General features: G+C 38.6%; 2 protein-coding genes across 3 annotated transcripts in view; one reads left to right on the top strand and one right to left on the bottom strand.

Moving 5' to 3' along the window:
- LOC143560570 (uncharacterized) overlaps window positions 1-2716 on the bottom strand; it is a 4565-nt gene extending 1849 nt beyond the window's left edge. The window contains exons 1-3 of one of the 2 annotated variants that reach the window (XM_077048851.1): window positions 2005-2716; window positions 429-924; window positions 144-239 (exon numbers count right to left, since the gene is read on the bottom strand). In XM_077048851.1, the coding sequence (XP_076904966.1) occupies window positions 144-239; window positions 429-924; window positions 2005-2708 (1296 nt within the window). In that variant the 5' untranslated portion in view covers window positions 2709-2716. Of the gene's footprint in view, window positions 1-83; window positions 240-428; window positions 925-2004 lie in introns of those variants that run through there. The other variant, XM_077048850.1, reaches the window with a different exon arrangement.
- A 37754-nt stretch (window positions 2717-40470) lies between these two features.
- On the top strand, window positions 40471-42065 carry LOC143560568 (CBS domain-containing protein CBSCBSPB3-like). The gene is made up of 5 exons (XM_077048849.1): window positions 40471-40633; window positions 40741-40876; window positions 41487-41657; window positions 41745-41823; window positions 41992-42065. Exons 1-4 carry the CDS (start codon window positions 40559-40561, stop codon window positions 41795-41797), a joined length of 435 nt encoding a protein of 144 aa, XP_076904964.1. The 5' UTR covers window positions 40471-40558; the 3' UTR covers window positions 41798-41823; window positions 41992-42065.
- The last annotated feature ends 30024 nt before the right edge of the window (window positions 42066-72089 follow it).

The raw sequence follows: 72089 nt of genomic DNA, 5'->3' as shown, positions 1-72089 counted from the left end.
TAAGTATATGGGTCAGGTTCGGGTAAAAGAATCCAACCTGCCAACCCGGCACGGTTTACACCCTTAATAACAAACATGACTTAAATTTCAATTTTCAACCCGACAATTAAAAACAAAACAATAAAGACTTAAGGATAACATACAGAAGCAGCACGACCACCAGCATGCAAACCGTGACCGCCAGCATGTAAACCGTATTCCTGTTGCATTGCCATTGCCAATGCATGGTGTGAGTCCATCTGCAAAAAAAATAATAATAAAAATTAACTTTAAAGTATATGGGTCAAAGTGTAAAACTTAGCATACATCATTTTATTCAAAAAAATTATTAGACATAAAAACTATATTTGACACTAATTTCAACCCATACCAACATATAACGCGTTTCACTACTTATAGAATACAACAGGCAGAAAAAAGTAACAAACCTCATCAACTCCAAATCCAGCTGGCACCTCATTGTACAACTGCTCTTGCAATTCCCGAGCCAACCTCTCATCTTCTTCCAACTGTAACGCCCTGACAGCTGAATCCTCATCACCCAGGGACCCACGGTTTCCACCTTCATCTGAACTGCTGGATGCATGACGGTTCTTGTTTCTAGTTGATCTTGAAGTCAAAGAACCGACAATTACACTGGACGACGCCATGTCAGCATTATTAACATATGTAGCATCACAACCCCTAATGTTGCTCGACCCCACACCCTCCTTTTGTCTTTTCGTAAATTGTGCGCTCTCTAAATCCTCATAATGATTACAAAAGTTACTTCGGTTTATATGACTCGTGTGTACCTTCGCGTTCTTCGATTGATCATTAACAGAGCTTGAAGCAGACCTTCCGTTTCTTAGAGTACTGTGGGTGGTTATCCATCCATCTGACTCTGTACTGGCATCAGTTGCATCTTTAAATAATAAAGGCCTCCTGCAAATAAATCATTACAAGTTTAACCGAAATTCAAAATACTAACAAACGATTAAAGAAACTAGAACTAATAGGGCATGTTCTTTTCCAAAAAAAAAAAAGCCCAAACAACAATCGGCGGTTTGGATTTATGTTTCACTAAAATCCAAACTTTCAGTTTGGTTGCGACTTCGCATGTATTAAAAGCCGAAAAACTCAAGTAACTTACACAACTGTCAAAGGCGCACTCGAGGCACAAAGGGGGAGCCTTGGGCCCAAGCGCAAGGCGCTTAAAAAGCAAGGGCCCAAGATAAGATAAGTATGTCACATAGCATAAACATACCATTTTTGGGGTTTCAGACATGTTTTAGGCTTGTTTACGGAAAGTTTAGGATGGTTCCATGCCTTTTTTAGATTTTTAAACCAATTAGCCACGAATTTGCAGAATTTTGCCACAATTTTAAGTAATTAGCTAAAATATCATCAGAATCAGACCAAAATCTGGTCGAAATCTCGCCTGAATGTAGCCGAATCACCCGGATGGCAGCAAGGCGCTTTCACTGTGCCTTGCCTCACCCAAGAGCCTAGGCGCACGCCTAAAGGGCTTTTGACAAAATAAGTAACTTATAAGAATTTAACAAATAAATGTTACCCATATATTTTAGCCTGAATGTATAATAATCAACTAATTATTAGTTAGCAAAAAGATTTAGTTCCAAAACATCATTTTATTACTTTTGGCCAATTTTTCTCACCCAAATATCTCAAGTCCAAATGATAAAACCAAACCAAACCCAAACTGAAAGCTGAAAAAACCACAACTGAACAGTTTTCAAGAACTCAAAACTAATTTTTTGGTTTTGGTTCGGTTTTAGCCAAAACAGACTCAAACCGACCCACGCACACCCCTCACCATTCTTTCTTTGATTTTTTATCCTCCCTCCTAATTTTTTTAAATGTGCATATATGCATTTAGATAAAAGACAAATCAATATTTTTTTTCCATGCAAAAACTTAAAATTATACCTTTGAAATAAACTAAGTCGTAAACAGTACAAACATATTATTGACTTTGAAATAAACTAAGTTGTAAACAAATACCTTTGAGCTAAATGTGCGTTTCTTGAATCATGCTTTTCAATACCAGAAGGATGATAAGATACACCTTTTCCCTTAAACCTATGTGAATCTATAGCTTCAGAAACAATATCCTTAATCTCAACCTTACTTGAAGGACCATCACACGCCACATGTGACACACTGCTGACATCACGCTTCTCGGCAGCCTTAGTTTTGGCTATGTTATGGGGCGATATACATCCATTTCTCACCAACCTTTTATGCCTATTAACCCTCGGTGGCGTGATAGCCAATGAAGATGAGCCGTTTTCACCTTTTTGTTGACCTGCAAACGCGACTTGTTTCCCAGTGTCCGATCTAGGATCCAACTTATTAATATGATTGTGTCTGCTTCCCTCGGTCAAATCAACAAAACTAGTGGCGTTACTTAAACTTTTCCCTTTATCATGATGTGTGTTTTCTAAAACATTCTTGGAAGAAGATGAATTACCTATATTATCAGGTTTTACAAATAATCTCCGACCTCCATTAAAGATGACCGACTTGCCCTTTTCGCGCGACTCGTTTCTCAGCTTTTGATTAAAATAGTCCCTATCAATCACACGGCAACCACTCAATCCGTTACTATTATTGCCAGTGTTGCTACCATCTTTATTTGATTTGTTACATGATGTTATGAATCTTTCCGGGGTGTCAGGGACCTCCTCTATCTGATCTATGTCCATAAAATCCATATCCTATATCATATAACAATATTGTCTAGTAAGCATATTAATAACAATAACAATGAACAAGGTAATAAACAATTCAAATGCAAGTATAGTCTCCAAAATCATAAATCACAATCACAAAACACCTTAATTCATTTCAACTTTGAAAAAACCATTTAAAAAATTGGGAAAAGTTAAAAAACTTGAAAAATTTAAAACATGGAACTATAATATGAGCAACATGATATTGTTATAAACAAAAATAATAATAATTACATGAACAATTCTTTGAAATACTAATCATACATCTACAGTATATAAACTAGATCATTCAGTCGAGGACATGGACTAATAAGCAATTCAAATGCAACTATTATCCTCCCAAAAGCATCAATCTACAAACTTAAACTCCTAATACTTTGCAAAATTTTAGAAAAAAAATAAAAATAAAAAAAATTGAGCAAAAAATCACAGTTTTTAGATACAAACAAATTTTCTAACAATAACAATTATCTGAACTCCCAATCATACATGTGCAAATTATAACTAAATCACCTAATACTTTTCAAGTTTAAAAAAAACATAATAAAAAACTTAGAAACCCTAAAAATTAAAACTACAATATGAAAAATATAAGATTATTATAAAGAAACTAATAATAATAATAAGAACATGAACAATTATCTGAACTCCTAAACACCTAATAATCTTCAAAGCATAAAAATCAAAAGAAAATTTAGAAACTGAAACTACGTCGTTTGCGTTGATATGAATCGAGGAGATGAAGATAATAATAATATAATAAAAAAGCGTGTTTTTTGGATCGATGAAAACATGACGTAATCATACAGCGATTATACCTCCGATTGATTGATTTTGAAACCGATGCCGCTGCAACTGCAAGAATTAGAAATCTAGGGTTTGTTTTACATCCGCGGAGGAAGACGATATCAACAAGCAACGTTTCGCTCGCGTGTAGACCACGACCCAATGACAAAGGATTACGCGCCTGAGGTGTTTGGACTTGGTATTTGGGCTTGTTTATATTTGTGGGCCTAGTCCAGCAGAAAACCCAAATTATATGGTAGATTTGTGTAATTATATCTCGTTTGGATTGGGTTTTTCTCTTTTGCATTAGTGTTTGGAACTACCCTTAATGTTCGACTATTGAGATAGGATGTCAACTATTCATATTGATCCTGACAATCCAGGCTTGAATCACATAAGAACACTATCAAGGAGAAAATCCACCACACCCTTGAGTCAGTTTAAAACTTGAAACTATAAGATCTCAAGTCTTAACCATCGCTCCTATGACATTGGACCAGCAGGCCAATGGCTTTTAATTGTTTTAAAAAGCGCGAGCAGGGGGGGGCGCTAATGAAGGTGTTTTCCTAATGATGGTAACGTAGGATTGTGTACTCCTATCGATACCGAATCAATACATATAGTATGATATTCAATATCCACTTTTCTCAAATTCGATATTCAGTGCTTTAAGTATCAGGACTTGTATTTTTTTGGTATTCTGGTATTTGGTACTGGGAGAAAATGAGTTTTCCTTAACTATCAGGTACTGGTATCCAAGCATTTCCTTTTTATTTAATTTATAAAAATTTCATAGGGGGGCATTTTGTATATTTTAATTTTCTACTGTTTCTTGATTACGAATGAATTTAATACGACTTTTGGTTTGTTGATTACTCTTGGTTACGAAGGATTTGATACGATCAATTGAGATTAAGGGAAAAAAACAAGACGGATATCGTACCTATACCAAACCAATATATTATGCACAACAATTTGTTCGATAACAGTATTTTCGTTATCAGTGCCATTGCCATACTGATGTCATCATTATCAAGACTTGAAATATATATAAAATAGTATAACTTTTTCTTTATGAAAAATTACAAATTTGAAGAAAATATAATAATTTTGTATTTATTTAAGTAGGCCTGAAGCCAGGACGCGGGTTTTACACCATAACACAACTCCTTTAAGTCACTTTATGTGAGTTTTTATCCAAGGATATAGATGGTTAAAATTATAAACCAAATTAACCGTCTATATACCATGTTTAGTTGAAGGCATTCGTATGTTCTCGTGTTTTTGCCTTTTATTCGAGATATATTTACGCTCCTTAATTTCATTAAACTTTATGTAGAGTGTAGGATCTTATATTGCTAGTATCCCTCGACCTCGGTTCGATTATCAAGTCGATCGTTAACACATGAGTTTCGTAGCTCTCTTTTTAAATATTATTATATTTTTAAATGTAGGTCAAAGCATCGGTTAAATGAGTTTTTTAAACATCTTACATACGATTGAGTTACAAATGTTGACACATAAATAAACCGTTATAAGGTTTATCAGTATCAAAACTCTGATTAAATGGTTTATGCATCTTATATATCATTGAGTTACCAATGGTAGTACGTATATAAGTTTTTTTTATACCGAATTTAGAAGTCTCTAAACACAAACAATTAACTCTATATGAACAGTGGGTGATAAGAACAATACGTACTAATGGGTTTAACAAACCACATTAATGGTTGGTCTCATCAAGATTGCAAAAGTCGTAGACGGATCGCACCCTAGGCGGCCGACTGGGAGTCGGGTGTACTCGGAGTATTTGAGGAGTGCTCGGAGGGCACTCGGATATGGTAAATATAAAGAAAATTAATTTTAGATATTGTATATATGTCAAGTATCATAAGTTTACTAATATTTATAACAAAACTAATCTATTAGCCCGTATGTCACGCGTGTTTGTTTAGATTTTTATTTTAATCATTTTACAATTATATTTTGTAATTAATTATTTAATTTAATTTATTATAAGAAAGTTAATCTTCATTCAGATTTACATGCTTGGACCTATTTTAATTCATTTATATTTTATGTACGCTCATTATGTTCGTTCATGTTCATTTTTTAATTGAAACACAAAATGAACCATCTACTTAAATTTTTTTGTTCATTTGTATTCATTTCTATTCGTTTATGTTTGTTTCTGCTCGTTGACATTTGTTCATATATGTTCGTTTATGTTCATGAATTGTTCTTTTAGATTTTCAATTAACGAACATAGCAAACACGAACAAACACAAACATGTTCATGTTTTAAACGAACTTACTATTCTTTCATCTATTTAATAGATAACTAACACTCTTTTCATATCCTTGTCCACAACATAATTTACCAATATGCACCTATATTTTCACATGAATGCATAATAAAGATTAATAAATGAAGATTTAATCATATAAATTTTGTTTTCACACTTACTCTCTATGTGATGCCTTTATAAAAACAATGATCATGTGATCGTTTTCTACATAATCGTTGATGTTTCCTATACATTTTATGCATTCTTTTTCCGGTGTTGGTCATTGGAGCATGTGTTGGAATGTTTATGTCAGATCCCGACCTAAGGCGGAACATGTCGGTGTGCGACATAATTGTATCATAACTCAAAAAACACTAAAGTAAATTACACATGTCAATATCTAAAGTATTCATTCATATATCAAGTGAGCAAAGCACAAACATTGTCTCAAAGAAAATAAGCATTATGATTTAAATAATTAAATAAAAATCCATCTTATTCATCATGCAACCTAAAGTCCAATATATTCTTTAACTTCTTTTTTCATCTCAAATAGCTACCTGTGTCATGCGTGAAAATAGATAGATTTGTCAACATAAAGTTGAGCAGGTAATCACGGGTTTTGCATATTATATATATAATATTAAAATGACAATTACATGCATTAAATATGGACCATTACAACTAGCATAGCAATAATAATAAAAGTTGTCTTTTCACCCGGATCACGTAGATAACGAGCTACTCCGACAACGTATGATCATACTAATGAGGATGAGGATGAAATACCAACAACCATAACTCAAAATAGACACATAATCACATTTGCAAGTATCAACTAACTGAATAATTACAGATTAACGATATAGAGGAATTGTAGTGAAAATGATAATCTAATTTACTTGTGAACGCATAACGCCCCAAAAAAATGTAAAACGGTAAAAATGGGATGTGAATTACTTACCTTATCGAGTAGGTTAATGGGGATGAGAATGATGATAAGAGTTAAGATTCAAATAAGAAGGGGGTATCAGATCACCGAAGGTGGGTAAGAGTGAGATGGAAGGAAAAGTTGAATAGTTTTTGCTAATTGGTCATTAGGTTATGGGGTTGGGTGCATAAAATGATCAAAGTTAGTTTAGGGTTGTTTTTGCACTTTTTCCATGATTATTAACAATAAATAAAATAAAATAAACTAAAATACACACAAATACTCGAATAATACGGATTGCATTCGAAAATTAAACTGAATACAATGTCGGGTCGAGCAAAGAAATACAAATACATGAAATCGAAAAACCGAAATGTTACTGCATTCTCTACTTTTGGAAATTTCGTCCCTTAATTAGAGATTAAGCCGTAACGAAGAAGTGCGGGTACTTAGCCTCCATTTGGTCTTCTCACTCCCAAGTGAACTCGGGACCACGCTTAGATTCCCAACGAACTTTGACAAGCGGAATGCAGCTATGGTTAGTTTCTTTGTCCATACGATCCATGATCTCAACTAGTTTCTCAATAGTACGCATAGATTCATCAACTCGCACTTCATCGAGGGGTATGTGGAGATTCCCCTAGGCTAAGCACTTCTTGAGATTTGAAACGTGGAAAGTCGGATGAACATTGGAGAGCTCTTCGGGGAGATCAAGACGATACGCAACTCTACCAAATATTTCATCGATTTCAAACGGGCCAATGAAACGAGGAGTTAGCTTATTTCTTTTACCAAATAGAACTATTCCCTTCCATGGAGATACTTTAAGGAGTACTTGATATAATGCTTAATATACATGAATCCCGTGTACCTTTTATATTAGTTTATGTTTGGTTTTTGTTAGGATTTGTATACTACTAACACATTTGAATAATCTAGGTCCCGGGACTTGTTCGTGGTTAAAGATGGCGAAAAACGATAAAAAATGAGCTAAACTAGCAAAACGGAGCATCAGGAAACGAACCGGACCGGACCAGGAGTGAACCGAACCAGACCAGACCGGGCCACCCCTCCCCCTTGCCGGAGCACCGCGCGGCCAAGAGGAGGGTGCCCACCACGCGGCGCTTTGGGATGAGAAGCTTCGAGAATTTTCCGTTTTGTGTGATTGGGCCTTGTATTTTCCTATTTAAACACCCCTAAACTCAACCTTAAAGATAACCTAAATACCCCGGTTGTTTTGGATGAATTTGGGAGCTCAAGAGAGGATATTTCCGAAAGTTTGAAGGCTACGAATCAGCCGGCGAAGTGCTTATTATTCAAGGACGAAGACTCCGGGTTTTATCACCTTTAATCTTCTGTTCTTATTTATTTTTGCCATGATTTCGTTTATCATTGTTTTGTTTGATTTTATGATGTTAGGCTAAATATTATAGACTGCCTAGGCTTATGATGAACCTACTTTGACGTTGTGTTTTGATTTGGGATTTATTTATCGTTATGGTTTTATGATTTAGTAAAAGGTTTAATTATATTAAATTGATGCGTATGGATATTTATGATTGTTTGATTAATTGTTATTATTCCATAGTTGCCTTGATTATTGTTTATCATTATGATAGGTTGCTATTAGGTCAATTACTTTGTGTTTTTGATTATTTTATGATTGATTTCGCGATAAGATCATAGGAATAATAATTATTAATTAAATAAACCTAAGTGTACTACTAACCTAAATCTGTAAAGTGCTAGGTTATTGATAGATCTTTATTGTTTGATCTTGCTAGATTTAGTTCTTCGTAAGGAGTCCGTCTAGGTTTGATTATTTAATTATATTGAATCAATTAAATATATTAAACTGTCTTTGATTTCCGCGCTGTAAGGTAGGATTTCGTATAAAGGAACTAAGTTATAAATAATTAGGTGACCGTAAGGAAACTTGATTTTTAATACTGGTGTGCGTTATAACTTATTAGAAACCCATAGGTGTCTCTTGAGAAGGGTCAGGGGTCCTGCTCGGGTTTTCTCTTAAGTATCTATTTTACGATTCTAGTCCATAACTAAATATTTTCTCGGTTAATTAACAACTGAAATTTGAGGGATTCTAGCCTAGGTAGTTATCTTATCATCATCTTATTTACTCAAACTTGTGTTTTCGTTTATTTTACTTGTTTTCCTTAATTAGTTTTAATTTAATATTTTAAACAACCCCCCCTTTTAATAAACAAATAGTGGTGTCAGTGTTAGTTGAGTCTAATTAGCTAGTTTAAGTAATTTAAAGAGTCTCGTGGGTTCGATATCCGGACTTACTTAGCTGTACTAGAGTCGACCGGTTCACTTGCCGATTAGTAGTTTTAGTTTTAGTTAAGTTAAGAGTCTAGAATTATTACTTACTGTCTAGATTAGCGTTTATTTAGTTAAAATTAATAACTACTTTTAGCACATCGAGTTTTTGGCGCCGAGATGAATAGATTATTGTGACTTATGAGCTTCATCAAGGATGAACATGCGAAGACCGTCACGATCGGGAAACCATAAACGATTCAAATAATAGAGTAAACCATTGGAAGTTGGGGTTCCCAAAAGCCATCTACTTTGGTCTGAGTGGCACTGCATCCAATTGGATGCATCTTGTTCGGTTTTAATTGGGTTTTCAACTTGCATCTCGTTGGAAGGATGGTTATTTGGAATATCGAAAGGATGATATTTAGGAGTTGGTGGATCACTTGGTATGATGATTAGCATTTTCTCTGTGCCTGGGAAATATATAGGTTGACTTCCATAAAGTACTATCGGCACAATTGACCGATCTGACTAAAGAAGTCACTATAGTAGCTATCGCTTCCGTCCCCTACACAATTGGAAATAGCTGGTTCCGAATGGTTCCTCGTTCTACGTTCATGGCAGAAAGTATCGATATACTTCATGAACAACATCTATTAGGATTAGAATAGTGAGGGATAGGAAATAGTACCAACCTATCTTATCCCTATAATATAATAAAATATTGGAACTTATCCCTGATCAAAGCTTAGGTATGAATAAATACCTAATTCGCTAAGATCGATGGCCCTAATACCAATCTGCCACACCCTAGTCTAGGTGCCTAGGAGTGTGACCAATACTTGGTATCTGTTTTGTAAATATATCAGAGTTTAAGTTTTCAAAGTGAAAGACTTGATTAAGATAATATTATATTCCAAAAGTCGGGATTTAAACACTAGATAGTTGTTACAAAAGGGTTTGAAATTATCTATATTACATTTTAATATATATTGGCAACCTTTCACCTCCCACACTCTCTCTCCTTAAGACGCATGTGTATTTATGAGGGCTACCCACCAACGAGTTCAATACTTGGTTTTCCGGCGACTAAAATTCACCCCGGCGACTTCATTCATTGCCATTAACAATCCTCAACGGTTACAACCCCTCCTTAATTAAACGAATTGAAACTGATGAATCTGTCTCGCTACTCTTGAACGTGGTCAAATTCAGCCCATAACCCTAGCCTCTTCTAATTATACAGACGAGATCAAGATGGCAGATCTGTAACGGTTGAGGAACATTGAGGTATTGTTACGGACTGAAACCATTGCAATGTATGGGACTTGTCCCACATCGGTTGTATGGGCAACTGATGTGGGGTTTATAAGCCAAATGGGTTCCCTCACCTATCAGACTAGTCTTTTGGGTTGAGTTCTTCTATTTGGTTTGTAACATTGGTATCAAAGCCAACCTCGTAGTGGTAGCCCACGAAGTGGTGGCCTGGAGGAAGCCAGCCGTGACTAACGAGGACTCGGAGTGGTGGCCCATGGAGTGGTGGCCTGGAGTGAGCCAGCCGTGACCAACGAGGATGTTGGCCCTTAAGGAGGGTGTATTGTTACGGACTGAAACCATTGTAAGGTATGGGACTTGTCCCTCACATCGGTTGTATGGGCAACTGATTGGGGTTTATAAGCCAAATGGGTTCCCTCACCTACACCTATCAGACTAGTCTTTTGGGTTGAGTTCTTCTGTTTAGTTTGTAACAGGTACTTCAGTAGTTTCATCTTTTGTGGTGTTTATTGGTTCCTTTTTACCCTAATTGTAAATAGATCATAGGAGATTTCTTAACCACTGTAACAGTGATTAACAAGAATTACCATCACAACCAGGTGACCACGATGGTTTCGCGGGTGCAACTTTTGTTCCAGTTTCTCATAGTTTTGTTACAATTTCATGTTTTGTAGATTGAATAGTGGAAGAAGACCAGGAAGGAGTTAAATTATTCAAAGAATATGGTTCGGGTAGATAATATTGGCAGTCAGATACTGTCAAGTCAAAGCTGCTACGTGACTGGAAATTAAGGGGCGAGCTAAGAGTATTACGTGATACGTGCTTCTTAGGTTTTGGTAATATATTTCTTATCCAGAAGCTGTGTATGCTTATTGCTTTGAAAAATTCTAAAATGTTTGCATTGCTAATGACATCAAGTGATCTACTGCAGCATTTATTGGTAGTAGCATTCAAAAACTGGATAAAGGAGAATTATGGGATGATGATTTGAGCACAACCCGATGTTACAGGTAGATGTTTACTGATCTTGTTTCAGCTATTGTTCTTGTTCAAATTTTGCTCTAAAATTTGTTATTATTTTATCTTGTTTTCTACATTTGAAGTTAATGTTGTATCTGCAAGTGTTCAGTGACTTGTTCACTGTTTGCAAAGTTTGAAGTTCGGTATCATCCTTCAACCTAACAAAAAGCAGTAAGTTCTGGTTTGATTTGGTCCATGTCCCTCGTCACCTCATGTCTTCTTCATCTACGTTTTATTTACATTCACATGCTACATCATTTATAGACATTTTTCGTTAATTTGTGTTTTAATGTCACTTAACGATGTTTTTTCCATCATTATTCCTTAGTTCCTTTTTTTGTCGGTAAAACTTCATTGTCATAAGGTTGCACGCTTGTTTAATACTTATTTTTGTTCAAACTTCATGCTGTTTGTTTTAGGATACCGGTTTCTGGGTACAAGTTATAGGAGATCAGTGAAAGTACCATATTTGTGTGGCGGGTTAACGGGCTTGTGTCAAAACACATCTTTTTTTAAAAAAAAATTCATTACATATCGGAATGGTCTGGGTCAGTAGTCGTGTAAACGTGCCAACCCGCTTGTGAGCTACCTGAGATTGGTTTGCTTTTCGATTTGAGCTTAATGAGACCGGGCTTAAAAATAAGCTCGTTTAATAAATGACCCCAGGATCCACTTATCAAGCTCAAATAGTATATATTTACACATTATTATTATATATAAATTATGATAAAATTACTTAACTTTATGGAAATCCATAGAAGAGTGATAACACTTTAAGAAGTAAAAGCAGCAAGGATTCTGTTGCCACCAACAAAAAGAATAGCACAAAAATGTCTTTTAAAATTAATGACATCTTGATCTTTTTGTGTGAGACTACAGAAGCAAACTATGAGTCTTCAATGGAAAGACGTTTTGCGAGATGTCTGAGTCTCTAGAGATCCAAAACAAGGTTTAATTCCTATTGTGATTAATTTGGGTAATTATGACTTTTTGGTTAAGTTTGACTATTTTGGGCGGTCAAGATGTTATTACGGGAAGAGTTGACTTTTGTGGTCAGCACCGATCACATTGAAAAGGTTTGGTCTGCTACTTGCCAAGTTGACCACTTTACTACCTTTAAATGAATTGGATAAAGGTAAATTTGGTCAAGTTTAAGCTTTTGATGGTCAAAATTGATTTGAGGCAATATGGAAGTATCTTGGCATTATGGACCAAAAAGCAAATATATGATTTAACTGCTAATTGTATTATTAAAAATGAAAAATGGGCCCATATGATTGCAAATTGTAATGACATCGAAAGGATTTGGATCACAAATGTTTTGGATTGGGCAAAGGGTTCAAATAGGAATGATCTGGTGTTGGCCAAGTTATTAACCAATAATTATATGTGGAATGAATCGGTTCCAACCCGAGCCAGTTTGAGTTAAAAAAAAACTGAAAAAATTCATCTGTAGGTGAGCCCTTATCAAATCATTGAGCTTCCTTCATAAAAGAGCGTTGTGGGTAGAGGAGTTAAAAAAACATGTTTCCAAAACGTAGGTTCGTACCTAAATGATAAATGAACCGATTGCGATCTTTTGTAAGTCAAAGGAACTTGGGCTCATCTTGGCTCGTTTACACCTTTATGGGTCAGGTTGAGCTACAAACACTTTGTCAATATTTTGAGAACGAATACATTATTATTATTATTATTATTATTATTATTATTATTACTACTACTACTACTATTATTATTATTATTGTAGTTACTCTATTTATGAATATAACACTTTAGGAAGTAGGATGCACTAATTTCCCGTATCATCTGATGATTTTTTTTTGTTTAATTGCAAATCATTAGTGAAGAAACACTAAGTCGCACTGGATAGTCCGACCGGGTATTTCCCCAGGTGTGAGTATACTGAAGTGATGAGAACATATCCAAGCTGATGCCTGCAAAACAGAACAATGTTGAGTCTCGTTATGGGAAGTACAGAGTGGGGGGTCTTCCCGTAACCACCATCCGGCGTGAGAATAAGTATCGTACTTTGATCGGAATAAAGTAGGACACAGTATATAGTTGCTTAAGGCTTGAGAGTGTGAATGAGTACCTTGAAGAGATGATATTTGTATTTATAGCCGAGGGTGGAGGGAAGGTGATTGGTGGAGTTGTCACTATCAAGTTATTCCCTCTCTACCTGAATGGACACGTGTCGGACGTTTATTGGATGTGACAGCCTGGACCCGTTATGGTGTAGCCATTATCTGTGCCCGTCGTGGGATGGCCATTACGTGTCCAGGTGTCCCCTTTCCATTGGCCGATGTCGCTATCAGGAGGTTTTGAGGAAATCTTTTAGAAGTAGTTTGTTACAACTGCTCTTCCATATCACGTGGGGATCATACGCGTGATGAGTCCCTTAAGTTGTTTGTGGATTCCTTCCGCGGATGCTCGCGTGACCGTCTGCGGATTATGACGGAGTTCCATGAAGTGTCTTGGATTGTGGATTGCTTTACCAGTCCACCTCTTCCTTATGCGGATGTCATTTGACGATCTGCGGGTTGGTTGATGGATCCGTGGGATGCGGATGTCTTTGACGATCCGCGGGTTGGATAAGAGATCTGTGGGTAGCTTTGCTACCCTCCCTCTATAAGTCCCCCCAGTCCATTGTTGCTTCTGTGAGTCGATGTCACGGGTGGAATTATGGACTTCTGTCATTTGTAGCGGGTTGGAACTATTAGTCCTTTAGTATTCCTGTTGCTTTTGAACTGGGGTACTATTTAAGCGCCTGCGATGTGACATCTCCTGTTTGAGCCGTGTCAGGAGTGGTGCTCGAGGTTGGTGCATGAGTTTTTAGGCGGCTGATTCAAAATTATTTTGCCTTTGTCAGTTCCTGCCTAACGTGTCGCTTTGCCATTGGACGACTTCGGTACGTGAGCTGTATCCCTCTTTCTTCGCATTGATTGCGATGTGTATATATAGGGGGAGGCATTCCACTTTCCAAACCACTTGCAAAAATCTTTCTTAATATTCTTCTTCCTTCATCTTCTTCATTCTGGCTTATCATTTCGATTAACCATGGCAGGTGGTAAAAAAGGTGTGAAGAGAAGTCGGGAAAACAAGAAAGATTCGTCTAAGGGGCTTGTAGAGAACATTTGTATAAAGGGGAAGGCCGCCGACTTCGAAGACATCGTTAATCTGTATGGATTAGCGCTGGAGTGGGAGCAGGAGCTCCCTTCTTCTGGTTCTACGGCCGATCAGCAGCCGGCCTGGAAGATTGCCTTGTATGGTGAATCATTCACCACAGGTAATTTCCGGTTGCCTATCACCAAGTTTTTTGGTGATTTTTTGAGTGAATCTGGGATTCATGTCTCATAGCTGCATCCATTTGGAGTGATGAGGCTCCGGCATTTCGAGTTCTACTGCCGGGCTCTAGAGATAGAGCCAATTGTAGATCGCTTTTTGGCGATCTATAAGATTCAGACCAGCGACAGCTGGTTTAGTTTCGCCGTCCAGGGGAAGGCGATAGGGACTGGAGCCTCCGAGGAGTGCTCACGAATGGAAGAATAAATTTTTTGTGGGTCAATGCGGACGTTATTCCGCTAGCCATGACCCGCCGCTCGCTGACCTCCAAATTCTCCTTTCCCGCTGCTGATACTGAGGGTCAGGAGTGGTTCCAGAATTTGACGCAGACTCCTACTCCGATGGGTTTGATCCCCAAGTCCGTGTTAGTACAGGTGGGTATGAGCCGCCTTTGGCCATTCCCTGCGGAACAGCCATACTTCTCCCGGGACGACGGACGTAAGTTTCCCATTTGCCCCTGTTTGTGCTTTCTTTTATGCTTTCCTTATGTTTGCTTTCTTCTTTTACAAGGGGGTGTTTGTTATTTGAGGTTCTTATCCCCACCGTTGCAGGAGATATGTTTAGGATGCCCTTGGAGATTTATCAAGAGCCTATTCTTGATCATTTTAGGGGTAACTTCCTTTTCCACCCACGGTCGCACAGAGCCGGTGGCACTGACTCCGCGGTGGCTCAAGGTGTGTATATTCTTAACCCTAAACCCCTTAGTGTTATGCATCCACGATAGTCCTTTCTTCTAGTGATGAATCCTCTAGCGAGGATTCAACTAGTGATGGTTCTCCGCCCGGTACTCCAGAGAGTATTTACGCTGGCATGTTGCGTACTATTGCAGATCTTGCCCGCCGCAGGAAGAGGGCGGATATGGCCGGTGTGTCCGTCCTGAACAAAGATTCTGATGCCGATGATCCCGCTGGTGGGTAGGCTGAAGTGGATGAAGATCCCGCCGACAAGGAGACTACCAAGACTGCCAATGATCCCGTCGGTGGGGAGGCATCTAGGGGTGCTGATGAACCCGTTTGTGGGGAGGCACCTAGGAACGCCGATGATCCCGCCGGTGGGGAGGCTTCCATTGTTGGAGGTGAGGAACCACCTCCAAAGAAGATCAAGCTGACCCAGCTTCAGGACCGGGTCAAGAGCCGGTCTGTTGTACGCCCGCCCGCAGGTAACTGTACTTTGTTTTTATGGGCTTGCGTTGTATCTTCTTATTTTTGTATTTGACTCTGCAGTTGTGTCCGCTGTACGTCCGCCTTCTCCGCCTCTGGAGGTTTCGCAGATGGATAGTGAGGTTGTGCCTCCTGAGGACATTCTTATGCCGCCACCCGAGGTAGTGGTGGAAACGGAAGTTGTACCTCCAAAAGATACATCTGTAACCCCTCTGGTTTCTACAGGTGAACGGGCGGAGTCCTCTAATCAAGGGGACCCCCTCTTTCGCCCCTCATGGAACTTTGGTCTTGACGCGCTTTTTACTGATCCGCATGTGTGCCAAGAGTTCTTTGAGCACTGCCTCCCGCCCTCTGAGTGTAACAGGATACACTCCCAGACTCAGGCTAGCGTGGCTCAATCACTTATCTATCACTTGGCTAACGTGTTGTCGACTAGCCGTGAGGTATTTAAGGGCTGGGTGGTCGGCCAAGGCGACCTTGAGCGCGCCGTCCAGCGTATGGACGAAGCTGAAGCATTGAGGGATGCTGCCCTGGCAGAAGCCAAGAAGGCGGAGGCTACTCTCCTAGAAGCCTAGGAGAAAAACAAGCGTTTGGAGGAGCGGATTGCCGCTCAGGTCAAGTTTGTTGCCGCCCGGGACGAGGATGTCCGGAGGCTTGCGGCGGAGGTGAAGGGGAAGGATGATCTCCTTGCCTCCGTTTCTAAGGAGAAGGAAGAGCTGGAGGTGGTCTTCACCAATGGCTCGGATGAACGACACTGGCTCCTCAAGTTTGGCATTCCCAAGGTAAATATTCTTATTTTCTCTCATATTGGGATTATTATTCTGAGTTCATTTGGAATAGATTTTCAGGCTTATCAAGAATGGTCCTGAGCTTGGGAATTGCCTTGCTGATCTGTTGGTTAGCTCTTTGCGGGTAGGTCGCCAGGCTGGATTTGCGGAGGGTTACTCCATGGCTCGTGAGGGACGTCCGTCCTCCGAGTTTGAGCTTCACGGCCAGGATTGTCAAAAAAAATTTGAAGCATAGATGGATGCTTTTGATAATTTGCGCTTTGACATCCTTAAGTATATTGAGGAAAACCGTCGCGAGCCGACCGCGGTTGGGGAGCTGCGTCTTCACGTGAACTGGTTGATCGATGAAGCCGAAGGCAAGGAAGCTCCCAAAGAATATTAGGAATAAATTGCGATATTATTGTATTTCCTTTCTTCTTGTAAATCATTGTAAATGAAATGAAACTATTGTTTTCTTTTATTGTGTTGAAGTTATCGTCTTTATGTTCTGACTTTGTGTTATGAGTCGTCCCAACCGCGGGTGAATACCTTGTTGGTGATCCTTCCGCTGGCGGTTATAACTTGTCTTTTTTCTTGTTCTTTTTCCATAACTTGCATTGCAATAATGTCTGACGTGTTAACCAAAGCATTTAAATTACCTGGTCACTATAGAACTGGTAGTTCGCCGATTATATCTGAGATTTGACAGATGTGACAGGTCTATCACGTGCAAAAAAAGCTAACAGCTGGTTCCTCCGCACCTAGGGATTTTAAACTTCGACTTTTCGTTTTCCCGCCTGACGTGGCACGATCTAACTGGTGAACAGCTGTTTTGCACTTTTCTACGCCTTTAATGCTGCTTCCATATATATCCGTCAGTTTCATTTTATCTCCTTACTTTGCATTTGAATAACGAAGATAAGTTCGCCGGAATTTTTTGAGGTATTCTTTCTTCAAGCCAGAAAGTTTTCTTCTTCATCTCCGGTGACCATAGCTCGCTGTAATCAATTTTTAGCCGAATATATGGCGTCGATGAGGTCTGCCAGACCAACGATTCTGTAACCATTGATTGGGACGTCAAGGGCTTTGAAGACGTCGTCAATGCTTACGGCATAGCCCCCGAATGGGAGCCGGAATTTCCGGCTCCTGGTTCGATGGCGAGCCATTCTCCGGCTGGGAAGATGGCCGTGTTCGCCGAGTATTTCAGCTCCGAGAATCTCCGATTTCCGATTACCCGATTTCTGGGTAAGCTGATAACTGGGAATATGATTCATATTTCCCAGCTTCATGCTTCGGCGGTGATGCGCATGCGTCACTTTGAGTTTTGCTACCGGGCGCATAGCATTGTGCCTGCTATTGATAAGTTCGGCGGGTTCTATCGACTGTATGGTAGAGGAGGCCGCTACATTTGCCTTCCGACTGACCAGAAGGCTCTTGCTATGGACACGCCTCCCCCTCGACCCATAGTGGGCCATGAAATTTTTCTGGATACGGGAGGACGTGATCCCGTCGCCCATGTATTGGGGGTGGATCAGCCTTCACTTGTCTTGCCGTTTGTTGAGCGTCCAAAGAGGCATGGATGGTATCAATAATTAACCCATACCCCGACTCCTATGCGTCCCATCCCTGAATCTGCTCTTGTGAGAGCTGGGATGAGTCGCCTGTAGCCTTATCCGGACGAGGTGCCATATTTCCGGAAGCCAGATGGATGTAAGTAGTCTTGTACTTTCTGAGTTTATTCTGGTTCCTAATTTTGGTTTATTATGCAGCTGAAGGTCTTATCTTGTCTGTTCTTGTGGCGGGTGTGCCTGGGGTCATGCACATTGCTGCCCGTGACAAGAAAGAGCTCTCCATCCTTGACAAGACCAAGGATCATTTTTTTGTTTTCTGAACGAACCCGTGCGGAGCCTGTGGTCTCCGAGGGTATGTTCGCGACAAGTAAGTTAGTTTTGATATGACCAGGGATGATTCCCTGTGTATTCTTGTCAGTTACTGAATATGTTTCATGTTGCAGCCTTTGGTCGCAAGAGGAAGGACGCGTCGTCCAGCCACACTCCGTTGGAGGTGGCTGATAGACAGCAGGGGACGGATCTTCTTCCTCCTCCGAAGGCGAAGAGGGTCCACCTTAGTGACCGCGTTGCGATCCGCGCTAAAGGTATCTCATATACTTATGGACCCATGGTTCTTGTTTGGTTGTTTACTTGGTGGTTTATTCTGTGCAGCCCCTGTTATTCTCTTGGACTCTTCCCCCTCCAAGGGTAACCCTGGCCAGCGGTCTGCTGCGGGTAAGGGGCAGAGTAAGGAGGATTCTGCCTCCGCTGGTGTCCAGTGGTTGGAGCCGCCGCCTTCGCCTCCTGCTCATGAAGCTGAAGAACCTGCCGAGCGGGCGGTGGTACCTTCCCCGCCTTCTCGTGAATCTGAGAGGAAGGAGGAGGCCCGCGTTATGCAGGTTGGTATCGCTCGGTACGTCCCTGAATGGAATCTAAACCCTTCCTCGCGGTTCTCTGACGGGGAAGTGTGTTTTGATTTCCTTCATGAGGGTGTGCCTCCAGCGGAGCGCGAGTACCAGCGGAACCGGTCCCGGGTATCTGTCGGTAGTTCAAATATATACCATTTGGCCAACCTAGTTTCCACCACCCAGGAGATATACCGGGACTGGAACTTCATGGGGCGGAACTGGGGTTCTCAAGAGAACCTGTTGAGGAGCTCCGTGACAAAAATGAAAAATATCGTCTCGCGGCTTCCACCAATATGTGGAAGTTGAGAGATTCTAAACGGGCTCTTGAACAACAGAGGGCGCGGCAAGCTGCTGCTGCCAAGGATTGGGAGGAGGCGTGTCGGCGAAAAAATGCTGCACTCGACGCCGCAGGTGCTCTGACCCGTACGCGGGAAGCTGAGCTTGCTAAGGCAGAGGAAGCCAAGAGTGATATGGAAGCTCGCCTTGCATCTCAGGAGAAAATCATCAGTAATCTTCACGCTGTCGCTGCTGAGAAGGATCAACTAATTGAAGATTTGATCAGGGAAAACACCAAGTACGTTGGTGAGCAGGGCGCGTTGAAGTTATGTGCCGAGGAGGCATCCTTCGACCATGCCTGGTTGATGCGGGAAGTGTTTCCTAAGGTAATAGTCTCCGTCTTTATCATGTCTTATGATTTTGTTTTGCTGATTATTGAATTGCTTTCGTAGGTTACCTCCCGTATTCATAAAGGAGACGAGTTAGGAAACTGTCTTGCTGACCTTCTGTGCGCATCAAGTGATTCGGGGCACAAGGCAGGTTTCCAGGAGGGGATAGCTTTTGCCCAGGAAGGTCGCTCTACTGAAGCTTTTGACCTTCACGGGGTGGATGTGGACGGGAAGTACGATGCTCCGATGGATGCTTTTGATAATTTGCACTTTCCCATCCAAGATGTTATTGAAGGTTTTGCTAAAGCGGCGGACGACGTTCAGCAACTTCGCGACTATCTTCGTGAAGAGTAGTATATACGCCTTTTTTGTATCTTTTTTTTATATATATATTCCTGTAATCCCTTTTTAAGTTGTATATATGACTTTAGACTTTGCATTTTGTCTTGTGTGATACATTATAAATGTACGTGAGCTAAATCTGTCAAGTATCCGGAATATAGGATTAGGATAAGTATTGGCACGCATGCCTATCCATATGGGAATTAACATTCTGTGCATAGCTGTATTTGCATTGAATACTAGTACGAAACAAAATTTGGTACGCGGACCGAAACAAACAAGGCACGCAGGCCATTGTAGAGGCACGCAGGCCTAAAAGAGAATTGCGTATCTTAGATATAGCACATTCGCAATTGTGCAACGTTCCAAGTCCTGTGAATAGGAATGCCATCTAATTTTTTCAATTTGTATGCACCCTTTCCCAACACCTCATCAATTTGGTAAAGGCCTTCCCATGTGGGGGCTAACATTCCCGTTAATTCGGCGTTTGACGCCTCATTGTTCCGGAAGACGTAGTCCCCTTTGTGGAATGCACAAATTTTGACCCTCGCGTCATAGTATTTTTGGAGCTGGCTCTTGTATTTACTTTCGCATATAGCTGCCAGCTCACGTCTTTCCTCCAGGAGGTCTAGGTTCATCCTGAGTTCTTTTTCATTGTCCTAAATTAAGAGGATTCTTGCGGATGGGAGGTCAATTTCGGCAGGAATCATTGCTTCCGTGCCATATGTTAGACTGAATGGTGTTTCCGAGTTGCTGGTTTTTTACTGGTGCGATGTGCCCACAGTACATGAGGCAACTCGTCAACCCATCCTGTTCGTCTGGGTCCCAACCTGGCTTCGATGCCTTCTTTGATGCTACGATTGGCTCGCTCCACCTGCCCATTAGCCTGTGGGTGGACAACCGATGTGAACACCTGTTTGATTTATAGCTTGGATAACCATTCCTGGAGGTGTTTGTCAGCGAACTGAGTACCATTGTCGCTTACCAATGTCTGAGGGAGGCCGAACCGGCAAATAATGTATTCTCACAAGAATTTCTTCACATTTGTCGCTGTTATGTTGGCCAGCGGTTTGGCCTCTACCCACTTTGTGAAGTAATCTATGGCGATCAATAGGAACTTTACTCGTCCTGAAGCCTCGGGGAATGGTCCCATGATGTCTATGGCCCACTTTTGGAAAGGCCATGCTTCGGTGACTGGGATGAGTTTGTTCTGGGGCCGCAATGTTCGCGGTGCATGTCTTTGGCAGGCATCGCATTTTTGGATCTCTTTAAGTGCGTTCATATGCATGCCTGGCCAGTAGTATCCCGCGTTCATAATTTTCGCCACTACCATCCTTAGTCTGGCGTGTAATCCGCAGATACCTTCGTGGATCTCTCGATTTAGGTAATTGGCATCTTCGGCGTTTTAACACCTGAGTAGTGGACCAAGGAAAGATTTCCAGAATAGGATTCCATCATGAACTTGGTAGCATAGTGCCTTGTGGCGGATCTTTCGTGTCTTATTTTCCGGTAGGATGCCAGAGGACAAATAAGTCTGGATGGGTTCCATCCAGGACGTTGCTCCGACTTGGATGACCAAAACTTGATGTTAAGGAACGAATGGGGCATCCAGAACTTCAATTCTGACGTCTCTGCCCATGTGTTCGAAGCTGGTGGATGCCAGTTTGCTCAAGGCATCCGCAGGTCGATTCTCACTTCTTTTGATGTGCACTACTTTACATGAAGTGAATTGTTGCATAAGGTCTTTATCTTGGGACATATATGAAGTCATGACATCATTCTTTGCTTCATAAGTCCCTGAGACCTGTCCTGCAATAAGCATGGAATCGACCCAAGCCTCCAAAAATTTTACGCCCAGCCTCCTTGCAATCTGCAATCCGGCCAAGAATACCTCATATTCGGCTTCATTGTTCGTGCTTTTGAAGTTTAACTTGATGGTGTAGGTGAACTCTTGGCCGTCTGGATTAATCAACTTCAGACCCGCGCCTGATCCCTCCCCACTTGACGCTCCATCCGTAAACAGAGTCCATTGTTGACTTTCGTCAGAAGGGATCGGGGGTTGTTGTTCATTTAAGCATTCCTAGACTTTGCCTGCGGGTACTTCTATGATAAAATCTGCCAAAACTTGGCCCTTGATCGTGGGTCTAGGCTTGTACTCAATGGAGTGTTCGCCTAATTTGATTGCCCATTTAGCCAATCTCCCGGATAATTCAGGTTTGGCCAACACATTCTTCAGCTTGTAGTCTGTCAAAACTTGTATTGGGTGACCTTGGAAGTACCTCTTTAGCCTCCGTGCCGCATATACTAGTGCTAGCACGAGTTTTTCAAGCATCGAGTACCGAGTTTCGGCATCCGCTAGCGTTCTGCTGACGTAGTATATCGGCGTTTGGATGGCTTTTCGATCTGTTAGGAGGACTTCTCCAATTGCAATATCCGAAGTGAATAGGTACAAACTAATAGGTTCTCATTCTCGAGGTGCGGTCAATGTTGGAAGTTCCATGAGGCATTTTTTCACTTCCAGGAATGCCGCCTCTGCTTCTGATGTCCATTTGAAATGTGTCTTTTTCAAGCAATTTCGCAATGTTTACACGAATGGGTAAGATTTGGCCGCATGATTTGCCAGGAATCTGTTTAGAGCCACTAATCTTCCATTCAATGTTTGGACCTCTTTTAGTGAAGACGGGGAGGGCATCCAGGCGATGGCTTGCACCTTCTCCGGGTTTGCTTTGAATCCCTCCCTGGTGACAATTACTCCCAGAAACTTTCCTTCTTCCATGCCGAAGAAGCATTTTGAAGGGTTAAGTTTCATATTGATTTTCTTGAGTGTGGAGAAAACATCTTCGATGTCTCGAAGCATTTGATCTTCCTCCACACTCTTGATGACCAGATCATCCATGTATACCTCCAAGTTCTTCCCGATCTGACCTTGAAAAGTGTTGTCCATCAAACGCTGATACGTGGCTCCCACGTTCTTTAGACCGAATGGCATCATCTTGTAACAGAATATTCCTTGGTCGGTTCGGAAAGCGGTTTTATCTTCATCACGGGCCGCCATACGTATCTGGTGGTAGCCCTTGTAAGCATCCAGGAAACACTTGAATTTGAACGGTGCCACCGCGTCTACCTTGAGGTCGATCTCTGGAAGCGGGTAACAATCCTTGGGGCAGGCCTTGTTCAGGTCCTTGAAATCGATGCACATCCGCCATGAGCCGTTACTTTTAGGGACCATTACAGGATTCGCGACCCATGTTTGGTACTGAATCTCGTGAATGATCCCTGCGTTCAACAGATCCTGCACTTGCTTCTTCATGGCTTTTGTTTGTTCTGGCCCCATCTTCCTCTTTTTCTGAACGATCGGTGTGTATGCCGGATTCACCCGCAGCCGATGTTCTGAAATATCTCGTGGGACACCCGTCATGTCCGGAGGTTTCCAGGCAAAGATATCTGCATTTTTTATCAGCAACTGCTTCAGAAAGACACGCACCGTTTTTGAAATAGTGGCCCCGATTGTGATGGTTTGTTCCGGATACTCCGGATTGACGACACATTTTTCGAGTTCTGTCCGCAGTGCCTTCTTGGGTACCTTCGTAGTCATTGATCCCTCTGTTGCGTAGCAATGTCTGTTGACTCGGATGATTGCTACTCCTGTTCTTGTAGGGACACCCACTGCACCGTGTGCTGTGGAAGGATTGGCGTTGAAGTCACCAATCGCTTCCCGACCTAAGATTATATCGTGGTTGGATCTCGCGGGTAGGACCAGGAACTCGACATCCTCGGTCCTTGAATGGATCCCGTCACTCAGCGTGACAGGGAATGTAATGACCCCCTTGGGGTGCATAACCTCGTACCCAAATCCAGAAACTAGGGCGTGCACAGGTTTCAACTTGGCCTTGTCTTCTTCATCTAGCTGCTCAAAACACTGTTCGTACATTATGTTAGATGTACTCCCAGTATCGAATAAGACGTATTGAGACCAATAGTGATCGAACAAAGCCATGACAATTAGAGGTTGCTTCATGCAAGGCCCTCCTTTCACTTTTGGAAAAACTATGGGTTCATTTTTCCACTCATCCTCATCTGCTTCTCTCCGCTTGAACTTCCGGGGGGTTCCTCCCTGGATCATGTGTACATTCAAGTCCTTAATCTGCTTTTGTGGGGGGGCCCTTGTTTGCGGGATCTGCGTTCTTCCGCGGACCTTGTCGCACGTTTTTAAGCAGATGATCAAGTTTTCCATATTTGATGGCGGACTCGATCTCATTTTTCAAGCTTATGCACACATTTGTGTCATGTCCGATGTCCTCGTGGAACATGCAGTGTTTGTTCGGATTCAGGTTTACTCGCTTGGCAATCGGTTGAGGTTTCCTAAATTCGATGTTCTCTGTTGTTAGGATTTCCGATGGGGTCTTCTTTAAGGATGTCCAATGTTGTCGGTCTGATTTGCCTGCTGCTCTATCCTTTTGTTTCTGCCCGATCAGTGATCTGGCATCAAACTGTTTAGAAGAGCTTTCCGGGGGTTGTATCCTTGACCGTATTGAACCCTTCTCTTCCCTTTTCGACTGAGTGTTCCGCGGCTCGGTTCTTGTTTGTTGTTTGGGTGCCTCTCGCCCTGGCAACTTTTCTGTGGCTGCGCAGACCTTAGCCTCGGACATGATCGCGTCCCAAGTCTGGGGCATGCCATCCCTTCCTGTTAAGTATCTGACCATCTCGGGACTCCTTGCGTTCACTCGGAACGCTCCCCGCAACATATCCTCACTGATTCCACCAATGTTCAAGCTTTCGTTGTTGAACCTAGTGATGAAGTTTTCCAATGATTCATTATCTCGTCGGATAACACTCAGGATTTCCGACGCATCTCTGGTATGTTTACGTTGCTAACTGAAGTGCTGCGAGAACTTTGCTACCAGGTCGTCCCAGCTGCTAATTTGACCGTCCGGTAGTTTTTCAAACCATTCTCTGGCTGCTCCGAACATGTGACACCAGTAGGGCAGGGTCCATCCGCTTACTCCCCCAACCGCTGTGAAGTTCAACAGGTGATCCCTTGGATCAGTCATCCCATTGTATTTTCCCAAGTTGCTCGGGATCTTGATGTTAGTTGGGAATGAACTTTGATTTTTTCGTGAATGCAGCTGGGCGGTATGGCTTGATGAAGTCCTCTTCTGCATTGCTGAAGTACTCAGCATGCTTGACTATCGGCTTGGGACGACTAGAGGTTTCCCTGCCATAGTCCCAACTACCATCACTTGCGTAGTCTTCCTCTTGAAATCATTCTCTCTGTCGGGTATCCCGTGGAGTTCTGTGGGATAGAGTACGCTGGGTGTGATAGCTTCTTTCATGGCTCTTTGCCAGTGAACGACCAGCTGATCTAGAGTTATCTTCCAACTCTAGATCTTGAGTGCGTCGTACTGGTGGTGGAGGTGGAGGTGGAGATGGCGAGCCGTACGTCAGCGTCCTGTCTTGGACCTGATCTCGCCTCATCCTTCACTCGTACTCCTATTTCAGCCGATGTGTTTTCCTGTTGGTACCACTCTTCTGGGGTGAGAACGCTCTTACCAGATCTGGCTTGATTAGCTCTTGTTTCGTCCGCATCATATCTGGGAAATTCTCCGGCTCCGTCTTCCAGAGCCGGGGTTTGAGTGGTCCGACGGATCTTGGTGACTTTGTGCCTTGGGGACACTCCGGCCCGGTCTTCCCAGACCGGGGTTCTGGTGTTCCTGCGTGGTGCAAAGTCTTCAAACGTTGGGACTTCTCCGGTCCTGTTTTGAAGACCGGAGTTCTGGCGTTCCGGCGAGGTTCCTTCGACACCTGTCCTTCATGGACTGATTCGTCCAGAATTTCAGTACGACGGGGCATTGCCGAAGCAGCAGAAGGCTGTTGGTTCTGACTCATTTTCAGATCCCAGTGAATTGAAAAAACCGTAAAAAACCGTGTATCTAGCTAAAACCGGATGGCGCCAATGAAGAAACACTAAGTCGAACTGGATAGTCCAACCGGGTATTTCCCCAGGTGTGAGTATACTGAAGTGATGAGAACAGATCCAAGCTGATGCTTGTAAAACAGAACACCGTTAAGTCTCGTTACGGGAAGTGCAGAGTGGGAGGTCTTCTTGTAACCACCCTCCGGCGTGAGAATAAGTATCGTACTTTGATCGGAATAAAGTAGGACACAGCATGTAGTTGCTTAAGGCTTGAGAGTGTGAATGAGTACCTTGAAGAGATGATCTTCGTATTTATAGCCGAGGGTGGAGGGAAGGTGATCGGTGGAGTTGTCACTATCAAGTTATTCTCTCTCTACCTGAATGGACACGTGTCGGACGTTTATTGGATGTGACAGCCTGGACCCGTTATGGTGTAGCCATTATCTGTGCCCGTCGTGGGATGGCCATTACGTGTCCAGGTGTCCCCTTTCCATTGGCCGATGTCGTTATCAGGAGGTTTTGAGGGAATCTTTTAGAAGTAGTTTGTTACAGCTGCTCTTCCATATCTCGTGGGGATCATACGCGTGATGAGTCCCTTGAGTTGTTTGTGGATTCCTTCCGCGGATGCTTGCGTGACCATCTGCGGATTATGACGGAGTTCCACGAAGTGTTTTGGATTGTGGATGGCTTTACCAGTCCACCTCTTCCTTGTGCGGATGTCTTTTGACGATCTGCGGGTTGGTTGATGGATCCGTGGGATGCGGATGTCTTTGACGATCCGCGGGTTGGATAAGGAATCTGTGGGTAGCTTTGCTACCCTCCCTCTATAATTAGGTATCAATGTGTTTGCACTTTCGCTTTAGTATTTTGCTTATGTTTTTTTTTTGTTGTTTCAATTTTTTATTTTTTTTTTCTCTCTCATTTTTTTTATGCCATTTATGATGTTTTTTCTTTTTGTTTTTTTTTTTTTTGTTGTTTTGTTGCATTGCATTCTTTATCCGATTTTGTTGTTGTTTTTGGCTGGTATATTGTTGTTTGGGCAATCGATATATAATTTTTTATTGGCCAAGATTGTGTTAATCTCTATATTACATAAGACATCAAAGCTCCTGACAAACCAAAAGTTTTGAAAGAGGCCTGGATTTTTCATCTGTCATTTGTTATGTGATGCAGAATCAAGGCTGGGTACCAAGGAGATGAAGAAATAAAGGTAAGGAGACCATTAAATATTATTTATTTTATTTTTTAATTGCATAAGATTTGAATTTTCAGCTTATAATTATTAATTAAATTACAATGATGCTTTATGTACACCCATGGTTTAAAGGGGTGAAATGGGATTTGTTGTTTGAAATGGAAGTTGCATACCAGTTATCCTCCAAACTTTTATTGTTGAAAAAAGCTCAAGCCAATGTATGAGTGCATTGGGGCATTTTCCACCAAAACATTTCAAAAGCGTTGACAAGGCCTTTTTTTGTGTTTGCTAAAGAGGTATGCATTTATTAACACAATGCTATTGTGTTTAATTCCTTTAATAATCATTAATTGATATAAAGTATGTCGTGTACTCGTATTGAAAATAATGAGTCAGTTAATATAATTCATATGTTGTCGTTGGTGCAGACTTTAACTTTAAAGGCTAAACATATTTTTTTTTATTAGTGGTGGTAATGGGCCAAGCAGGTTAGAGTCGGAGCGAGTTGCTTTTAGTACCGCGCAAAACGAGTCAATGTATTTGGCTGACTCACAAACACCTTTATTGCATATTCTTTAATAGTTAATGTTCAGGAATGATTAAATAAATGTATGATGACGAAGTTAACAAAGCGTACCCGTCCGTTTGGTATGTCATTTCTCAAAATCGTAGTTAGCAAATCGTCCTTTTACAACCCTTTACTGTCCATGAAGTATACTCGTAGTGGTAGTGGTTGTATGGACTCTTATCATTGTCTTTTGCACGAACCAAAGTGAATAGTGGCGGACGCAGAAAATTTTTCATAGGGGTCGTAAATTTTTCAGGTCGGTAATTAGTTGACTATCTCTATACAATTTTTTGTGGTCCGGTTCTGTTATTCGGGTCGGGTAATCGATATATAAGTTTTTTTGCTTTGGTCTGGTCATTCCGTTCGGGTCAAATCAGGTCGGGTCATATATAGAAAAAGATAATCATACAAAATATCATGTAACCTAAAAAAGTATGTGAAACTTCAGTTGAAATGCATCACTAAAATACAAAAATATCTAAAGTTGTTTTCTATTGATTTTTATTTTTTGAAATCTAACCAAAATATCATTTAGTTTGACATTAATAAGCAAGTCTTTCTCAATGAAATAAATAAAAATATTGTTTAAATCTTATCACCCATTTAGTTACGCAAATTCGACTTCATGTACTTCGTCGCCGACAATCATATATTAAAGCTTGCGGTTGTGACAGATAATACGAGAGCTAACTTCAATAAACGATGTATATAGAAAGGCGAAACATTTTCTTTTAAGATTAAAACTCTTAATTCACTAAACTCACCCGACATATTACTTGCGTCATCGTAACATTTTTTTTCTTATTTTTTTAGTTAATTTAAATATAGATTGGTGGGGAGTTTGGAACTTGGGATTAAAAATTGGGTATAGATTGATGGGATTTAGGCTTAAATTTGTATTAAAATTTTTTATATTAAACTCAAATATAATTAGATAAATTATTTATATACAATTATAATTGTAAATATGTAAATTTATTTTATTAGGGTCAGTATCGAAATATCATTAGGTCTTTTCGAAATTCCACAGGATCGTTTTGTGGTTCTCAAAATTTCACAGGGGTCGGTCAGGATTTTAATACATATATACCACTAAAAATTTTTTTCACAGGGGTCGACCAACACCCCTACCTAAAAGGTAGGTCCGCCATTGAAAGTGACCCCTTTATAGACAGTTTTACAAACCAGTTGATTTGGTATGTCATTTTTCAAAATCGTAGTTAGCGGTTCGGTCCTTTTTTTTTGGGCAAAATTGACCAAACCATATCGTGAACACGCAATCCTATCCGAGAATACGAAAGGTACTTCAAAACAGAAATGGATGATGTAATCTAAATGGGATGGGCAAACTTCTTTGAAAATTGGTTAAAAGAAATTGAGAAAAAGTGTTCGATTTGTTGAGCATTAGATTTTAAATTGATATTTGCAGGTTATGAAATGTTATAATATTGATCATGTGTTTAATTTTAAAGGGACTGCATATTTGCCTGTTTGTGTGATGCTTGGAGTAACTGATTCGTTATCTAAAGGTAGGTTATTAGATTATGAATCATAGCATCTTGCGGGAAAGTAAAACAAAAGATTAAAAAAGTGAAGACGCTTGAAAGAAACTTTAAATTGGAAAGTAACCCCGAACTTAAAATGCAGTTTGCAAGAGCACTTGGATTGTAACCAAGACAGGTTTTTATTTGGTTTCAAAATAGAAGAGCTAAGTGGAATATCAAATAAATGCCTTTGTGGGTCATTTTGACTTTCTAAGTCAAGCAAATGCTTTCATTTTTCTTTTGTTTGACTTAGGTATGATGCAAACATGGAGATCTACTTCTGCACAACAACCGTGATGTATACTTCTGCACAACTAGGAAGAAGAAACAAAGAACAAATCAACGTTGAAATTATTTATTCATTACTAATGATCCACATGCAAATCAACCATAAGAGAATAACAACTAATATTGTTTTTCTTTTTCTATTAAGTTATGAATCTTGTCCAAGTTATAACAAAAGTCATTGTTGAGAGGTTGAAGTAAACAAGATAACTAGAATTCCCTCATGTACAAGGCATGTATAAATTGTAGTTGTTTAACGTTAAACACATTAATAGTCGTTAAAAAGGTCCAAAACGATAGGAGTTCAATCACGTTAAAATAGAAATTAATAATAATAATAATAATAATAATAATAACTATTTTAAAGAAACGAACCTTTGTTGTAAATTGCCAAATTAAGTTATCATTGATAGTTTAATACTTAATTATTATAAAACTAGTTTTAGAGCTCGTGTTACATACGAGATAATTCAAATTATAAAATTATAAGTAAAACAAATAATTAATAGTGTATATAAAAAAATGTATTACATCTATGCTTGTATCTATACAATGTGTACATAAATTGATTTTATTTATATCACAAAATAATTTTTTTAAATGAACTTAATAAAAAAAATGTCCGTGCAAAATCGTACCCGAGAATGCTTATTTCTATTGAAAAATTCATTCTCGTTGTCATATATGTATAATTGAAAGAATTTTGGTTATAAACCAATTTCAAAAATAAGACTTCTCATACGATAGTAGTTCTAGCCACTCAGCCTAAATACAAAAGAGGTGTTACCTTTATTGATATATTTATTAATTTACCACACATCAAAGGAAAGTAGGATATTAAATTGTAGTAATGGATGTTCTTCAAGAATTATGTTTTTCTGAGCTACACCATAAAAAAGATTTTGATAAGTTTCAGATGGCTTCTCGACTTTGTCATAATGACAACATAAAAAATAACATGTTAACCCACTCAATTTTGATTTTGTTTCATTTGAGCATAGTTTTACATGACATGTTTCCCATACAACGTTCTGATCACCATTGAAGGAAAATTAATGTTGACATAAATATTTCAAATTTGATAAAAGTTAGAAGCATTGATAGGCATGGGTGTGCCATGTCGAAGGTGTTCGCAATTTTTTCTTAAATTTTAAAAGTTGAGGGAAAAATAGTCAATTTGCCAAATCCCAAACCTTTTGTTTATTTCAAAAAATGCCTTTAAAAATAAACTTGAAACCCGAATCATGTTTAAAATTCTAACTTTCATACTTTTGACATTTTAAAGTCAACACCTTGAACCCATAACGAATTTGATGATAAATCTATTTTGTATTCTCAAACTTTTAAAAATACTCAAAGGTTTCATTTTTGACCCGTAACAAATTTTGACCTAAATGTAGTTAACTTGTACCAAACAATCTATTTACCAACTTTTGACCCATAAAATCAAATTTAACTTCCACAAAAAACCCGAAACAATTTCATTTGAGAAACATGATTTGTTGTTGATTTATGGAATTCACCAAGTATTTTGAAATATATAGTAAAATAATATGTTAATATTTATATTTATAAAAATATATAAATATTATAAATATAGTATAAAAGGAAAGTGAATAATTATTGATTTATTAAATATATTAGGGCATATTAATTTTGAAGGGAAAAAATTATAAGAATTAACTAAAATATGACAAGTGTCCCTATTTATTTTACTTTATTAGAATAGGTAGATTAACTATACACTTAAATAATATCTTTATCTTGAAAGCATAATAATATAAGTTAAGTTATTATATTAAGGATGATTGATGATAAAATAAAAGAAACCTTGAATGAAAACGAAACCCAAATCCAAACGCAAGGGAATGGAATTATGCAAAGGATGATCAAACATCGCCTAAATAATAATAATAATAATAATAATAATAATAATAATATCCCAGGGTTAGGTTCAAATAAGAAGTTTGATTTTCTTAAGAAGGCTAAGAAGGAGTGTATTTTAGTCTAACACTTTAATATCAAAACTCACATACTTTAATCTCAAAACCCACTTACATTAATTTCAAAAACCGACTTACATAAAACCCAATTACATCTTCACTCATCTTCTAGTCTCCTACAACCACCACAACTCCACCGCCCATCGCCACCACAACCGTCACCCACCGCCACCACCTCGTGGGAAAAGTCCGAAACACAATGGAAAACACTATGAAAAACACAATGGAAAAAAACACTATGAAAAAAAAAACGCAATGATAAAAACACAACTGTATGACACAATTTAAAAAACACAATGGAAAAAACTCAATGAAAAGAAAACACAATGAAAAATACTATTATATAACACAATTTTGTAAAACACAATTTGGTAAAACACAATTTGTAAAAACCCACTATTTTTTTTTAATTTTTATATAACAATATGGTACTCATATAAAAGATAAAAAGACACTCGTTATTATGGTTAATTTATTTTAACAAAAATGTCGTAAAAAAAGTTATGGACGTTTAAAAATGATGGGGGAATTTGGCATGTGCCTTGCATGTGGAGAGAGAAAATCAACAAATGTGTTATTTCTTTTATGCCATCCTCCTTCTTTCACACTTGATTTTCCCCTAAACTAATCTTAACCCTCCATATTCAAAATCAATAGATATGATTATTTCTTATTGTTCCTACAAAAACTATACTTTCTATTATAACTTATCCCTATCATCCCATTTGTATCTCCGACTCAAACAAACTATCCCTACAAAAACTATCCCTATTATTTCTTCTCCGGCATTACAATTATTATTCATTCATCATTCACTCATTCATAATATTATTATTATGGATTATTATTATTTCAATCAAGGGATTCTTGTTTCATCAATTTCCAAGATTTTTATTTTGTTTCATAAAATCATATAAAACCCACTGTATGTAACTATTTTTTATTTTATTTATTATTGATTAGTGACATAATATTTTGACGTTGAATTTTTTGTTCTTTGTTTTGGTTACAGAAGAATCATCATGATGTTGGGTTTGAATTATACTATCCTTGGATTGGATAAAACTGATTATTATTCTAGGTTAAGAATGGAGTGCGATTACTATTCTAGGTTTGGATTATAATAATTATTTTTATTTTTTTTTAGCGTAGTATTATAGCGTGTAACACATGCATTGATAACATTTTGCTTATTTTTTGGACCCGCTGCAAAGAACGAGCCCTTTTACTACTCGTGAGATCCAATTCTAATCACAATAGTTTCGTTTCTTATTCAACCATATAAATCATTTGTTCATCTACACGGCCCATGAGCCCAATCAAGCCCGATCAAATGCCTATCGCTCCCCCCCCCACCACAATGCGCTAAACAATTACCGACTGAATTCTTGTTGCATGACCCCCGCACCGCAAACCAAACTCATACCAGACCGTATTGCGTCTCCGCCGCAACGCGCGGGCACACATACTAGTAAAACCATAATTTGCATTATTTTAATATCAAAAGCTTCATCTGAGCCATCGGATCGTCTAATGGATATCCATAGTCTCTAAACACATACTCTTGATTACTTGTAAAATAGTTTATAAAATACGTCAGCAACACATGCTGATGAACATATTGACACTAAAATAATTGATACTCTATTATCCCATCGGGTATCTTATGACTTGGCCCATCGTGGCTTAGGAAATAATCAAGTTATGAAAGTTTGCATTACTACTACAAACTCCAGCTCAACTCGAAACCACTCAGCAAACACTGTGGCGTTTGAGGACTTAGCGACTTCCAATATACACAAGATAATCTCCTCTCGAACATTACTTAGGTCCGGCCCAACATGGCGGAAGGATTATCAGGCGTGGTGCAGTATGTCCACCGTCTACCCACATATGAAAGGATCCAGACAAACGTATACGATAGCTCGAGGGCCAGTAATTACCTTTGTTTATAAAGTTTTAAGGATACATAATCCCATGTAAACATTTGTAAGACTTGTTATAAAAGTTGTAAAGAGTTTGGACCTATTCACCTTCGTTCTTGATCAGTGTGTCTCACTGATTTATGCTTGCTTGTTACCTCGGACCTATAGTACGAGAATAACACTTTATAAATAACTAGATCAACGATCTAGCTTTAGACCTTTAGTCTATTTGCATAACCTTTATATTGATAATCGTTTCTTTATAAAATATAAGGACCTTTAGTCCCTTATTTGTTTATCATTTATACACTACGTTTCTTCTTAATGAAGAAACATATATACCAGGTTTCTTCTTTCATAAGAAACATTATAAAACTTTATATTTATAAAGAAATAGTATTCCAATTATACCCTTGTCTTATAAACTATATTTCACTTATTATTTGATCAAGGTATGGGCTATATCCCCGACTAGGGTCTAAGCATGGGCGCAGCTATGAAGGGACCGGGGGTGGCCCCGGTCACTACCGTTTTTTCCGTTAGTAGGGTAAATTTTGTGATTTTTTCCAAAAAATTTTATAGATATTAAGCGCGGTCAACCCCAATATATTTTTCCAAAAAGCTATCGGTCACCATCAATTTTTTTTAAATATAATACCCTATCGTTTGATTTTTTTTATAAAATCTCAGGTTTTTATAAACAAAAGTTATAAAAATTGTAAAAAACTTTGTTTTTAATAGAACTCAAATTTGGAGGGGCTTGTTGTAAATTTTTACATAACAAACCTTAAAAAAAAAAGGAACGGGCATTTTAAACAAGCCCTACCCCGCGCCCCTGCTTGGCTGCTTCTTCCTTCTGCCATTTCATTCAAGTTGGCCGTCATCCACGGTCCACCGCAAGGTAATAGTTTATTTGCTCTACCTTTGTGTTGTTAAACATAGTTCTATGTTCAAGGATTATAAAATTAGGGTTGTAATTGTGAATTGGGGATTTGGAGAAATTAATCAACTAAGCTTGTAATTGGTATTGTATGGTGAAATTTTACTCTAACTTACCCTATTGAATATTCTTATAATTAGGTAAATCATGAAAAAACAAGATACAATTTATTCTTTTTTCAAATAAAATTTTACTCTAACTTACCCTATTGAATCTTCGCAATAAGATGCCAGACGAGTATCTCGCGAATAGCTTGTGGTTTACATAGAAAAAGAAATTGCTGAAACATTTGATTCGGAATCCATAATTGAAGAATTCAAAAATCTTAAAGGTCGTCGAGCTGCTTTGCAATCCTTCTTTTAAGGTACCCACCCCTCCTCTCGGCTCTCGTATTATTATGAATATTTTAGGTCTAGTTTTTTTTAATTGTAACAACAATCGTTTTTGAATAAATGAAAAAAAAATAGATATATAGATGTCATATTGTTTGATTCGACCTGAACCCAACCACCGACACGGCCCGAACCACTGACATGAACCGAATTGCCAACTCGAAAATTTTTGGGTCCGTGACTTCGGTCACCGCCGCACTAGGTCTAAGCCTTATATAATAAAATAATCGGGCAGAATCCCTACCTTGTATGAGTGCTCTTATAAGAAATGCCTAAGGTTGACGCGGGCAACACTCCTACTTATCGTCGGGTAATCGAAAGAATTAAACCAACAGAACATCTACATCTTGCACGTACTTCGAGACAATGAACGAGTCAGATTGTCGGAATCGAGGCACGATTTTCAAGGTTTTATGTGTGTGATTCGCCACGTGGTTTTAACGAATTATTTTTTTGGTTTTTAATGCTCAAATTTTACAAATGGTATACCGCAACGAACGTAACATCTACCGACTGAATTCGTGTCAACTCACCATCGTAACGATTGTCACACCCCCCGGCCGAAGGCGGAAACGCCGGGGCGTGCGTAGATTGAAATCATGCACATGGTATTAAATGTAAAAACTCCTATTAAAAGAAATCAACGAATTATTCAAATATAATCCAAATAGAAAATATGACATAGCACTTTATTCATTCAACTTCTAAGTCTGACTCATGCCCTATATAAAACTTCAAGAATCTTCATAACTTAATTTTCATCACATGAAAAACATGTGAGAGTGTCAACTAAAAATAGTTGGTGAGAACATAGGTTTTGAAAAAAATAAGTTTTATGTTGAAAACATTCCATATGTGTTAAGTTACTTTGTATACTTTGTGATTACAACCAAACATTTGACACGTTTAGCGAGTCGTCTAATCCACGATTAGACTATTATGTTTAATGTTTAACGATCGTCGGATTCTGAACACACAGGCCTCTACCCGAGGCCTGAGTGGGCGGGTCGGGCCAATAGATCTATCATCATACTACCACGGGCTTAACAAGTTAATGGTTGTACATGCGATTAAGTATACACTTGTAATGATCACACATAACGAATATTATGAAATAAAGCTTGAATCAAATAGCATGTATAAAACAAATTGATTATGCATGTTTCCACCCCGAATTATAAAACGTTTAAAAGCATGTAAAAGGGGCTATGTACTCACCTTGCTTGACGGATGAACACGAACACGATCAAGAGTTTGTTGAACCGGTTACGGGATGCCCTAGATTAAGTTTGATTTTTAAATTAGTTAGAGTGTCGCATACTAGAATGTTCTAAACCAAGAGCATGACCTCCAGCAAGTTGATTCCCAGGTAAGAGTCACCGGTCCAATGGGATTATTTACGCCACTCTTGCCTTAGACAGAACCGTTTGCTTGTCAGATACATACATACCCGGTTTATACTCTATTTGTATACTAACTCAAAATGTTTTAGAATGGTTTTCATAAATAATAAAGTATGAGGTTAAAAGTGTAATATCATATAGTTTGGGTGTTTATTGGCATTTAAGAAAGTGTAGGGTTCAAAGTGTAAATATTATAGTTAAGGATATTTATTAACATTTATGAAAGTATAGGGTTTAAAGTGTAAATATTATAATTTAGGATATTTATTGACATTTATGAAAGTATAAGGACCAATTATGTAAATATAATTTTTAGTTATGATAACTTTATGAGATTTTTTGAAGATTATAAGAATATTCATAGTTGTTTATGGAAAAATTATAATTTAATCCAAGATTATGAGAAAACAGTTATGATTTCTTGGAATAACATGATCATCATAATCTTTTAGAACAAAAAGTAAGGGTTTATTAACAATTTATGATGATCATGGTGAGAGTATATGAACAATTATGAAGATTCAAAAGAAAACTCAAGAACATAGGAACAAACTAAAAGAAATTCAAAAGAACAAGATCAAAATCAAAGATATATGAAGAACAACAAAGAAAAATATGTAAAACTTACTTGATTATGCTTCAAAAAGAAAAGAGAGAATGAGATTTGATGTGAAAAATAATGAGAATGAGAGGCTCTATTTATAGTGAAGAATGGAAGGTTTGAATACAATTGAGATAGAGATAAAACTTGTTTAAAACTTAAGAGATACCTTAAAGATAATGATAATAACAACAATAATAATAATATATACCATAATAATAGTAAAAAAAAAATATGTGTGTGTTTGCATGTGTTAAAAAAAATGCACGGCACTTTTGCATTTATTATTTTTTCTTTTTTTTTCAAAATTAAAAGAACTAGATAAATTAATTTGTGAAACAAGGTTAAGATACAAGGTTCTTGAATGCTCCATTTTTTTAATCACATAATTAATTTAATTACTTAGGATAAAATTAATAATAACAAAATATTTTGTTACATGTTATAAAATATTAATCTAGGCATTCCGGTTTAACGTGTTATATTAATGATTAAGCACGGTTATGATGAAATGAACATAGAATCATATAATTACGCATATAAAGAAAATGTTATTCAATAAATAACACATAATTCAACACTAATAAATGTAGACGATGAAATTAATACGAGCACAAAAGACTAGTGTTTTTGTAAGAAAAATCCATAGATGTTACAACGATCGAATTTTACCAACGTTGGGGTTTTGCCAGCTGCCCTGGTGCAACGCCGGGTGAAAAAACAAAAACTAGTTTGTAATATATTAGATTCGGAGTCACAGACTAAGAGTTTAAATATTATGTTTAAAAAAATAGAATAAGAAAAAAAGAAATTAGGGCCTAAAATCAAGGGTTGTTAGATTTAGGGGCATTCAAAGTCGGATATCCATTTGGATAGTGAAATCCAATATTCGAAATTCTATTTAAAAAAAATCTCTATTTGTTTTGAAAATCCAAACCCAATAATAGTTTTACTCAATCAATGACCTTTCCATGGGTTATACTTTGTTTCAGTAACACCACGTCACATACTAGGATTCAAACAAAAAAAAATTAAAGATATTGGTATGAAATTTATGGAATCCATAATTTTCTTTGAAATAAACAAGGGGTGAGAGAAAAGGGATGGAATTAGAAAAGAGAGTGTGGCAACGTCGGTATGAGAAGCTGCTCGCTGCAGCGGCGACGGGAATGGCGAGATAGAATATGCGAGGCGAGAAACGACAGAGATGGTGATCGGCAGCGAGAAGCAAAGACGACAAGAATCAATCTCAGATGGTGGTGGCCGGTGATGGTATTCGGCAAAGACGAAGATGGGAGGGCTGTGAATGCGATGTGAATAATGAAGCAGATTAAAGCAGCTAAGATTTATTCACAAGGCTATTAGGGTTCCAGGCTGTATAAATGTTTTAATATAATAAATAATTAAAAAATATTGAATTTAATATAAGTAATTAGCAACAACAAACATACATGCAAAGTAAAAATTCCACTTATCTATATCTATACTAAATATAAAGAAAATCCAAGAAACCTCTTAAAACTTAAGAGCCTTTGTTGCTATAATTCCAACATTTATTGCATTAAGTTCTTACTTTAAGGGGCAAGTATGTATTTTTAAACCAATAATCTTACCTAATATGTTTATATTTACGTATTTTCTCCCTTCATCTTTACTTAATTTGTGTAATTTTATACAATATTTACTATTTCACCCCTTCATGTTTGTCCATAAATTTCTCATATTCATTTTTTAGTCTTTATCGTAGATTTTTGAGTATACTATGTTTTAAAAAAATTTCAAACATACTGTTGCAATGTTCTTACTTTTCTGTACGTTTTGATATAAATTTTATTCAAAACCAATGTGCAGCTTATATGATACAAGTCATAGTTGCGTTAATTTACAAGTCTTTAAAGCATAAAAGTTGCAACTTTTATTTATCTAATTTTGATAGTTTTTTCTCTTTAATTCATTTATGTATCAATATATTCCTCAACTTACTTATAACTTACCTAATTACTAATTAATTGTATTCTACAAAATATGTATGCACATGTTGAAATATATTACATATTCGCTGCATTAATCTAAGTCATTTGTTCTATTCCTCTAAAATACTTATTAGTTATTTACATGACTAAGATTAACATCACACACTCTATATCACAAGTTGAATTATGAAGCAACAGAAACAAGTATGCATGTAATATGTCATACCCGTAGTATTGCGTGAACACTTAACTAGTAATAATGCAGCTAGAAAGTAGATACTCCGCTGATAAGAAAAAAAGAAAAGAAAAAAACACTGGTAGCGGTTTCCGTACATAGGCCCAAGCCCAAGTAATAGAAAAGCCCCTAAATTATTCTTCTTGTAAAATAAATCGGAAGCGAAGAAGAATCCGATCAAATCAACGACATGGGTGCGCAAGAGACGTCGCCTCCTCCTACTCCTACACATACTCATACTCATACTCATACTCTCTCGTTAGTACAACACAACCACCGTAGTCTTTCAAATTTATAATAATAATAGTAGTAGTAGTAATTTAGATGGTGGTTCGGTACATGTGGCTTGGGTTCAGTGTTTGTTTGTTTCACGATGAATTAGGAAGAAGCCTGATATGATATGACACAACTCAAGACATTGATTATGGAGAGAGATTGATGTTAGGGTTTGAATTGAAAGAGAGAACGAGTACTTAGCTTTGTGTTATTTTGATTTTGACTTGACTTATTAAAACCCTAGCTAATTTCAAAATGACCTTACCATGTTTTTTATGCATAAAAACTCAAGTTAAGTTAGAAACAAAAACAATCGAGTTAAAGTCTAAGCACTTAATGCGGAAAAATACCAGATATCGGTTGGTTATCTATCGGTAATTTTAATAACATGCAATATATATATATATATATATATATATATATATACGGTAAGGTTAAAATAAAAACCCACTTGAGTTGTGAAAACTCTAGAAACTCATTCTTAACCACATGTTTTTAATTAAAGTTAAAATTTTGTGGTCCACAATTAAAGTGAATAAAAAATGTAAATATAATATAGCTTTTCTCTCTCCTGAAAACATATATAAAAATTAGTAAAAAAATGTTAAAAAATAGCAAAACAATTTTTTTTTAGTTTTCGATGTTTTGTATTAAATGTTACAACATATATTACGTGTGTAACAAAAAAAAAACGATGTTACATAGGGTTTTCATGAGTTTTCACAACTCAAGTGGGTTTTCATTCTATACTTCCCCTATATATATATATATATATATATATATAGCACTTTAACACTAGCAATTCAGTATACTCTCCTACTATTAGCAAATTATCCTTTTGCAACTTGCAAAACACTAACAATTGTAGCAAGTAGGAACTGATTAAGACTCAAAACACCAACATTAAACACTAAAAGTTGAAAATTATGACTTAAAAAACCCTTATATCTCGGTCAAATATCGCCGATATCATCCGTACCGACATTCTTACCAACATTTCACATGAGGACCGATACCACCGTGATTGACTGCATAGGTTAAAGTCATGTCCACGGTCTTCTTATATTCTTCTTTCTAACTAGTTTGTGCAGTGAGATTGTAGTTAGCTTAGCTTAGCTTCTTTGGTAGTACTTACTGTTGTGTGATGCTGCTGCTGATTAGTGATACTGATGAAACAACTGTGAAGCAGCTTATGTTATCGGATGCCTTCCTCACGTTATAGGAGGGGACAACTGTTTTCAATGCGTGTAAGAAAATGGCAGCCCATCATGTTTATGCTGTCGTATTAACCGATGCTGATGGTCAGATTTCTGGAATACTCACTGACAGGGTTTGACAAAAATTTATTTGAATATCTACTTGCTATTATTATTATTATTATTATTATTATTATTATTATTTGTTTATTCCCTGCTAAATAGTCATCATTTGCTTCAGGATATAGCAATCAGAGTTCTTGCAGAAGGACTAAGGCCACGTTCTACTGTGCTTTCTAACATTGTGACGACAAAGAAACCTGTTTTCGTCTCTTCTGATACTTCAGCTGCAGATGCCCTTCAAACACTCGTCAAAGGTTAGCTTCTTTTTTTTTTTTTAATAATTAAAGTTCTAAGTTTATTTCATTATCTGTTCAGTGTACTTGGCCAAACCGACCAATGCTGGTTTTGTTTGGGTTAATGATAAAAGAAGTAAATAATTGTTTTTAAGAAGATATAAGGTTTAAATCCAAACAGCTTTGCTATATTCTATCATATTATATTAAGTTGTTTGAAAGATTTGTTTATACGACAACATTGTCAAAATGATAATGAGGCTACAGAATGATTAACTCCAATTTATTAAACCAGAATTATAATCCAAAGAATACGCCATCTCTAATCACATTAACAAATCACCATAACGATAATCATTGGGAATGTCTTTCAACAAACATACACGGTTTGATTTGGCCAGAACACATCAAATTCTGGTTTCCAGTCTGGCTTTAGCTAGATCATGCACACCCTACTAAGGCCTAAGCACATTGTAAACGTCAAAACTTACGACCAAAGTGTAGCTGTGCTGCAAATATCAGTTATGCATAATCTTAAAACCGGGCATGAAGGCAAAGTCTAAGCTGATGCTTGTATGACTAGCATACATGGCTCTGAATATTTTTGCAGATGTGATATTATTGTGCACAGGGAACTTTAGGCATCTTCCGGTCCTTGAAAATGGCGAAGTTGTCGGATTGCCTGATATCACCAAGTCTCTATATGATGCTGTTTGTAGAGTGGAAAGAGCTGATGAACGGTGCCGTGCACTTGCTAAAACTCTTAAGGATGTGGGACACCAATGGGGAAATTTTTTTAATGGTGACTGATTTCATTAATTGCTTATATGACTCATCTGATCTCTTACTTATTTTACTTTGACTGACTGATGGTTTAATATTATTTCAGAACCTTCTCATTTCCCAGAGAGACTTACAGATGGAATGCTGAAGATTCCTTAGTCAGCCATCATTTCTGGACAATCCAGGTACTTGGTTTACCTTGTCGCATTTCCTGGCCCTAGTATGGGAGCCATGCTCCGCATGCATAACCGACACTAGAATGCTGCACGCTTAACCTGAGATTAAACACCCGTAACCGAACCCGTTCTGATCCGACCGTTTCGTTTAACGTAAGGGAATTTAATTCATGGCAGGGTTGCAACTGCTGTCCTGTCGGATTCGGTTTATCTTGCTGTCAAAAGGATGCAAGAATCTGGCGTCACCTGTGTTATTATCAGACAGTATGAAGGGAATTTTAACGTAAGATTATTGTTTTTGATTGATTCTTAATACGTTTCATACCCTATAACTAACTTTTTTTTTGTTTGATTCCAGATCCGAAGACCTCTCTTTCAAGTTGTGGCACAAAATGCTTCTCCCAGTTCAACACTTATTGAACAGCTTTCATTTCTACAACCGTTATATCTTCACTTCTGCAGTTATATTTGCAAGAGAACCTTTAGTTTTAATACTCAACGTGTTGCAGTTCGTATTGGGTCAGTCTGCTAATAGTGGGTTCTAAGCCCAAGTTATCGAGTCCAGCATGTTGTATCTTAGCCCATGCATGCGTGAGTTTGAAGGAGCCTGTTGGTAGCACGGCTTTAGGGTCTATTTTGAGCGTGTCTTTGTTTTGCTCAAGTCTGTAGGAGCTGTTAGTTCGTTCCTTTATTTCTGGTTTACGTTATAGAGTCGTTGTAGTGCTATTTATATAGTTTTTCTGTGGAATAAACATTATCAGATTAGAAAGTGGTATCCTTAAAGTTAAGAAAGAAGAAAAGGGAGGCACATGGTTTCTTGATTCAGCATGCTCCAGTCACATGACTGGTTCATGTGATTGGTTGGTTCATCAGGCTAGACGAGACCTTCACACATTCAGTAAAGCTTGGGAATGATGTTCGTTTAACACTAAAAGGAATCAGAGATGTGGGGCTGGAAGTAGAAGGTATAGTTCAAGTGGTGACAAATGTATACTATGCTACCTGAACTTACATCTAGCTTGCTGAGTATGGGACAGTTACATGAAAAAGGGGTGACTATAGTAATCAAGAATAACAGCTGCAAGATTTATCACCCACAAAGAGGTTTAATTGTGAGCTCAAATATGACGAGGAGTAGGATGTTCCTAGTCACTGCAATCATGAAGCCAATTGTCAGTCAATGTTTGAAGGTAGATGTAGAACGTAGGACACAAATGTGGCACCGCAGATTAGGCTACGTGAATTATAAGTCCATTAGAACCATGTAGTACAGGCAACTCGTGAAAGGATTACCATGTGTAGTTGAGCAATCAAAGGTGTGTGAGGTGCGCAATATTGGGAAACAGCAAAGAGAGGCTATTCCAAGAAGAAGTCAGTGGAGAGCAACTGATTCCACGCATTTGATGCAGTTTTAGAAAAATATTGACCCATGTACAATTCCTCATAAATAGAATTAAGAATCCAGGAAAGAATTGCTGAACTTCAATGACAGCTGGTTTCATGCATGAACCATCTACAAAACCTAATTTGTTTTTCACTTGTAATTCGAGTTTCATTGAATTTGCCCAAGCCACATAGTTCTCTGATCCTTTTAATTTTAGATTTATAATAGCCAGAGAACTAGTATCACCTGGGTTTATTTTGAACGTGTCTTTGTCTTTAGTAGCTGTTAGTTCGTGCCTTTATTTCTGGTTTACGCTATAGAGACGTCGTAGTTTTTCTATGGATTAAACATTTTCAGTTAGAAATCAATATCCTTGAACTCTTTCACAATGACCTTGTTTAGACACTTTTTTTTTTGTTTTTTTTAACTACAAGTCTTAGAAATCAGTTTCCAGCGTTCCGTTTAACTACTTTCGCTTGTGATTTTGTGGTTCTTTTTCCTTTTACCTTTTTTAGAGGTCACACAGTTACATGTATGATTATCAAAGGCACTTGTATGAATATCAAAGAGTAGTAAAATTACAAAATTTTATGTATACCTTCTTAGATAATTATAATTTTCTTGACACCTAATACTATCAAAAGTAGTAGAAGCACATGATGCAAGCAACATCACCAATAGCACATGTTATTACTCCGATTCTGAATTATTCAGTATTACTTAAATTCAAACAACTCTTTGATCTAATTGACATATGTTTTATGTTTAGGTTATGAAACCGGTTTCGATTTTTAATTTGTTATTGGTTGATTTTCATTTGTTAAAATTGGTCATTTACTTTTATAATAAAACCAATGAAAGTTAAAGCACTTGTAATGTGTTTTTCCACGCACGTCGGATACGGAAAACTGAAATATGGTTGTTAGGGGTGTAAAGAGTTTTTCTTCTAAAGCTCGAGCTGGGGCACTAGGCTCCTAAAGATCTGTTTAGGATCGCACTCGCAGCCGGCAGGCCCGGCTCGAGCTCAGTATGTAAAGCTCGAGCTTGATTTTGTATAAGGTTGGCTTGGTTTGAGCTATTAGCTAGTTGATCCCGAGTAGCTAAGGAGCCGTCTTAAGTCGTTTACACCTCTAATAGCAGTTGAAAATGTAAGCGTATGCGACGTGCATGAAAAAAGATATTACGTTCTCTAATTTAATTGGTTTTATTAGAAAAGTGAACGACTAACATGGAGAATTGAAAATCAATTTATAACAAATTAAAAATCTATAAATAAGATTTCCTTATATAAAAAAATTAAATCTTATTTTCTTTGTTCCATTAAAAGTGTCTATATTTCCTTTTTTAGTTGTCTCATTACAAATGTCTACTTTCAAAATTTATTAGCCAATTTTCAAGTTTACCCTTAAACACACATAACTAGCATTAATAAACAATATTGACGGACTCAATTTTCAAGGGCATTATTGTTATTTTGTAAGTAAAAAAGGTAATCATTCAATCTTCCTTGAACTTTGTGTTTTTCAAACTATAACACTTTTAAAAGGATGGAGGGAGTACTAGTTTTTAGCATGAGTTTATAAAGGAGAAGTGATGAAAGGAAAAAAAAAGACAAACAAAGTAAAGTAAAGTGAGCAAAATTAACATAAGAAGAAAGGAAATAAATAGACCAGTGAGGATTAAAAATTCGTCCTTAAATGAATAAGGGCAAAATGGCCATGTACATAAAACTAACAGAAAAAGTTAACTTGTGTTAATAGAAAGGACAGAGCGCGTGATAACTGTTCAAAACAAAGGACACCCAGCGTGATTTATTTGTTTAAAGGACACTTTTCATGGTTTAGATGATACATAAAGGACAAAATTTGTAAAATACTATATATTTTTATTTTCTGAATTAAAAACATAGGGGATTTGTATTGATAAGCGTAGCTTGTTTTTGACAACTGAACACACATTGCTCATTATCCTATATATTAAAGGAGAAAGGCTGTTACAGTGCTGAGTGGCTATCATGTGGCAGCCACTAAGTTTCTTTTAAATATTTCGGAATCTGTTTTAGTATTTAATATTTGAAAGTAACAAAAGTAACAAACATGGAAGTTGGTATGGTGGTAGTCCAGTGTTGCAACGAACCGAGGGTCATGAGTTCGATCCTCAGCTCATAACCGTTTTTTTTTGGGTTCAATTATTTATTATTATTATTTTTTTATTAATAAAAATAGATTTTTGTGTTTATAGATTTCTTACTAAATCAAGTAATGGAAAGGGTGGTGTGGTGGTAAAGTTATTATAACGTATTATGTTTCATGTATGTTTGAATCATGTGACCGGCGCGGTTATTGGAAGGTGGGAGATAGACAACAAGCGTTGGTGTTAAACGTACACCAAATTGCCTAGCTAAATGTAGCACCATAAATGGAAGGAACTTTTGTAACAATTGATAAATCGCACCCACTACCTAGCTAAACAGAGAAACAACTACAACGAAGGTATACCGACACAATCACCCGCCTAGCTAAACGGAGAAACAACTACAACAAAGGTACACCGACGAGAACACCTACTTCAGTATAATTTGGTTGGGCCAAAAGGGAATATTAATAGTTAAAATTGGAAACTTAGTTATGCTAGCAAGTACTCATTAAAGGTATTAAGTGGAGCATGGATAACCGAAATTGCTTCTAGTGTAGGAATTTTCTTCTACCTGCTGAGCTAAGGTTTGCTTATCCATTAATTCCAGGCTGGTGCTGACATGATTCAAGAGCTTTGGGATTGGGCTCTTAATCTAGACCCACAAGACGATCATGACAGTTTATTCCCCTCGCCTTAAAATGGATTTTATTTGAACGGGTTGAAGCTTACGAGCATGCTTATGATTTTTGTTTAAATATGACTTTGTACAGTGAAATGCCAAAGTTGGCAAACAAAGTGGATGGCGGGACGTCATCTCATGGTGTTGGTCGATTAGTCACGATTGGCAACCGCAGCAATGATTGCCTCTGTGGGCAGCTGTGCTGTCTATTTCACACATTCCAAGAAATGTATGCTCAAAAACAAGATATTGACGTGATTGCTTTAGAGGAACCTTCAACTGATCCAGAAACATCTCACGCTTTTATAAAGAAAACCAGAACTACTGTAAATTTGTTGCCTTTATCGATTTGGTTTTTGATCGATTTGACATGAGATGCGTAGCATTCAACTAGAAATCTAATCTCGGTTTTTTAGAAGAACCTTCAACTAATCTAGAAACGTTTATAACACTTTTATAAAGAAAACCAGAATTACTGTAAATTTGCTGCGTTTATTGATTTGGTTTTTGATCGATTTGACATAAGATGCGTAGCAATCAACTAGAAGTTTAAACAAGCTTTCCAGCTTAGCATAAAAAGAGCCATCATTGCAGCTGGGTGTTATTCGTTGTACAAGTTAATAAAAGGTAACAAATGTTACCGAGAGCAATTCAGTTGTCTCTTATAACTAGAAAATGGTCTAAATTTTAATAAGGTTCATCTTTAGCATACGTTAACAGTTGCAACAATACAACTGTTAACGCTTATCTTTTTAAGAAGAACACTTATCTGACATTCATACTTTCTGCATTTGGTTATATTGTGTACATGATTAAAGTCTCGAGCTTGTTTAAATATTCGCTTAAAATAAATGTGTTTACTTTGATTAAGAAGATAAACAGGTTTTTAGTTTCCAAATGACGGTATTTGTTTCACAGAATTAATTGGAATTCAAATAAATGGAATTTAAAATCCCATGAGACTGTGGGTATGTTTGGCAAAACTAGCTGAAAGCTGGTAGCTAGAAGCTGGTAGCTGGTAGCTGTAGCTTTTTAGATATATTTACGTGTTTGGCATAGTAGCTGGAGTTTTTTAGATATATTTAGGTAGTTGGCAGAGTAGCTGGAGCTTTTAATAAAACTAATTGGGTGCCAGCGCGGTGCGGCAGAGTGCGCGCGCAACCTGAGATTAACCGCATAATCAGTGTCGGTACTTGATTCACTTGATATTAATGCGCGCATAACTTGAATGCAGACGTGTACTTCGTGCAAAGGCAGCAAGCGTGTAATTGTGGCGAAAATCAAGAAACAAAGCTAAAATATACAGTAATTTTGAATAGATAGTTTTTTAAACCAACCTCTTTTGATTTGAAACCCTTTCCGACCCGACACCATTTTAATCTAAAACATATTCTGACCTCGCCCTTTTCGACCCAAAACCGTACCGACACGAACCGAATTAAATTAACCTTTTTTTATCGACTCGTTCCGACCCTAATTTGGTCTTACACATGACCTAAGCTCGTCTGACTCGACTTATTGCCAATCATAACCGGTAAAGAAGTATATCAATATCATACTCAAATTAAAGAGAATAAAATGCTTTTTTTTATGATGTAATGTGTTTAAAAAAATATTAACGTGTGAAAAAGTTATGGACTTTTAAAGAGTCATGGGGTAGTTAGTTTTGAATAAAGGTAAAATATGTAACTATTATAAAAATTAACAAAAGTTGATGAAAGTTCAAGTACCAAAATTGTAAATTTAATTGTAAAAGCTTATAGCTTTTTCTCAAACGCTAGTAGTAGTAGTAGTAGCGTTTAGAAAAAGAGCTTTTTCTCCTAGTATAAAAGTTTCAAGCCCATTGAACCAAACAAGGCTTTTTGTTAGGTATGTGCTTTTTCTTAAAAGTTTGAAACTTGAAGCCCCTAAAAGCTCCTAAAAACTTCTTGCCAAACATACCCTGTGTGTTCATTTGATTAATTACTGGAATTGGAATTGAAACCAAATCGCAGAATTGATAAAATTTCAAAACCTCACATCTTTTGAAAGGAATTTTTGTAAGAAAGGTAGGAATGTTTGACAACCTAGCCCATAGTTGCCTCTCCACCGCCGTCCTCCTCTGCCGCATGCTTCGCCACCATCGCTCTCCTCCACCGTCATGTTCCTCCACGCTAGAAAGGTTTTGAATTTTGTCTTTTTCCCCTAAAACCTGTTGTTCACGAACTGTATAATGTATATAGTACACCCAATGTTTTCAGACCCGGCCCGTACATTGACCCGGACTCCTCGCCGGGTCAAAGGTCGGACCGACCGGGGAGGGCGGACTGGTGTTTGACCCGGATGACATCATAAATAATTTATTATATATATATATATTAGTTTTTTATGGAAATAGATAAAAGACGTGAAGTTAATTTTGGTATTTTACTATCCGAATGCTTTAGTTTGCTTTAAAATTGTAGAGATTATGATACATATAAATAATTTATATACATATAAGAAAATATTAATAATCAAATTCTATGTTTATTTGTTATTTATGCACTTCTTTTTGCTTTTTAATTATATAAGGATTAAGTTTCATCATTAATTAAATAAGTATGTGTTTGTTGGTTGGCTCACTTGGGGCTTTCAAAGACTTTCCACACAACACCTGCACAAGTTCGAACCCAGCAAGCCTTTTTGATTTATTAAAAAAAGATTTGACCGGTTCAACCGTCGGTTCACCGATTCCTGGACCGGTCCGGTTTCAAAACACTGACTACACGTGCATCCAATTTTGGATTTTTTAAATTACTTTTTGATCTTTTTGTTATTTCCTTAAAACCAAATCTGTATTTTTAATTTTCTTAATTATTTTTTGATTTTTAATTAATTAAAGTTTTTTTATTTATATGTTTGCATATTGAGGGAGAAGAAAAGATAATTCCAACTACATCAATAAGTTTACCAACCAAACATGTGACAGGATTTTCAAAGAATCCATTTCAATTCCATTTAGAATTCTGTTAAAAAAATTCCATGAACCAAACACCTCGTTAATATTATTAAAATGTGTAAAAGTAAATAAATATAAAACATTAAATGGATAAGATGCTAGTTGAAAATTCAGATAATTTAAAAAGTTAATCATGGGCGGACCATGGCCTAGTATTTAAAAACCAGATAGCCTAAGGGTGTAGAGAGTGAGCCGACGGGTACCCTCAAGGGGTACTATTCTCCGTAAGGAACATCGCCTCTACCCTCTTTATTTTTGTCGGCGGTGAGTTTTGAGGGGTGGTATTCACCGAGCACCTTTTCCATTTGACTGTTAATCTAGCCGTTGAATGGCTAGATTTTTTATTTTTTTCTTTTTTCTCCTTTATAAATAACCAAACACATCTACACAATATTCTAAAGCAATTTTTCCATGCTCTTCAAATTCAAACAATTTTTACATGAAGCAACCAGATCTCCAACGAATTGCGTCACGAAGATGGAGTCGTGAAGAAGAAGTAGCGTTAGCTAAGGTTTGAATCTATGCTTTCGAAGACATGGACCACGTGGAGCAACAAACATTGAGTGTTTAGCCACGAGTTTGGAACTATTTTGTTTCAGAGGAAGGATCAAGCGATCGTACCCAACACCAAGTGTGTTTGAAGTGGCGACATATGGTCGGACAAATTAACGCTCACGATAACGACACGTTTGAACTCATAACAAAAATAATTAACCGATGGAATTGTGAATAATATTTTTATCTATGTTTCATTTAATAACATATAATTATTATGTATTTTTAAATCTATAATTTATGCATTTTTATCTATTTTTGAGTTTTTAAATTATAAATTTTTGAGTTATTTTAAATTAAAAAATAAATTCTTTAGAGTAGTTGTCCAAGCTAGTTAAGAATAAAAATGATATAACAGTACATGATTGGCCAGTGTGAAAGGTAGATGGGCTAATTGTTTTAAATCATCTTATCCTCTTGGTTAATTAATAGTTGATAACAAAACCACGTGATCAATTTTAACTTAAAAAAAAAAGAAAATCACCAAATTGTCCATTTTACTTAAGCCTGTCAAGGAACTGTCCATCCGTTTGAAAAGTTCCAAATTTGTCCACTCCAATTCCGTAGCCGGAGACGGCTTTATCCGGCGAACGACGGATTCAACTGGCCAATACCATATACCCACGTGTATTACATACAGTCACGACCACACTTATACAGGCGGCAGCACGTTTTTAGGTGTTGTGTATTCCTGGCGGCGACACTGGGCTGCAGCAATGCCCCTGTCGCCGGCGACAGTATATGTGGGAGCCGCCATTTACCTTGATGCTTACATATTATTATCGGTAGAGATCAAGGCCGGTTCCAAGAAAGCAAAAAAAATTTTGGGCTGAAGACGTAAATATTTTTGGGCATGAAGTAAAAGGAGTATTTTGTTGGGTTTAAACAATTTAATTTTAATATGGGATTACTTAGTTATAATTTGGGTTGTGTAAAAAACTTTTGTATAAAAAATAGGATTAAAAATGACTCAAATAAGACTAGAACCAATAACCTTTTGATTGAGAATAATACCTATTTGCTACTAGACCAAACTAGTGCTTATGTAACTAAGTTTACACATTAAATATACATACTGTTTTTAATAAAAGTACATGTAATTAAAAAAAATAAAAAATTTCGGGCTTAGCGGGGTGTCGGGTATGTGGCCATCGACCACCCAGCCAGCCCTAAGGGCCGGCCTTGGTAGAGATGACTAGTAGCAGAGAAGAAGAGAATCCGGTGATCTGCTTGGTTGGACTTTGAGGCCTCCGTAAATTTTCACCTACCAGACTGTTGCGAGCTTTATTCGTGTATGATACGTGCCCAAGTTCAAGCTCCATTCTGTCATGTACCTGGCCTTTACACACGTTCATAATTCATGAAGGAACTCAACCCATATTCTCATGCATGCACTAGTGTTAATTTCAGTTTGTTTAAATTATTTTCCAATTCTAGGTAACGTCTTATTTTTAGGATAGTGGGTAGTTCTTTGTTTAGCCTATAAAAAGTTTGTTCTAACAGAATTGAAATTAATGAAAAATATGATGAAAAGTTGTTTCAAACTTTCAATATGTAGCTTCTTTATTTTGTTTTTTGGAAGTGTTTGTCTACTACAAAAGGCTATCTAACTGAAGAGGTAGGTCCCAGCAGAGCCCAGTTGGACCCGCAACTCACCTTGAAGAGAGACGTCTGAGCAGAAACCAACTGGATCCGCAGGACCCACCATGCTCAGAGACGTGACGTCCTTACGCGCAGTACGCAAGCTGTTCCCGCAGGAAATGCCTCCCAATGGTGAAGTACTCTGCCTGTTCCCGCAGCTGCGGATACAAGCCATCAGGGAAAGCCACCCGCGCAGCAAGGCTACACGCACAAGGCACTTAGCTCTCAATAATTCAGTTGTCACCTGAAGGAATGAGCAAAGCCGGGAACAATCCCGCACAGAGGCGGGAGGGGGAATACTCCCGCCCAAATAAGCCAGTCCGTACGGTCGGGAAGATCTTGTGTACTGTACCTGACGAGGTATGGGCAAAAGATCTGACCAAAGATACGACAGCTCATTGACAACAGTATGGCGAGCAGCATGCTCTTGTACTGTATGTCACTATTAGCCGCTGCCTACTCACCAACTCCTGTCATACCACGTGCATAGCCGGCAGTTGGTGGAAAAGGAATAGTACACAGCAGGCCTGGTCACTGTCAGCCGCTGCCTACCCACCAACTACCAGCATGGCACGTGCGTAGGCCACAGTTGGTAGAACAGGAATACTATTCAGCCGGCTACACCTTCTTGGAAACCTACCTTCGGCTATAAATACCCCAAATGGTATGATTATCTCATCTTATCATCTTATTATCATATACTATCTCGTATTACATATTATACCTGATATCTGCTCTAGCAATCTCTTAATATACATTTATATTCAAGAGCAATCTAGTCTGATTCTCACGCCGGAGGGTGGTCACAAGGAGGAACCCCCCCTTCTCAGTGACGAGCTCACGGTGTCTGTTTTGCAGGTTATCAGAAGAACCATCTTTGCCGGGTCTAACCCCTCGTGGGAAACATTTATCTAACCCCCAGGTTATCCGTAATCTGCCCGGGGTCCGATTAGTGTTTCTTCATTGGCGCCATCCGTGCATAAAAGCTAGAACTTCATTTCTTTTCAGTTTTTTCAAATTTCTGGAAAGATGGTTAAAGAAACTCCGGTAACCACAACCCCACCTACTGGGAGGGATACCGGCGACTACACAGTTTTTACGAACACTACCCCGGTTACCCAAGCCGGGGCAAGTGCAGTAAATTTTACGAACACTACCCCAGTTACCCAAGCTGGGGCAAGTGCAGTAAACAACCATCCCCTGGGATTCAATAATACCCAGGCGGAAAGACAACAGACGAGACTCCCCCGCCAAACACTTGAACAAGTTAAAGCGTGGGCGGAGGCACGTCAGAAGGAATTCCAAGCTGAGTTGGACGAACGCTTGCGTTCCGTCCAACAGGCTGACGAATTCGGGGAGTACTGGGACAATGATTCGGAGGAATCCGATAGTGACGCAAACCCTCGTCATAGGGCGAAAGGGAAGCATAAGGAAACGGACTCCCAACCGAGAAGGCATTTTGAAGAAGCCTTCAAAGCAAAAAACACATATGGAAATCCACGTGACTTCTCGAAAACATTTACACCAACTGCAGCAAAGGCGGGGAACGTCCAAATTTGCAAGGGACATTGCGGAAGCAATCGTCCCGAAAAGTGCCAAACAGATGTCCAACATCGGCACTTACGATGGTATATCTGATCCAGACGATCATTTGAACAGGTTCATAGCGGGGGCAACCGTCAGTAGTTGGACGGAACCCACGTGGTGTTACATGTTCCAAATGACGCTTGTTGGGGCTGCTAGAGCGTGGTTCGATCGTCTACCAGTCCACCACATCTACGATTGGGAAGACTTCCAGCAGAAGTTTAGCCAACACTTCAGCCAGCAAAGAAAGTATACCGAGGAACAATGGACAATCCTCAAATGCATTCGAGAGGAAGATGAATCTTTGCCAAACTTCATCACTCGCTTCAACTCAAAGAAGCTAAGTTTGGGTAATATTAGCGAAGATCTTGTTCGCGCTGCTTTCATCCAGGGCGCGAACGACCCAGAGCTCATCCGCACCTTAACGGGTAAAGATGGCATGCCATCCACATGGGATGCCATCATGACAGCAGCAAAACGCTTTGTGGAAACGGAGAAGCAACTGAGTAGAGATCTCCCCTAGAGCACAAACCTCTACACCCAGAAAACAAGAGAAGACAACGTCCTTACCGCCCGACTAAACAAAAAGCGGAAGCTAAGCATTTGGCAGTCAAGGGTAAACTTTGACACCTCATCCGGCTTGCAACATCGGTTAGGCGGAAGAGATAACGTACAGTCAAACCAGAACAGATGGACGCCGCTCACCAAAAGCGTCACCGAGATATTCGCCACAGAGGAGCTCCCATGGCCAAAGGCTCCAATAATCCGACATCGTCACAATGCTGATCGGAGCAAATACTGTGACTTTCACAGGACAAAAGGCCACAACACTGAAGAATGCACAGGCGTAAAGGACATGGTCGAAGCATTTGTCAGAGATGGGACGCTCGCGCACCTCGTGGCGCAATGAATGCTGAGCAGGCTGATGCGTGTAGAACCCCAGTTGGGGAAAATACGAATAAAATTACAGCTTCAATGTTGGAGACTACATACTGCGTAAACAACGAGATCCCGAACCAGGTGCATATCGGCTCGATGGCACTTCCATCCCAACAACATGGAAGGGAGCTCAATTACACAGTTTGCATGTAGATCAATTCCAAATTTGTAAAGAAAAGGCCCAGAGCCACTTCTAATGGAAATGATTCTCCTTAGAACATCGACGCTGATTTTATATTTATACTTTTATGAACTTTCAACACTGATGCCGGTTTTCACCGCATACATAAGTGTGAAAGTCGTTGCGTGGGGAAGGCGGCAAAACCCGCATAAACCCAAAAAACTGCAACCTTCACGCAGGTCAGTTAAAGGTAAAGTTCAGTCATCCCACTAAATGACAGTGCCGGTCTATCCGCATGAATCATGATAAAGGAAACTGAACACTAACCTATTAACAACCGCGCGTCGAACGGTTAATTTATTCCAACACTGATGCCGGTTTTCACCGCATACATAAGTGTGAAAGTCGTTGCGTGGGGAAGGCGGCAAAACCCGCATAAACCCAAAAAACGGCAAACCTTCACGCAGGTCAGTCATAGGTAAACTTTGGTCAACTAAATGAAAGTGCCGGTCCTAACCGCACAAATCATGAGAGGAAACCGAACCTATTGACAACCGCGCGTCGAACGGATAACTTATTCAAAACAGAGAATTTCTAACAAAAAGATGAGGAAAACCTCCACGCAGGTTAGATGTAGGTAAAGTTTAGCCATCCTACTAAGTGCAAGTGACGGTCCTACCCGCACAATCACGAAAGAGGAAGCAAAACTTCAACCTATTATCTGCCACGTTCAAAGGTTAACTTATCCTAAACACTTAGAAATTTCAAAAAAGATGAGGAAATCCTCCACGCAGGTCAGATGTAGGTAAAGTTTAGCCATCCTACTAAGTGCAAGTGACGGTCCTACCCGCACAATCACGAAAGAGGAAGCAAAACTTCAACCTATTATCTACCACGTTCAAAGGTTAACTTATTCTAAACACTTGGAAAATTGCTAATTTAAACTAAAGTATGCAAGTCATAACGTTTATAAAGCAAGGAATCCAGTGAAAGTAGCGGTCTTACCCGCACAAAGATTTATATTTCATAATATTCATTACAAGAATGGCCGGGTAACTACCCGCCTACAAGAATATAAATCTATACAAGCTAAATCTATCCTAGCAGTGGGAAGGGATCTTCAGGATCAGGCTTCAGGGCCACTTCCACTTGGACCAGCACCATCAGTAGAGTGTGGCGGTTCAAAGAAAGCTTTAAGGATAGCTAGCCCATCATCAGCAGCAGCAACTTGGTTCACCTTCTCCACCACCGGATGCGGGAAGGCGGCATACTGATTCACTGCTTGGTCGTATACAGCTTCAGTATCCACATCAAATAAAGGGAAGTTGGAAGGCGGGATGCCTTTCTCAACGAACCCTAGACCAAGCAGGAAGCCGGCCTTTTCCCCATCCTCATGAGAAGCGTTGAGGGCTGCGCTCATAGCATCGTCATAAGACGTATCTGCGAAGACCCGATGCACAACCTACAAGAGAATACAAGTATCAAAACCTTTTCTATTTACAAAGAAAAGCGTGAAGACATGAAGCTAAACATACCTGAGACAACGCTTCTCGAAGAAGCCATTCCTTGGCAACCAGAGCTTCTTGGAGGGCGGCTTGAGCTTGGTTACAGGCGCGTTCGGCTTCACTTTTATTGAGGTTGGCAAGCAACACTTCTATAGCCGCAGCCTCTTCGACGCCCTTTAGCTTCCGCTCAGTGTGGTCAAGCACCCCCCTCTGGTCCAAGTCTCTTGAAGCTTTTTGGCGTCTTCCATCGCCAAGGCATCATGAGCCTGCTGGAGAGCCTCTAATTTGGCTTTAAGCTCCTCATTCTCCACGCGTAGAGGCTCAGCAACAGCTTCAGCTTTGGTGGCCCTTTCAGTTGCGTTCCTAGCAGTTTCCTTAGCCATCCGAAGCTGTTCATTAACAGCTTGGGCAGCCTTGGAACGGGCCTCGAGACGGGCCTGAACCTCAACTTCAAGGGCCTTGAACGCCTTCTCCTTCTCCGCGGCCGCGGCGGAGAGCCTCCTATTCTCCTCCCGGACAGCCCGCGCCTGAGCTACTTCTTGAATGCGAGCTGCTTTTAACTTGTCGTTTTCACGACAAAGTAGCTCGACGCGCGGCTGCATCCGGGCCAGGAGAACCCGAAGCTCATTGGTTAGCCTACCCTCCTGGTAGCTAGCCATGGCTTCCCCCAACGCACCACTGGGAGCTGCGTGACGAGCCCACTCCACGCACTCCACAGGTGTGCGAAGGGTTGTTCCTCGGCGGATGTTCCATCGTAGAACATACACTTCATTGGAATCCGACACTGCAAAAAACAAAAAGCAGTTAGGAAAAAATGATATATAAAAAAAAATATATATAGGCCAAAAGAACCCTACGCACCTGTAGGGTCAATAGCAGGCCGATAGCCGCCAAACCCATCACCTGAACCCAAGGGAAATCCGTCCAAGAGGTCAGGTAGATGGGAAGGAGGCAGAGGTTGGCGAGAAGCCCCATGCATACCTGAAGGATCGGCCGTCGTTGCCGATGACGGAGGAGGCATGGTGAAGGCCGCCGCGGCCGCCGCTGCGGAATCCGCAGCAAAAGTAACCGCCGGCTCAGTGAAAGATGCGGTAAAAATGGCACTGACAGCCGGCGGTGATGTCATCACAGCTGGAACAGTTGGCTCAATGGAATGAGCAACTGAACCAGCGGAAGCAGGCGCAGCCGCCTGGGTCGTCGCCTCAGGTAGGCTGACCAAGCCTACCGTCATGGGCGGGGAGGTACTCCTCCCTGCTCCACCCTGGAATGCGTCAACATCCACGCCTGCACAAAGAGATAAGTATTAATGATGGAAAGCTATGAAGTTAAAAGTAAAGTTTGTACTTACGGGTTTTCTTGAGCCTAAAAGTGCGGACAGGCAGGGATGAACCCGATGGAGCCGGCCTCTTCACGCCGGTCACCGTTGTCATCCTGGGCTCTCCGGAGGTGACAGTCGTCGCAGCCTCCGGAGCAGTGGTCTTATCACCACCGGGGTTCCCCGCCACCTCCTCGCTCTCGGCCTCTGAGTCAGACCGAGGCACCGGATCGGCAGTGGAGGCCACCTTCTCCTTCCCCTTCCCGCCGGCAGCCTTCTTCTTCCGCACCAACGGAGGACCATCTGCGGATTCCTCATCAGAACATAAGATTAGTGGAATTCCAGCAGAGGTTTCAACATTGAGGGGTCGAGGGTTGAATAGCGCCTTACCTGGCCGCCTGGCGCTCAGGATCTCGTGGCCTAGCGGGTAGACCTCCACGAACCGATCCGCCGTTTGTTCTAGGATGGGCAACTCGTTCTCATCTAGAGCACGAGTACCCATCCGAGCGGGACTGTCAGCCTCCCGCGGATACAGGAGCGACTGCAAGTCGTTCCCCTCTGAAATAAAAGAAAAAGAAGTTAGAAGAGATTCTAAATCAACAAAAAGAAACAGAGCATACCGTAAGGAACAGTTCAAACCGTATTCAAGGACGATCGGGATCTTTTGCGCATCCGCATCCTTCCACACCCGGCTCATCCCGAGCATCACCATCCCCGACTCCGCAAACCGGTAAACCGGAGATTGGACTCGGGATATCTTCGAGAACCATTCCGCCTCCTGGTAGTTGGAGGCGTGAAGGCTTGGGAGAGCTTGCCCATTCTTAAATTTCATGGCAATGGGGATGGCGCGAGCGGAGATGTAGAAGAACTCCCGCTTCCACGAACGAAGACTGCGCTCGGTTGCGTAAATCTTCAAACCCTTGATTCGGGTTATCAGTGTATACCACCCCTGGATGCACCTCCAAGAGTAGAAGGTCATCAGGCGGTCGACGAAGGGCTCAACGCCCAGAATCCGGCACACCCACTCGAAGTGGCGAATCTTCGCGATCGCCATCGGGTGCACCTCGGTCAGGTGCACACCGTGCCTCTCCAGGACACGGTACACAAACTTTGTCAATGGGAACCTAAGATTCCCATAGACAAAGAATGCAGCATATACCCCGATCTTGCCTCTGGGGGCATCATACACCGTCTGATGGGGTTCAGGAAACTCAGGCTCGAGAGACTCGAGCATGAACTTCCTGACGATGTAATGATATAGATCGACAGGCAGAGCACACTGGCACTCGCCAGCAGTACTCTTATCATCGGCGTACACCCCAGCCTCCTGGGCTGTAGCTTCGAGATCGTGAGAAGACATCTTGCAGATGAAAGAAGAAAACGATTTCAAGAGAATGCTCGACTGAAAAGATGAGTATTCGCCGGAAATCGTTTTGAAGATGAAGAGAAAAGTGAAAGTGCGGATTACAAAGAACCCTCTCACCCTTTATATACTAATCGCAATTAATGCGATGAATTTAATGCGGAAGAGAGAGAAATCGAAGGTGCAATGAAACTATGACACGTGGCAAAAAGCAAGCTGACAACAGCTGTTGAAAGGACGCGTACCATTAATTTCGCGGCCACGTGCCCGAAAAATCGCGCCCACGCGCCTGAAAAAGCGTCTGGAATGACCATGTACTGTCACGTCTCCATAACTTCCTGCACGTCCTGACACAGTCAGAAGAAACCGTCGCACGACGTTTCTGAGGTTTGGACTGTTCTTATCCTTTCACCAACTCTTCGAATTTCAAAAAATTCAAAAAGATTCAAAAATAAGCGGGAGAATACCCCTTACCTTGGCAACCAAGTAACTGTAAGACAGGTGCGGGTACAGTGTTAAGGCAAAACCCTTCACATACTTAGCACCCGCAGGGAATTGACGCCAGGAATACCTTGGCAACCAAGTAACTATAAGACAGGTGCGGGTACAGTGTTAAGGCAAAACCCTTCACATACTTAGCACCCGCAGGGAATTGACGCCAGGAATACCTTGGCAACCAAGTAACTATAAGACGGGTGCGGGTACAGTGTCAAGGCAAAACCCTTCACATACTCAGCACCCGCAGGGAATTGACGCCAGGAATACCTTGGAAGTAAAGTAACCGTAAGACGAGCGCGGGTACAGTGTTAAGGCAAAACCCTTCACATACCTAGCGCTCCGCAGTGAATTGAAACCAAGAAAGATCTTCTGGGCAATGCTTGCGGAAACGGGAATAACATCCCCGCATAGCGGGAACGTCGAGAACTACATTGTTTGAAGCTCCATGATGGAATTGGTGGTTTTAACATAATTGATCACTATGTTCAAAACTACCAAAACCTCATGGAGAATCCACACAAGTGGGACTCAACGCTCCTGACTTGCGAGGAGGTTACAGACCTACCCGCATCATACCCAAAGATCAAGCAGGAAAGTCGGGAATTTCTGCAAGTGACAAGGACTTCCGCGGGAAGAATCCCCATGGAAAACCTTAAAACTAAACCATTTTCAAAACCCTTTGCTTAAGTCCAAAAGTTCACCTCACTTTATTAAACATTCATGAGAAGAACATTGGACTGGGGGGACTTGAAGAGGTAGGTCCCAGCAGAGCCCAGTTGGAACCGCAACTCACCTTGAAGAGAGACGTCTGCGCAGAAACCAACTGGATCCGCAGGACCCACCATGCTCAGAGACGTGGCGTCCTTACGCGCAGTACGCAAGCTGTTCCCGCAGGAAATGCCTCCCAATGGTGAAGTACTCTGCCTGTTCCCGCAGCTGCGGATACAAGCCATCAGGTAAGGCCACCCGCGCAGCAAGGCTACACGCACAAGGCACTTAGCTCTCAATAATTCAGTTGTCACCTGAAGGAATGAGCAAAGCCGGGAACAATCCCGCACAGAGGCGGGAGGGGGAATACTCCCGCCCAAATAAGCCAGTCCGTACGGTCGGGAAGATCTTGTGTACTGTACCTGACGAGGTATGGGCAAAAGATCTGACCAAATATACGACAGCTCATTGACAACAGTATGGCGAGCAGCATGCTCTTGTACTGTATGTCACTATTAGCCGCTGCCTACTCACCAACTCCTGTCATACCACGTGCATAGCCGGCAGTTGGTGGAAAAGGAATAGTACACAGCAGGCCTGGTCACTGTCAGCCGCTGCCTACCCACCAACTACCAGCATGGCACGTGCGTAGGCCACAGTTGGTAGAACAGGAATACTATTCAGCCGGCTACACCTTCTTGGAAACCTACCTTAGGCTATAAATACCCCAAATGGTATGATCATCTCATCTTATCATCTTATCATCATATACTATCTCGTATTACATATTATACCTGATATCTGCTCTAGCAATCTCTTAATATACATTTATATTCAAGAGCAATCTAGTCTGATTCTCACGCCGGAGGGTGGTCACAAGAAGGAACCTCCCATTCTCAGTGACGAGCTCACGGTGTCTGTTTTGCAGGTTATCAGAAGAACCATCTTTGCCGGGTCTAACCCCTCGTGGGAAACATCTATCTAACCCCCAGGTTATCCGTAATCTGCCCGGGGTCCGATTAGTGTTTCTTCACTAACAACACTCATCGTGACGTAGGTTGTCTTTGTATGTTGGGCGGTGACGCCGGTGGTCTCTCGCAACAGAAAGATGAAAACGAAGACCGAACTTTTGGTTTTTGCTTTTGTTTAGTTTTTTGGTCTGAAATTTTGAAAATAAATGTAATGTAGGAAAAGAAGAAATGGAGATTCAGTGAGAGGAGAGTGAAAATGGATGGTGATGGAGGTGAGAGGAGAGTGAAAGAGTAAAAGTAAATAAACTTTGTTGTAGAATTTTGTTGCAAACTCTGAGATTAGTGCCATGTGGTTTCTTCTAGCTGGTCAAGGAAAAAGTCGGGCTGATAACCGATAGGAAAGGGCCCTGGTCGTATGTTAATGGACATTTGGGTAATTTTTTGTTTGACTGGACAAATCTTTGACTTGAGATAGTAAAATGGATATATGAGGATTTCTAAAAAAAAAAATACTGTGTATTATTGTACGGATAGAAACTAAGTACATAATCGGTGAAAGATTGCTTAGTGGATGAAGAAGATTTTTATCATTCGCTAGTTAATTCATTTATTTAGATTTATTTAGGCTAATTAATAATAATAATATAGGTTTCAAACCCTAGACCTATTTTTCAAACAAAAAAAAAGAAATTTTAACCAATTGAGCTATTATTTTGTTTAGAGACCAGACAGTTAATTCTTTAATTTACTAATTTTAGTGATTCATCTACTAAATATTTACCCATCCTGCGTACTAAAACATTAGGCTTGAGAATTCATATTCTAAACTGGTGTTTTGTCAAAGTCGGCTTCCACTTCTGAAGAAAGCATTTATTTGTTAGCCCGAATACCGATATTATGTCAAACCTATTTTTCTGTAAAAGCGAAGAACTATAACGATATTAAACTAAGGATGAATCCCCCCCCCCCCGAATACCCGACCCATACCCGCATATTTGATACCGGTATCGGTATCAAGATTTTAGAATTCTGTATTCGGTACTTACAAGCACAATTGCGGATACGTGCATTTCAGTGCTCTAGCACCCATTTGGAATCTGAAGAGTCTTCATATTTCATGAATTTTAACCTTGCTTGTGCTTCAAATCGGTGTAATAAAGTTATAGAAAAATATAAAAAATGAGAATACGTTATAAAGAGCCCGAGATTTGGTCGCAGTGTGATACGTCAATTCGTATTAGTTAACGTGGAACAACAATCAAACCGAGGGATTACTTTATTGATACGTTAATGAAGAATACATTAGGTCTAGAGAGAATCCGGCATGGTAATGTTACATTAAGTGATAAATATGGCACAAATCTCTATGCTAAATGAACAGGACCTGCCTATTTATAAACATAGGCTCATTCGTTAAACATCACTCACGAATGAGTGATCCCATTAACAAATGTGCTCCCAATTGCTACATTCCATAACGAATGGGCATCCTTAAATAACGAATGAGCCTTCATTCGCTAAATTCATAGCGAATGAGCTCTTACTTTAACGAATGAGTAGCTAGTCTAACGAATGGACCTCATTCGCTATACATGCTTATCGAATGAGCCATTTTACATTAAAGATAAAGACTAAACTACCCCTAGCCTATTCGATCAGCTGCGGACAAAAGTCTAATTGTAACACCGTAAAATACCCCATCTAATTTTGGGCTAAAAATGTAAATTCTGAAAGATAAAGGGTCAAAAATGAAATTCTGGTTTTCATGAATCTTCACGGAACGCGAAGCTGAACTGAAACTACTTCGTGCTACGCGAAGTAGTTGGCACTGAAACCGAGAAAATAGGAATTTCGCGCTACGCGAATGAATACTTTGCTCGACGCGAAACCTCGTTCAGTAATCTGATACGCTGTCCAACTACGTGTCAACATGTGGCACATTCTGGTAAGCCATGTGGTCTGACATGCCAGACCATGCTTCGTGATGCTAGATTGTCGCTATCTAGTCAAAAACAAGTAAACCAAGTGTCCTAATCACCTAAGCAAGCTAGGGTAAGTAGGGTGTCGAACCACGAGGAGTATGTGGTCAGTGTGTAGTGAAATCGATTCCTAACATTATAAAGTGAATTCTATCAAAGTGCTGATCACACTAGCAAACAATTTAGGTTTTATAAGAAACGAACAATTAATCAAGTATTAAATCAATCAAACAAAGCAAGGGTTCAAGTAAGTAAATTAACAGCCAACTCATGCAACTTAATATATTAACTATCAATGATCAACTCAAATTGACTAACTAGATAAACCTTAGGCATCCACGCTCGCTAACACACGGCACTAGTTATCAAATGGTTTCTGCCAGTGTGACTCAACTAAGGGCAAACGTATGCTTCATCATATTCAAACTAGTCAAAACAATTCTATAAGCAATTATCATAGCAATTGGCAAACTAACCGTTTTGATCGAAATAAACCTAAACCGACTGAGTGCACAATAATACTAAACACCAATACTCATAGATTAATCAAAGATGGTTACAAATAATTTGTTCTTAATACATGAGAAAAACTGTTAAATATAATACTCTACATCCCGGGTATGACTCGAAGGATCTAGCCGCGTCTCGGCATCTCTCGGGCTTCGATTATGATGAATAGGATCATGTATGGAGCCTTGAGATGATTGGAATCAATGGTTCTCCTCCTTGCTGCTCTAAAAATCACCTGGAAACTGAATAATATCGTCTAGGGTCGTCAAAACAAAATAAAACATAAAACCCTAACTTTCCCGACTATGGAGACCATCGCATAGTGCGATAGCCATATGCCCATTCCGTCGCGCTACGCAATGGAAGATAACCTCATATTTGGATTCCTCTCATTGAGAAACCCAAAATTCATATATTATGGGTCCCGTAACTCATTTTCTAACTTAGGATATGCTTATTTTACTTCCTGGTCGCTTTTTGTGAACCCATCTTGTTCAGTTTTACCATCGGCTTTAGGTTTCTCATCAAAACTCTTCCCGAATCCTTCTAAAAATTCCTAAGACTTCAATTTATGCTCCGGTCTTCCCGAGATATCATTCCATGCTCGTACAAGTCTCTAATTTAGCATCTTAAACGATCAATGACCTGAAATACAAAAGCACGTATGAAGTACCAAAGTTCTAACAATGTACTAAACAAAACTACATGATTAACACACTAATATATGTACAAAATACCCGAACATCACTTCGCCCGATGCGAACTGTGGAATTTGTCCTTCGCCCGGCGTGAAGAATCTCAAAATTTAGTATAAATAGGGCAGCTACGGGATTGAACCAATTCATTCCATCACACCTTCACTAACACACACTTAGCCTCGAAATTCATGCCGAGAGTTTCCCGACGTTCCGATAGCTTGTTTTCGCGAAGATTTATACGAGAAACAAGGTTCTGAAGCCCTATTAACGACCAACCGACTCATCTAACGGAGTACTGCCGAAGAGTTGCCTATCTTTTCTTGTTCTTATTCTCGAGCAATCACCTAAGGTAGGAATTGTGCTTTAGTTACTTTATTACATAGTTACTTAGAACCTACTTAAGGGTATAGTCGTTAAACGTAATTGATTTTCCAAATAATGTTTTACTAAAGTAATGACGTTACTTTCACAAAAAGTAATGTTATCAAAACTATATATTTTGACGGGCATGTAGTAACTGGAAGGGGAATATCATTAGTAGACACTTCTTGTCTAAGGTAAGTAATTCGTACAAATCCCAATCAGTGGCGGGACCCGTTTACTTACCTAGAGAAGTTTGCCAACGTGACAGAACCTATTAGGCCAAATCATGCTATCTTAAACGTCATATATAAATACAAAATATATTTTCACAAGCGACTATAACTCTACTAAGGTTAGATCAGACTGAAAGTCTGCTGAATAGATCAGACTTAAAGTCTGCTGATCAAGACACACCATTAAGGTACTTATGCATACCTATTACAAATATATGCTAATAGCATACTGAAAGGAAAAGGTTACGATCATCACTGGACTGACAACAACAGGTGAATACGTTAAACCTTTTTACCAACTGAACTGATTTTACTCTTGTAATAAACAAGTTGTTTATTGCAAAGAGTCTGATAAATGTTTGCATAAGATTACTTGTCTCTAAAATCGTTATAATACAAAATAGATAATAAAGAGCAACTTAGACCGAATACACATGTGTCTAGATCCACACATAACTGATAATTGGCATACAAAACCAAGTTAGTCATAACCAGTTCTCCAACAGGGTCACATAGCCTAGGGGAATGCTGTCTCCGAACATGGGCTATGTAACTTGGGGAACCTTTGAATTGTGTGTGTAGGGCAGTGGTACAAATCCCGGGAATGACAGGCGTTCCTGTTGAGATTGTGAAACAGAAAACTATGTTTGTATTTAACGACTGTTATAAATTATTTTTTCGAGTCAACGTTTCACCAGCATATAGCTAACGTATTTTCCAACCCTTGCATGTAATTAAGTGCTGATAGTGATAGACAAGGATTAGGATTCATGAAAATAGAAGATCCCTTAAGATGGCTCAATTTCCAATATAATCCTTGTAATAATAATATAACAATATTTTGTAACTGAAAACTCGGGTATTTAATTCCCGAGTAATTTTGTAATGTAAATTAATATTTTATATAAAGACTTCCGGTAAAATAAACCCGCTATTATGATATATTTACAAAACAAGTACCAATTGTTGGTCACGCCCCTAGGCCCTGGATCGGGGTGTGACAGGTTGTTATCAGAGCCATCGGTTTCGGCGAATTAGATATTAACATATTAGTACAATAGTACCTAAGTTTTAACCATTTATTTGATAAGTAGGGATAAGTTAAATTTCATAATTTTAATCATATTTATTTTTGATCTTTGCATGTTTTAATTTAACTTCCGTTTCTTATGTAGATGATAGCTCAAGTTGGACGACAAAAAAGATGCAAATTAGCCAATAAATCAACGTGCTAAACACAAGAATTCGACGACAACAGGTTATATGACTTTGAATTTTAGCATAGCTTGTTTACACCTTACAAGTTGTATGAACTTTCCATATGCTTATAATTTTCATTGATTGTATTTTAATTAATTATTAATTAAATATATATAAATGAAAGCTTTAAAAGTTCTCTGGTTGCTTTCTAAATTCTCTTAAGTCATCAGATTGTTTTATTTGTAAATGGAGGTTTCTCATAAATTTGACCCGAATTCACGGGTATGGGTATCACCAAACCCAGATAGCTCTTAAACAGGTTATAACATTTCATTAAATTAAAATTTAATCTTACCAAATATTTGATATGAAAATCCTATAAAATAGGGGATATACTAAAAATTAATATCTCATTTCTAAAAAAAAGATATTATTCATAATTAAGAAACAATTTTATAGTAAAAAAAATAAGCGGCTCATGGGTCTTACAAAACCCAGATAGCTTTTAAACGGGTTATAACATATCATTTATTTGTGAAACCCTTTAATCATCAAACCTTAAGTATATTATTAACTTTCTTACAATAAAAAAAATTAAAATCCAAAAAATAAATATTAAAAAACGAAAAATATTAAACAACCCCTTGATTCATGCATTTTCTTAAGCCACCAGATGTTTTATTTGTAAATTGAGGCTTTTTATGCATTTGACCCGAATTCATGTGTATGGGTCTCACCAAACCCAGATAACTCTTAAATGGGTTATAGCATCTCATCATATTAAAAAAATTAATCTCACCAAATATTTGATATTAAAATCCTATAGAATAGGAATATACTAAAATTAATATCCAATTTTCTTAAAACAAGATATTATTTATAATTAAAAAACCATTTTATAGTAAAAAAATAAATGGGTCGTGGGTCTCACCAAACCCAGATTACTTTCCATATGAGTATATAAACAACAAGATACACGAGAAATTTAATACGCGCTAGACATAACAGTACTTTCTTCCATATAGTCTCATATCTCTCCTATAATATCTAGTTTATTGGATTATATCGAAACAGAAGGCAAGCGGGCAACAAGCTGCGCCGCTACCCCTTTTTGAATCGCATTTCATTTTATTTGTGAAACCTTTTTATCATCAAACCCTAAGTATATTATTAACTCTTTACAATAAATAATATTTAAATATTATAAACGAACGGGAGATACAACCTAATAGAATTATAAAAATGAAGGCGTATTTGGAGCACATATAAAAAGAGTACATGAAGCAACTTTGTCAGCCGGTAAGAGCATTATACATGGATCTCTTTTTGCAAACTTGACTAAGTTTCATTGTTGGTATTCTAAGTTTCTAACTCACAAAATCATGTGCTTATGTAGAGATCTTGAGCAGCTTTCATTTAATAATTGGTGGAGGACTGGAGGCAGCTTACTGAATATTCTGGCAAGTTCTAGCCTTTATTTAGCAACTAGGTTTTTGCCCGGCGCGTTGCGCCGAGGCTGTTATGTTTTGGTAAAACATGGGCGTTGTTGTCATGAATCAACATGAATTCGCTTGAGATTGGCTGCGCTCGTTACCGCATCAAAACTAAACCCTCGTTTCATCAACTTAACATATTTAAAACAAATTAACAACCGAAACAAAAACACGTGCGTTATGGTAGCAAGTCGACTCGAATTCCGTCAGTATCGGTTGGGTTTATTTCGATACCGGAAAGAAAAAAAACAATAAAAGCAAGTTGTACTATGTCTAACATAAAAACTAAACTCGAACTAATTTAGAAGTTATAAACTAATATAGTCAAATTACAAAACCACCAGAAGTTATAAACTAATATAGTCAAATTACAAAACAACCACACAAAGCAAAAACAAAATACACAAATGAGGACTACAAGAATTGAACCTATGCAGACAATTTGAAAGAAAGCAATGCTTACCACTACACCAATTGGCATGTTTGATTTACTTTCTATCTTCTATATATTATAGGAATATTGGTTTTAAATAATCCAACTATGACCTATTGGTAAATATCAGTCCCAACTTTACACTTGCCTGCTGACCGTTCCAACTATTGATGTATTTGTTTTTAACGGGCTGCGACTAACAGATGTTAACTCCGTTAGTGATTTGCTGACGTGGACCTTCTTCTCCGGCCGCATCACGTCGGAAACTTGCCGGAAACCTACAACTCGCCTCCATTCTCTCTAGTATCGTCACACCGTCTCCCTCCCTCTTCAAAAGACATCAGAAATTAGAAAATGAAGTAGATTTCATCTTCTTTCATGACCAATCCCTATAAACCAAACCCGATTTTATTTTCAAAAAATAAGTATAGGGCTTTTGTTAAGAGGATTTACAAAATAAGTATAGGGCTTTTGTTAAGAGGATAAAAACGAGTCGAATGATGTGTCAATTACCTTGAATGGTGCATGATTGACAAGGGTGGACTTCGTTGGAGACAACAACGGCGGCACGTCGGTTAGGTTTCGAATGAGGGGAAAGATAGAGAGAGATGGTGTAACGATATTAGAGAGAATGGAGGCGAGTTGCAGGTTTCCGGCATGATGCGGCCGGAGAAAAAGGTCCACGTCAACAAATCACTAACGGAGTTAGCATCCGTTAGTCGCGGCCCGTTAAAAACAAATACATCAATAGTTGGGACGGTCAGCAGGCAAGTGTAAAATTGGAACTGATATTTACCAATAGGCCATAGTTGGGATTATTTAAAACCAATATTCCTATATTATAACATGTCCTAAGCTCACCAATCTAGAAGGAAGGAAAAGTGGAAGGAGAAACAAACTTCAATGCATGATATACAACCTTTGATGCACAAAATCTCCCAAATTTGTAAATATATAAATTTGAATCCAAATCTGACAAAAATTGTCTAGAATTTGACTAAAACTAGGAGATATTAAATTGTTATATAATTGAATGGTTTTGTTGCAGGCTACTAGAGGGCCTTATAGAGGTGGGATATTAAAGATCCCAAATGACACTTGGAAGGAAAACACTAGGCTTTTTAAGTTTGGGAAATTTACTCGATCATGTTAGCACTGCATACCTGAGTGAGAGGAAAATAAAAGTAAACTCTGCCGGTCGTGTGCCGACATCTAGGAATCTTTGTATTAACTAATCCACAAGAGCCTACACTAAACGGGCCTAATCATAATAGATATGTTGACCCGCTTCATGAGTTGGACCCGGTTGATGAATTAGGTGCACGGGGTCCTGAAGATCAGGTTTTTTTTTTTTTCTGTATTTTGATGTTAAAGATTTGAGCATGGAGAAAGTAATATGTTTTAAGATACAGCAACTACATTTCAAAACGCAACAGGTTTATTTAACACGACTTTAAACCTAACTAATGGATCATGCTGTATGATACAAGTTTTAAAAGTGGGATGTTCATGAATTAAATGGCTGGAGTGCTTTATTTAAACGGTATATTTTGCTCAGGTCTTGGACGGCTTCTGGTCAATATAAACAATCATTTTATACGTACAAAAATGGCGGGCTAAGTGTGCCCATGCGCCACAACTTACAACTGCAGGTAAAATATCTAGCATGCCTGCACGCAAAGCGCAGGTAGATAACCTTGTTGATTCAAATTATCTTTCAAAGGATAAATAAACTATTTGGATCACTTTTGATTGGAAAATATTAATAAAAATCTGCTCGTGGACCAGTGTATCAACAATTGTTATTCATGTGTTATATATTGTAAGTTTATCTTTTATATATCTAAGGTTTACTGATAAAACAAATATAATAATAATAGCAATAATATTAATAATAATGGGAACTATTTGATTTAATACATTTGTAAAAGATATAACAGCCATTTAATTTGATAGATCTATAATAATATATATAAAATCCTACGTGTCGTGATGCTTCTTTTATGGAAGCCACCAGATTGCTTGATTTTCAAATAGAGGCCTCTTATTGATTTAACCCGTTTCTTTAAAATTCGTGTGGGCATGGGCATCGTTTTTGACCCGGATATCTCAAATCAAATACCATGAACCCTAACCTCAGACATTCTCCATAGCCATCTCTGTCGAGATCTTTTCTCAAGCTATCACTATCGATCTCACCTTTCTTTACTCAGCATCCCCTGCTTCTCTTTAATCTTTAGATCTTCTTCGATTGCAGTAGTTGGATTCGATTGGCAGAGATTACGCGCTCGCTCTCCAATTGAATGATCATACCTCATCACTGTCACTGTCGGATCGAAGGTGTTCCAACCTTTCCATATTGTAATGCTCATAAAGGTGATTAGTTCTTCATTCTTACAATTTTGCCTCGTAATTTATGATTTTGTTGTTATAACTTCATTAAATAGATATGTAGAATATGTTCACACGAATCATGATTAGTTTATAGACTAATCTGTTCGGTTATGGATTTATTCGATTTGATTTGATTGATTTACCCCTAATCGAAAATCGAACCTAACCGAATTTGAAAAGTGGCTTATCGAACCTTAATCGATCCGAATTCAATTCGGTTTGGTTACAAGTTAAACCAACGGGAGAACCGAATCAACCTATTCATAAAGCCATTTACTAAATTAAATTTCATCACCTACTACTGAAAAAAAAATTCTTTAAACAACCGTCATAATAAACTTAGCTAAGCCTCAAAATGAAAACAAACCTTAAAAATGTTGAAATCGATTTATATTGCAAATATGAAGACACACGTGACACATGACATTCAAAAAACAAGAAAATCTCATTATTTTGACCTTAATCAATCAAAAAATCACAAAGGTAATGGTTTTACCGAAATACTAATACTTTTTAAAAATAGGACCATTTTGTACCTTGATAGATTGGGAAAACATAAACACCCAAACTTTTTATGCAACCCATAATACACCTATATGATTTTTATGTGCATACATCATAACCCCCAACAAATGTTCTGATGATGGCAATGTAAAGGTGGGGTTCTGACATTTTTTGGGTTTCTATTCATTGTAGTTTGGCTTGTCCTAATTTCCAACCTTCTATGTTTTTTGGTTGCCTCGCATAAGATATCAAGTTACAAAAGAAAAAATGGGTTGAAATGTATCATTTATATGGGTGTTCAGAATGAAACTTCTTGGTGCAAAGTTTTTATTATTATTATTATTATTATAATTATGATTTTTATGTTTAGTAGGTTTAATGTTATCAAATTTACATTATCTTGCCAGTAGTTGTGTCAAAATGATTAATCATAAAGCTGGCTGATGGTGCGATGGGTCGGTTTTGGACTCAAAACTGAATCAAAAACTGCAGTTTTGGTCTTGAGTTTTTGAAAACTATAGATTTTTGGTTTTTTTTGGTTTGGATTCAGTTTTGTCAATTTGGCTTGAAGTTTTTACGCCAAAAAAAAGCTCGCCGAAAATAATGAATTTGCGTCTAAATTGTTATGTTATTGTTTGAGTTAAGTTAGTTCATTTTTTTCGCTTTCATGCACACCTCTACATGATTATATGATTCTTATTTTAGTGTGTGATCTAACGGGTCAATCAATATGGGCTGAAACACATACACTTTTTTCACCCCTTCTTTTGTTTCTTTTCTTTTTTTTTTAACTTTTTATAAATAATCAACGTAGTCGTATCAGAACAAGTTATTTTCTCTGATGCCACCTAAGGTCATACTTCAACCCAAGCCCACAAGGGTGTCTGATTAAACCGATTGTTTTCTTCATATTTCATTTAGGGTTTAACGAGGAACAATGAACTTTGAGATTAATTTTAGATATTTTAATTGCGAATTTATGCATCCAATGCAATTAGATTTTAGTTATAACAATTTAAGTAGATTAAAACAACCGACTATCGTATAATATTGGTATTCGATCTGTGATGATTCTTAAATGAGTGGTGATGTTTTATGTTGCAGAACATGTTATAACCAAATTGGAGGCATGAAAGCATTTTGAACCATAATTGGGAATCATATAAACCGTATCCTGATTCTTTACCGTCACCGATTAGGATTGAGAGAGATTCTTAATATCATCTTCAGGCATGCTTTATCAGTATTTTACTAGCAAGGAAGCCGTTTATGAAGTCGACCTCTTTATTCAGTGGTCCCCAGAAGGCAATCCAGCTCAGCATTTAATCAAAGAAGTTTTGTTTTGTGCAGCTTGAAAAGCTGGTAATCATTAATCCAATCCATTTTTTACTTTACGAGTTTATTTGAGTTATCTTTTATCTCTTTACAAATAATACTAAAAAACTCAAAAACAGCCTAAGATGTTTATTCAACTTATTCTAGAATAAATATTGTCAACTCAACTTATGTTAATAAAAAGGGTTATGATGTTGATATGAAATTTATATATTCTTATAGGTATGGATTTTCATGAGTTGTTACGAATACCGCAAAGGGATAGAAGGCGTTATCATGATGATGTTTCGATTATTGTGATTTCACTTTAAGGAAGGATACGAAGATCGTGTGTGAGCGAGTATTCACGGTACAAATGACCTAGTGGTATGTGACGAGAATACGCGAATGGGTATTTGGCAGATCTATCATTGTTCTTGCCCCTGTTCGGAGCAAACTGATTAAAAGACATGGTGCAACTTCATTAGAGCAGGTATCATGTGTTGATATTTGTTATACATATTTATTACTTTATGGTTCCTTATTAACTTTTGGCATTAGACAGTTTAAGGAAACTGCCTCAAGCGATTGGAAATTACCTAGCATTGATGGAGTGATGGGAGGGTTAGTACATATAGTATTATAATGTGATTTTATGCACATGATATCTAATTTAGCTGATGATTGCAGTTGCCTTTCATGAATTTATATAACTTTTTTTTTGTTTGATAGTTAAAATGCCCCTGATTGCCTCAATTAAAATGTAACATATTTT

Source organism: Bidens hawaiensis, unplaced genomic scaffold (assembly GCF_021521415.1).
Source record: "Bidens hawaiensis isolate Kalapana, Puna unplaced genomic scaffold, B.hawaiensis_p1.1 tig00020412_1, whole genome shotgun sequence".
In the NCBI taxonomy this organism is placed as follows: Eukaryota; Viridiplantae; Streptophyta; class Magnoliopsida; order Asterales; family Asteraceae; genus Bidens; species Bidens hawaiensis.
This window is presented reverse-complemented; position numbering and strand designations above follow the sequence as displayed.

Coding starts and splice junctions, on each gene's coding strand:
- LOC143560568 (XM_077048849.1), top strand. CDS start 40,559: ATGGCAGCCCATCATGTTTATGCTGTCGTATTAACCGATGCTGATGGT. Junction 40,634..40,740: donor CTGGAATACTCACTGACAGG/GTTTGACAAAAA, acceptor CATTTGCTTCAG/GATATAGCAATCAGAGTTCT. Junction 40,877..41,486: donor CCTTCAAACACTCGTCAAAG/GTTAGCTTCTTT, acceptor TATTGTGCACAG/GGAACTTTAGGCATCTTCCG.